Raw genomic sequence first — 72,089 nt, forward strand, 5'->3', positions numbered from 1 at the left:
TTAATCTCTATGCTGAAACGAATTAGTTAGTATTGTCACTGACATCGTAACGTATTTGTCAAATTAATCAGGATAATTAATCGGATGTGTGGAACTGATTAACAATTCGGTTGCACGTTTTAATCCACACTGAGCTATGAAGTCTAACAAAATTTTGTAAAAAAACACTTTTTGTCAAACTTAGATTTATTGTAAAAATGACTTAAAATGTTGATAGCGACTAGGTTGTTGGGCTATTTCGGTTATTAGATTATTTGGCCTCGGTTTGTAGATTGTACCCTCTATTATATTTATCAATCGCTCTTCGATAGGACTTGGGTCGTATCGTGGCTATATCCAACGCGCATTTGATTGATTTATTACTCTGTTTGTCGTTCAACAGTGAGCGACAATGAACAACGCGACCGGATCAGTGGTGAGAACGATATATCGAAAATTAAATCGATAAACCTTGGATTGGTTTATATATAACATATTGCATGGCTTGCTGAAATGACATCCGTTGTAGACTATCGTGGAATTCATTATCAATAGAAAAGTAACAAAAATATTTTTATTTACATTTGGGTATTAATGTATTTTTTTTTTTTAGATTCATATTGCGTTTTCAAATATATATTTTTTCATATTATGTTATTCATGGAATTTTATAAATTTATTTATCACATTTTTTATAATTAACGAAACGTATCTAGCTAGCTACTCTAATAGTCTCTAGGTTCCAGGTTTCATGTCAGGGTTATCAGGTCGGACTATCAAATAGATATTGGGTCTTTTCAGTCAAGATATTCTTGGTAGCTGCACTGACTTGTAAATTTGGCAGTGTTTTACCTTATATGCATACCGTAGACATCTCAGAAAGCGCCCCCCCCCCCCATCGTACTAAAGTGTGAGGAAAAAACATAATCGCATTTATGTTAGTATATATACTTATAATTATATTAATATATAATTATAAGTATATATACTATAATTATTAGTATTTATAAGTATATATAAGGGATGACATAGGCTTTTTTAAACCATCAACTCTTAAAAGCGAGTGAAGTCTTGGATAACATATATACGAACATAATTGTTCGTATATATGTTACGAACATAATTGTTGTGAGTTGATGGTTTAAAAAAGCCTATGTCATCTCTTGGGGTTCAAGTGTGCTTCATAACAAATTTCATGAAATAAGTTTTATAACTTAACTAATGACTAACTTAACAGTCAGACTACTGCGATCGCAATTATGGTATTCGAACAGATTATCATTCTACGGTATTTTCCAATTCGAGAATTACTGTTCTTAATTGATTAATTTATGCTGAATAACTTAACACAATACACTTTATTTTGTAAATAAAATAAACGTAACCGTTAAAGATCTCATTTGTGTATCCACTAGTTCATTGCCGTATAAGTAATTTCGTTGTTATATTTTGTTTTGTTATCTCTCAATTGCAGTAATGGTTTCACCGCATATAATTGCAACCCTCGGCTAAGAGTTAATTTGGAGAGTGTCCAAATTTTGCTTTTATACGCAAATAAAAGTAGAAATACGCTAGTGTCTGTGTAGAGAACGCTATTTAACGAATGACTTTAAAATAAAATTAAAAAGTGGACTGTCATCTGCACTGTTCATCGTAGGACGGATTAACAATTATTTTCAATATGAACAGCAATAAATAATGAGGATAAAAGCCTTGTAAATCAAATTTCCACACGATGCTTATTATGTATTTAAATCGTTGTATTCTTTCGGTTTTGTTAAACGCTTATTATCGTAGCAACTGCTTTTTAAAATAGTTCGTTACATTTTAACGTTACAACAGCAATATTATTATAATTTCTGCTTTTAAATTTAACATTGCTAACGAGTTCTGTCATTACTTTTGTGTTTCATATTTAAATTAAACAATAATTTTATTTAAATTCAGGATAAATGTTATGGAAATTAAATTATGACATAAATAGTATTCCCCTTTAAACCTTATTTAAAAAAAAAAAAACTTTTCTCATATTTTCCGTAACATTGTAAATATATGATTTCAGCAGATATATAATAAAATCAACAATTTTGATACGATACTCATTACGTCTAGTATTTTAATAGTGGTTCGTTTTCGCTTTGGTAATCGTGGCGACAGCTTATTATAATATTTCGTTAAATTTTAACATTACAACAGCTGTAATGTTATTATTTTCTCATCGTCAATTTAAACTAGCTAACGAGTGCTGGCATTATTTGTGTTCTTCATGTTAAAGTTAAATACAAACGAAATTTAAACACAGCGTATCTATTATTTATATTATGATTAATCATAATATATTCTTTTTTTAATAGATGTGGGTTTTTTTTTGTTTTACATATGTAGGTAGGCAGAACGACCAATGGGCCATGTAATATTAGGCGGTCACCACCGCCCTGGCGCTATCTATTATATTATTTTAACTATTCCTTACATCTCCAATGCGCCAATATATTACGTAAAAATACTATATCAAGTATTTTGTTTAGTTAAGTTTGCGCCTATCCCAGTGGATTAAATTTTAGTTTTCACAGCCGAGGGTATGCTTACCAATCGATCTTTATGAATCTGGTCGTTTGGGTTCTATATAACCTTACTATATAACCGTCACATGCTTATTATATACATATTCCAATTTGCTTCTTACTGATGTGGTAAATAATAATTTTTTACTTTTCAGGTTTTGAAACACTCGTTTCAACAAGAACTCCAGTATCTTCCATGCCGATCTGCAAAAATATTCAATATGAACAGTAAAACGTATTACGGCATCAATTGTTATCTAGATTCTAGATCACAGACAGATTCCTGTTTCTGAATTTTGTTCTTATTTATTATATATATTTAACTTCGATTACATAGTATTTATGTGTAAAGTTATTTATTGTACGAACACTTGGAAAGATTTAGTTTTGTATACCCATTGATAACTCTATCAAAATTTTCTGTAAACACCAAATGTAACCGACATTCTCTTTTGCAATGAACGACTTTAAATCATTCATTATATGATTACATGACTTCAATACTTTTTAAAAGTTGTCGTTTTAAGTAATACCGTAATTTAATATTCCACCTACGATTATATTTATAAAAGATTTATTTAGTAGAATTTGTTTTAAATTACATTAAATAAAAGTTATTTTATTGTGCTTAATTGGAAAAATCTATTGCAGTCAAACCTTTCAATTGTGAATTGCAAATATGATCGAAATAAAGTTATTGTTTTTTCAAAAATAATAATATACGTGTACGTTGGACTTAATTGAAAAAAAACGATTTCAGTCAAAATTTACAATTGAATAGTTCGATTTTCTTAGTATGTAAAATATTGTCATTAAATATAGCAATAATAACACAAATGATATATATAACAATTATTATTTTTTTACCTTTCTTTACTCAACATTATAAGAAAACTTGATAAGTGGTCATTTTAGTCAATCAAACCATTGAATCTATTTTGTTATATACCTTGTGCTTGTAAATATTTGGAACCAAAACACATTAGTAGAGTATATTGATATTAGATTCTAGAATAACTATGAGTAGGTAATACGTACCCAGACAGGCCCACACAAAGCTCTACAACCGGTTAAATCTGGTTTTGCTAAGCGCATTGCACGAATCGCTTTACGCTCAAAATGCATATCAGATTGGAGATTAAACGGATGGCGATGCGTTTTTTAAATATCTTTAAAAAATAAACATATTATAAATACACATCTTTTAAAATAATCGTGATTTCAAAATATAGTTTTGTTTTGTACTCTATTAGTAGAGTTATGTAATCAAACAATTACCTACTATTCATATTCTTTTAACATATCAAGTTATTATCATTCAGTATGAACATATAAACAGTCATTATGTATTTATCTCCAAATTTTATTTTCAAATCAGGCTTATAGATAGTGAGATCGATATCTTCAAACAAACAAACGGATTCATAATTTCATATACAAAATAACACTTTCAAATTTAAGCTAAATAAGATAATAGAGTTACTGTCTTATTTAGCTTAAATTTGAAAGTAAAGATTTTTTATTAGCGAAAATGTATGCCAATAGAGTTATTGGCAGACATTTTTGTCCGGAAAAAGTATGCTACCTAAAAAAAAAAAATTGATTTTAAATATTATTTTTTTACATGGTGTGTCACATTATTACTAAAGTTATTTAAGAGTTTATATAACAACCGAAAATGCAGACGTCGTTTTTATAATTCGTATGTAATTGAACGAGTAGGAATAAAATGAATTTCTAAAACAACTTTTATCTTTCATACTTATATAACATTAGTAGTAGTTTCGATTGTTAATATTTAAACTAAAAGGAAGCAACACTAAGGGGTTTTAAATGTATTTGGATGGCGACTGTCCAATAAATTTGGCTTGGTCAACTCATGAATTTTATACGAACGTGCACGACAAACGCAGATTATTTGTAAAAGAATAAGGAAGAGATAAGAATAGAATATATTTCGAATTATAATCGATAAATCTTAGTGATAATACAATATTAATGAATAAACGGATTTTTTATTTAGTCAACAAATTTATTTCAAAATTTTTGGAGTATAGTGGAGAGTCAGTTGCATTCCTTGATCGTAGCCGCGTAGATGTTGTAGCAATTCGGTCCCATAGCGACGTAGCTCATAATGAATATGCTACGCGTTTTGTCATTGATGTCATTGTTATATATACTCGTATAATAATATTTACATAGCAGAAATGGAAGTGGTTCCGACTAAGTTGGTGAAAAAATAAAGAAACTACATCGACATAGTAATTAATTACAGACACTGCATTCCTGTTCAAAGCAACGCGGTTAGTTCTTTGACAAGGGTTACCACATTAACTTGGAGTCCTTTATAAGTAATTTATCATATATGAAATACTACTAAATGAAATTACTAATGCAAATGTGCTTAAATGTTTGATACTCAATGATACTCGTCTGGAAGAATAATACTAAAATTGGGTAACAAAATTGATTATAGCGGGAAAATGGACATATGTTAGCAGAACGATGTTGCCCTCAGGCGAATAAAGCCTGCGTGGTTTAAGCCTGAGGACATTGCTGCGTGGCAATAAAAAATACATGCCGGAACATTAAAATAACATAAACAAAATTATAAATAAGATATAACAACGGTGCCGACAACACGTTTGTGGAGATAATATAATAGACAATAATAATACAAAAAAAAACATCAGTGACATGATTTATTATGTATTTGATAAAATTTTGTCATCAATAAATATCATAAATACAATCGGGTATAGGAGCATGTTTTTATTTACAGAAGCTCAATATAATAAGTAAACCAATTATTTTTCCGTTTGTGTTCATATTATGAAATATAACGTTAAGGTAAGTTAATAATAACATAAACAAGATATACGTTATTAGTTGCATAATATAATTAATGAAATTATAATTAACATTGACGAAGAGGTACAAAATTAAAGGTCCTCGTAACATAGATATATTCACATCTATTAGTCTTAAGCTATAATAATATTTATGTCATTGTATTAAGGTATAATATACGCTACCAAAACAGCGTAATGTTGTTTTCATTAAGGCTCCCATCAAGAGCCTTTAAAGTTTAATTGAGTTGTGGATTTCAGTAACTAACGACTATCGGAAACTAACAAACTGAATTAAGAAATTTCTTGTTTGCTAAGGAGTCGCTTTAGATCGCAAATACATTTCTCACTTATTAAAGTACTTGATAAATTTAAATTTTATTTTCGTAAGTAACTTTTAATTACATATCGTTCCTATTATTATTGTAAATGTAAAAATCTGTATGGAAATGTATCAAACGTAATCAGGCAGCGGAGCATCGGATCCATGGCTTTTTTTTTACTTTTTACTTTTAGCTAATTTTATGCTTGATGATCTATTCCTGACCGATTTAGATCATGACGACCATTCTTATGAGACTAGCCAGCTTCCCAGGGTTATAATAGTTAAGTATTTGCGGAAACGCAGTTCTGAATTTTAAGATGCTACTTTGAATTTATCGACGGAAAGACTTGATAGCTTTTTCAGCTCGAATTGAACCCTGAACCTTACGATCTGCGGACTTAAAGCTAACCTCTAAGCTAACGAGCTAGGGACGATTATTAGTATTAGGGGATATTTTAGACGGGACAATTTATAATATGGTAAGTGATATTTTATTCGGATTTTCCAAAATAAAAAAGGGATAAAATATAGTTATGACATATTAGTATAAAAATATTTTTTCTAAAAGAAACAAATCTAATTCATTATGGAAAAACGGCTTGGCTTATCATGTAATAAAAAAATGCCGCTGCCCTAAACATAATTTTTATTCACCATATTTTCTTTTTAGTAAGAATATTATATGTGCATGTACATGATAATAATATTTAGTATTTTATTCTAAAGAAGAATATAATTTAATTTCCAAGCAGTGTTTTAATTTATGAAATTATTATTTTCAACAAACTTTTCTTAAGATTCCATTAAACTTTTGCAGCTGAAATTGTATTTTTTTTTATTTCAAAGCCATTCGTGTATATGATGCTTTTATTCAAACTATATTTGGTCGAATAACTATGGTACAAAATAATTTATGTTAGCTTTTTATGTTAAAGTATGTACAATACATTGCTTAGATAATATTTACTATTTTCACGAACAACATCACATCACATTACAAGACAAACTAACTATCAACAGTCAATATTTTTATATTCGAAAATCGGAGAGATATCGACTGTGTTATTAGTAACTCATGTAGCACGTAATAAAAGGCCACAGATATAAGAATATTTCCTGAAAGTTTATTGTGTTTTCTCCCAAGTCACGATATATTTTTAATGAACTCAAAGCAGCATAATGTAATAACGTATATCTTAAGTCAAATTATACAATTAATCAATTAAATTTAAATCATCTAAGTCTTACTATGAGCGTATAGGCGTCAAGTATATATTCAGAATCCCCTTATTGCGTTTCATTAAGTTTTCTTCCGCCAGTTTTGTGGAGTCATTACAAGTTAAGGCGTAATCATATATTTTTTTTTTTATCAATTATTAAATTTTCGACCCAAACGATTGAACGTTTTTTCATTAGTTTAGTAATTTAAAAATAGTTGTCATATCTTTAATGAAATTCCAATCAAATATTACATTTTTTGACATTGTTTTTAGGTAACGTTTCAGCAACTGAACGAGAAGATCATATCAGATCCGATTTGGTCTTCGAATTGGAATTTCATAAACTGTTGATCAAAACAACTTCCGGATCAGAATAATAAAATTTTTGTCAATAATCACGTTAAACACAATAAGATTCTGTTTTATTCTTCCAGATTTACAATATGATGATGATGATGAATCACTGAAACTTTGAAGTTTGTTAATTGGTCCAATTTGAATATACTTACATACATATACATCATGTGTCTTCGCAGTCGCGTCAGTTTTCTCTAATATTTTTTGTCTATATAATTTTTCCTCGGTGTTCTCGAATGGGTGACACTTCGGACAGGTCCATTGGACAAAACGTTAACGATTTATGTATATTTTTGTTAATTTAACAGTTGTCACTTTCGAAAAGAAACGTACATACATATATGATTTAATTTGTCTCGCTTACGCAAGCAAATAATTATTTTCATTTTAATGTTTTATTATTACAATTTATAGTTTTTATGTCTTGCCTTATATTTTTTTCTCAGCATTACCTGATATGACTATTATTTTCAAAAATTAAAGGAACTACAGATGTCAAAGCGAATGTAAAACGCGTCTAATCTTAGTTTAATTAAAACCAAGCGGTATATAATCTGCCCGCAATTAATCGAATACATTAACAGAGGAATACATTTACATTTAAATTCGGTACAAATTACAACCGACATGGTAGCTTGGACCGGACGGTTGTATGACGGTTCTTTATTAGTCCAGTAATTATAAGACACAGGACATGAAATAAATGCGTCTCGTGTAGAGCGGTCGAGTAGAGACAAATCCTATGTTATATTGCTGCTGATATGTTATTGTATGGTGTTAAATGTTTTAGACACTGAACATTTTGGAAAATAAATTAAATTCATTTTTTATTAACTATATATTTTTCTATTAAATTAATTAGGTATAAAGGAATTGCTTCTGGTTTTAGTGACAATAGAAGAGCTCTTCAAAATAGAGTTAGCCATAAAATATACATTTCATTTAAAAAAATAAAATGGGCGTAATATTCTCACATTTGATACAGGAATGAAACTGAATATAATCTGAGAGATCTGGCAAACAAAATCGAGTATGCAATTTGAAATTAATTCTTAGATTTTAAACGTGACAACGGATGTTTGAACTGGTGCACTTTTTTAATGAAAACAAAAAAAATCTTGTCAGTAAATTATCGTCAATTGTAGTTGATTTTTAATTAATCAGCATCGTATTATATTCGCATTTTCCCGTTGAATTTATTTTTCCTTTGTGTAAATAATGAACTGAATTCTACGTGCATTTCAAAAACGGACACCAAAGATCTGCTTACCTTTTATCTCGTTCTTTAAGGTTAATACTCATTTATTCCATTATTTTGACTATTCCTTCGTCTAAAATTTGGCGAGACGAAAGAATGATATCACATAAAGCAGTATATCAGTCTCGCGCTTGGCTCATCTTTTATGAAAGATTTTTTAGATGTAGAAAGAGCGAATACCAAATCACTATTGAGCTACCGCCCAGTATTCGGTATAACTTTGGAAGATATTGATTTGTGTTTTAATGGAGGAGAGGAAGAAAGAAAATTGTCAATTTTTTTTATGACGTATTTTTTTTAAAGATATGTAGGTGAGGTTTGCCTTTATTCTTGTCATCTTTGAGTATCTAAAATTAGTCGTGATATTTCAAAGAGATATTATTGACTGAGGCTAGTTACCTGGTAACGACGAAGGGTCGACTTGTGGGCGATCCATGCGTTGACATATTAGCTCCATCTTAAATCGCGTTTATAACGAGAGTCGCGTTTGAAAATACCAAAGCAAATTAGTAGTATTTTAAATTATTTTAATCTGTATTTTAAATTGATCTTAATATTCAGTTTATTTTATTGATAAAATTGCGGGCAAATACTAAAAACATATTTATATTTTTTATATTTTATTCTTATGGTATTATAATATAATGTAGAAAAATGAAATAAAAGTTTTTACATAACATAAAAGTTAATACATAAAAGTACCTAAATACATGTTAAACTCGACGATAAATTTTAAGACATTATACGCAAAAAGTTTTTACATTTTTCTTTAGCGCAATAGAAAACAAAAAGTAAGAAATGATATGAAATATTTGCCATGTCATAATTTAGAAACTCAGTCGTTACATTCGAAAAATCTCATACGCTCCACTTTTGTTTTATTAAGAATTGCAATATCCCTGAAAATTCTCTGTTACTCTGCGATAGTGTATGCAATGTATTCATAAAATAAAATGGGTCCATTTTGGATCTATAGACTGTTTTCGGAAGTTGCATTTTTTGTTTGTTCATCGAAAATATATATTAAATCGAATCTTATAATAGATTAAACTTTAGCAAATGTTGTATATTGAAACATAACGTTACATTAGCAACTCTACTCTTTTATAACCAGCCTGGTATTAACTACAATAACTTTTAAAAATAAAAATACCCTTTTTTTTTAATAAATCTCATATCAATAATTAAAAACAAATTTAAAGAAAATAAGTAATAAGTAAAAAATAAAAATAAATATTCTTAAGTACTATTAGTTATTAATATAACTAAAACTTCGACAAAAATATTTATTAAATATTTATTAAAATCGCTATCACAATATTGAAACATTATTTCATTGAGAACTAACTTTATTATTTTATGACCAGTCTGGTATTAACTTAAGAATAACAGCAGAACTGTTATGATACTGTATTTTGTCGTCTGTATTCTTCAAATGTTTTCAATTAATTAATTTAACTATTATAGTCAATATCGAACATGCATTGCGGTGAATTTTATGCTTACAGTACAATACTGTAGATTAATATAATTATTTTGTACTATCAAAATAATTATTCATACCAGATGCGTAGCGTAGCTTAAGAAGATTCTAAATTAAACCTGGGACTTCAACAATGCTAAGCGCTTCGTATCGTGATTGCCAAATAAAGGCTTACCGATTAAAACTACACATACACACATCAATGTACAGTGAATAAATTGAAAACACAAGTTTGTATAGCAATATTTTAAAGCGAATATGACCGCTTGAGGCTGAAAAATGCAGTGCTTGAAACAATAATACAATAGCAATACAATTATAATAGAAATCAGTGCGGTAGTGTATAATTATGTTTATACATAAACGTGCAAAGTATATGATAATTTAAAGTAGTCCTTAAATTCTACTTCTATTATGCTAATATTGTAAAGATATCGTGGGTTATTTCTCACAGTTAAAGGAATAACTACAAATACGGTTGATATGAAACTACTATGTTTTTTATGTCACACTTTTAGAACAAACTCAAACTCAAATTCCTTTATTCAATATAGAAGCATTACACTTTCTTATTGATGGTCAAATTAAACACTACCACCGGTTCGGAAAAAGGAACACCATGACCTGAGAAGAACCGGCGAAAGAAACTCAGCGGATCTTTTTTTTTTTTAGTCAAATTAATTATATACACACAAGAGTGCCTTAACAATTTTTGTAAATTTGTCAACAGAAGCATTTTGAACGCTTTCTGGGATCCTGTTGTAGAAGCGTATACATTGCCACAAAAGAGTTACTGACTCTATGCAGTCGAGTAACAGGAGTAACAAGATTGTGTTTGTTCCTTGTACCAATGTTATGAGAATCACATTTTCTCATAACAGACATATGATACACCTTATGTTTAATTGTTGTAATTTTTCGTGGTTCATTACGTCGGCTTTCAAGAGAACGCAGCCCACGTTATTTCTAATACGCGAAACAATTTGTGATATACTCGTAAACCTCAAAAATGCCAATAAAAATTTAGCGACAACCTTTTTTTGTATTTATAGGACAGTTTAGATTATTATTTAGTATTCGTTTATTATGACTATATAATATCAATAAAATGTTACTATGGAACCAAAATTAGATACAATTTTTTTTTTTTACTCCTTTTAGAAGCTGTTGAAAGCTGGACGTGACGGCGCCGAGGCATTACGCATAGTTTACATTCCAGAACACCTCTGGAACGCTTACTGTCCTTGAGTTGAGACGCAATTCCCTTCACTTAGCATTTGCTTCTTATCTTTTAAGTCTTAAAAATAAGATAGTTGCAAAACACATTTAGGTACATATCTTATATTTTTAAAGTAAATGCGAAAAATTACATCCAGATGAGTAAATTAAGGTGTAATTTATAAGGTAATTATTAAATATATATGCCTATGTATTTTTGAAAGTTCTAAGGATACAAAAAACATAAATATTAATATTGATTGTATATGTATTTATTTGATAATTTTGCAATATTATTGGAATTTAAATATCGTCGTTAACAGGGATGTGCTATGTTAAGTGATACCATACAATCTGCTTTGTATAATAAACATTGATGTCCGGGTCTGAAATCGGAATCATTGCTTATGATTAACGTTTTCTAACCACTCAGCAATCATGACTTACAGCACCTGATTAATTGCCGTTTATAATAGTTTATATCAAGTCAGCAGTGCAAAAACATCACGAGGAAACCTAGATGTGGCAGATGAAAATGTAAATGTTGTTGATCTTAGGTGGAACTTACTGGCTTCATTAACTTTTTTTTACTTTAATTACTATTCGTTCAGCTATGCGTTATGTATAATATACATTATTAATAATGCGTAACGCGATATAACTACGCGCCATGTTCGCTAACAATGCTGAAACCGTCCCAGATCGTACCGCCGCTGAAAGACTGAATAATAACATTAATTTTGTTTTCTTAATGTAAGCAAACTTTGAGCCGGAGATTTGTTTGAACAGAGCTACGAACTAGATTTCATTTCATTTCGCGAATTGTTATTAAAATTCAGCAAACGCAGAAGTTTTTTCGTTAAAAGGATTGGTAGACGCTTCATATTAAACTGCTCCCGTAGGATGCATTACGTTTTTGATGAAATTAATAGAGCGAGCTAACATTCCGAAAGGATTTCACATATTAAATGATGATATGAGATAATGCAAGCTAATGGAATTATATGAAAATATGTACCGAACTTTTACATAATAATTTTATTACCGACCCATTTCTAGCTTTCATATAAAATATATTTTGAGCACATTAGTATAACATTTGCATTTATTGTAGCCTCTTTATAATTATTTGTTTTTGAGAAACAAATTATACAATATAATTATACAAACAGCAAAAGCTAGTTTGGAATTCAGGGCTGATATTAAAAATTAAACAAACCTTGTGTGTAAAATAAATAAATAAATGAATATATCATAAAGTGAAAGTCCTACATTTGCTGATGGTAAAGAAACACATTTTGGTGTAAGTCATAGTTTAGCACTATGATTAATATTTTCTGTGAAGTTTGATATCGATAAAAAAAAATGTCAGTGTGGGCCACGTCTTCCAAGAAGACGACAAGCTCGAAGTCCAGCGAAGATCTGCTGATGTTTAGTAAAAAGCCCGTGGATGTTGTATATTAAATAATAAAAAAAATATATATATTGATAATAGTCATCTTGATCGAAATCGGTCCGGACGACAAATAATCATCGCAATTAGATAAGACCTGTAGATTACATTATTTTTATATCTATTTTTTTTTTGTATTAAATCAAAATCATAATAAAAACAATACATAAAGAAATTATCGATATTTTTAGTCTATTTGTCCACAATTGATTGCAATGTCTGTTAGTTAAGAACATCATCTTTAAAAAGGTACTGCTATATCCATCGTACCGTTCATTAATTTAGTCCATACTTATAATATAAATAAAACTGTCACTTAAAAAAAAAACAAATGAAAAACGTAATTAGCAAAACCATCAAACTCATATTTCAAATTCCGCAAACAAGTTGACGTCAGTTTTAATTCCTCTCGACAAATTAATGCAGTGTTTGCTAAGAATCAAACACTGCGGCGCTGGAAAATTTATTCCGCGAACTTATTTAGACTTCCTCGGAGACTGGTTTTATATACCAGCTATGAATTTATATAACATAATATTTAAATGTATATAGTTCGATGATTGATTGGAATGTTTTCTTTAATGCAGTACACTTTTAGTTTCAATAAATTAATTGACTGAGTATTGGAAATGAATTATATATCTATAAGAATTAACAAGGACTTTATTAAGAATACATAAGTCAAAACATTAAAATTTGAACGAAAGTTTCATAGCGTGTTTAAACTCTCGTCGATTTTTAAAGCAGTCATTTAAATAAATGTTTTTATTATAAAGTATTTTCCATGAAGCTTTCAATATCTTTGTAAAAACATATATTATCATAGAATCATGTAATTATATTAAATGAAAAAATAGTTTTATTTGAATATGTCTAGTGCATAAAACATTCATTAGAAAGTTCACAGAGATTTTTCTGTCTGATATTACATTTTCATCATACGAATATAACAGTAACCTCTCAGTATTCTGTCAGCGTTCTTCCTCGACATAAATTGAAATAAGATTTGATATACAAGGTAATAAATGACAAACATTGCATATTTTGATTTCGATGTTATGACAATCCATTCTATATAACAACATTTCTTTACTATAATCGTCACAAAAAAAAAAACCAAACAATGAAACGGACATAGTTCATATTTAAATTTCGAACACGAGACCTAAAATTAAAAATTAAATAATATAACATCGTAATAAATAAAAGTTATGCTTAATGCGGGTAGTTTCAAAAGAAAACTTTACCGTTAGTGTCCAATATAATTACAGAGGACACGTATAATAATAATTAATTAAATGTTTTGATAGGAAATTATTGGTGACAGAGAAATTTGCGCTGGTGGACTATTTTTCCTTTCTATTCTTTTATTTCAAGCACAAAACGTCATGGTATTTAGATCTATGTACTAATAGTCATCACCTCATTAGATATTCAGTCTTAGTCTTGGATTTTTCTCGGTAAAAGTAACAATATAAATACAAAACGAATTTGAAAATTACCTTTTAACTTTGTGCGCATAATAACGTGAATAGAACTCGTTGTCTCTTAAAGCATTTTAATTTATGCCACTAATGAAGACGTTCCAGGCATCTAGGCATTGAGGGAAGACGCGACGCGACGCAATTTCCGGTTTTTAGTTTCAAAGAGCGCGGCAGGGCGCTAGCTTCCTGTACCTCTGAGGTGACTACTATATATTTTCAAGGCACAATTTTCTCGCTTTTCAGTCTAAACTAGATTTTTATTTTGTATCAAATAAATAATTTAATCAATCACAATATATTATTGAATCAAAATTATTTTAATCCATTTCTATACTCAGGTAATCATATTATAAATACGAAAGTAAATTTGTTCCAACCTCTTCACGTTCAAACCGCTGAACCGATTTAGATGAATTTTGTGTGGAGATAGTTTGAGTCTCAGGGGTTAAATTGTATGCTATAGGAAAAGTTTAATAAATTTCGCATGGGTAGGGTTTGTGTGTTGCTATTGTATTCGTCTTAATGTATAATAATAGAATGAGAAGAAAAAAATTATTATCACTTGACGTTAGGTGATCATCTCCGCTCTAGACATTGTCACTAAAAGTAACGTAAAACCTTAAATACGTCGCTAATTTATACGTATATATCACACATCACGGAATTTAACCCTTTTCGCCTCCCATTACAGGCATATACTCGACCTTCAAATCAAACCACAGCAACATACTAATTAGTAATTATATATGTACCTAACTATATACTGAATAGATAATGTTATTTGACTATACACTTACATATAAATGGATGGTACATATCACAGATATTTTATGATAGTTCCTATAAACTAAGATACTTAGTTTTTTCCTTATTTTATATACCTACTCGTTCTTTTATCAAAATTTGTACCCTCAGTGCGCGAGTTCCGACTCACACTTGGCCAGTTTTTTCCTGTCACTCTGATCTGTTGTTTACGTGAATGTGAATGTCAACGAATATGTAAAATTCAAACATTATTAACATGATATATTCGAAATATAAGGATCTATTGAATAAAATTTTATAATTACATTATTAATATTAAATAATTGACTATAACCCATGACATAATGTAATCCGACATAATATGGCAGTATTTTTATTTTTGTTCGAGAATTCGTGATAGTACCGCAGGAAGTACTTTGACAAACACGGATGAGTTCGCAATTGGTTCCGCTGCTTTATTCCTAGATTGCCCCCGTTCTTATCCACGATAAGTGATTTGATGACAATAATCGTGTAATTTAATTGAAACTGGTTAATGTACTCTTTCAATTGTTTTGCAAACAATAACCAAAAGGAATTCACTGTAAGCCGATAGTCTAGTATTAAGAATACGTGGATATTAACCGATAATTCAAACTCAATCAAGTACCAGTATGAAATACCTCAATATAATTATTAAATAAAGAAAAACATCGTGACGTAATTTGCAAATATATAATGAAGTTCTGACAGTTCTAAAGTTGGCATTGGTCCAGCAATGGCCATTTGACCAACATTGGTAACGATGACGTAGGCATTACGAAAGACTCGACAACAAACAAATAAGGGGGTAAAATAATATTTCAACTAAATCGGATGATCGAAACATAATAGTATTGAAACGAACTAAAACAATCATAATTTTATATTTGTAAGTTAGTATATAAAGTTTTTATGTTATATACCTTTTTTAATACTTAACAATGACTGTACTGAATCAATAGCAATAAAAATATTATGTACAATGATTATTCACATGATCGCTTGAATGTACAAACAACCAAATCATATCATACATAAATATATATACGGTGATATAAATCTCGTGAGATTTGCTGTCGAATGATTGTGAACAGTGATCCAAACAATAAAACTCATAAACTTTCTATGGTTAAGGCGTTGGGTTAAGTAAGACTAGTGTTTTTTTTTTAATTTAACGGGAAGTCACTTTAACAATCTACCGCAAAAAAAAAATGTAAATTAGAACTAGTTTGTAACCGTTCGAATCCTTCAACAATTTTAAATAATGACAGATAAATTAAAATCTAACAACATTTACAAATTTATGTTGATATATTAGCAATAATAAATAAATTCACATCTAAAGTAATAGCAGAATATGTTCTATTCAATTCAAAAATAATATACAAACATGGAAATATATAAATTATACAATACCAGAACCAATATAACGGGCGATCGCATCGTTAATGATGTCAGTTGGATCTTTGTTTTCCATTCCAATCTTTGTAGGGAATCGATAGCCTAGGGCCGTCCAAGATTATATTCAGGGGTGCTAGAACATTGGTACCAGTTTTTAATAAACGAGAAATGTGCCCCGAAGCTCTAGACATGAGCCAATATTACCTCCATAGCTTTATGAATACTTCACTTTAATATATTATTTAGTGACGGTGGAACGTTGTTGTGTTGAGATTGTACGGTTTGTTTCCCCGTTTATTGCGAATTTCCCTTTGAGTTCCATGTCAAAGTGAATGGTTATACAATTTGAGGAGTAAACAAAACGGAACGTTTAAACATTTTTTTTTCTTTTTACGATGTCTTCGTAGAAAATAGATTCTCTTTAACGGAATTAGTTATTGTTTAACCAACAACTACTGTCTGCGTTTTTATTTGTTATTAAATTGCTATAAAACTCGTGATATATATTTTTTTCAATATTACTATAATAAACATAGAGATCAAGAGGTCATTAGTGGTTAATTGTTGTTCTTTCAATAAAGTCTCAGTAACAGTCTTGTGTTGACGGTGTTAAACTCCTCTAAAATAACTTTGGTGTTTGACTTTCTCGTGTTCTCCGTCTGCTTGTATTGATATATAATTGAAGAGAGATTGCTCATGTGCATGTACACTCTACTATATTTATTCAAAAAACAATATTTTTTACTTTTTATATACACTTTTCGAACCTTTATGTTATCTAAAATTATAATTGCGAAAGTAACCGTCTGTATGTGTCTATTTGATGACTAAACCATTGAATCGAATTTGAGGAAATTGGCTATGAAGCAAGTTTGTACAAAAAGGACGAACATAGCCTACATTTTTATGCCTAACACCTGAATACAAACCCTTTGAATGCGGGCTAAGCCACGGGTGTCTTCTAGTTTGTTGTATTTTTTTTTTTTGCGTAATGTTAAGCTATAGTTCAGGATACTCATTTTAGTGTACATTGCGTCAGACAATGCCAAATTAATTGTTTTACCTGAAAATTATTGTGGTTACTTACCTAGGTAATATTGTTCCATTAAAGCTTAATGACTTCAAATCAAAATCAAAACATCAAACATCTGTTTTTTCAGAATGTTAAATCTAACGAGATAACCGACAAGAAACTCAGCAGTTACTTTTTTTCAATCAATACCAATTTAAATGTAACAATCATATACAATTATACTTATGTATCCTGGATGATTTGCGACGAATATTAACAGCTCTTCTTTCATTTATGTTCCTGTTTATAGTATAATATGCCTATTTTTTGTTATATATGTATATATATTTGATATTCTGTCTGCTAATAGTCAGTAGCAGTCTAGTCTAGTACTAGGATATAACCATAATATCTCGTTTCTTGATTATATTTAGGTACACGGTACAAATTGTGGGATCGAAATTGTTATCGAACATTAATTCAGAGCCGAGATGGCCCAGTGGTTAGAACACGTGTATCTTAACCGATGATTTCGGGTTCAAACCCAGGCAGGCACCACTGAATTTTCATGTGCTTAATTAGTGTTTATAATTCGCGAGGAAACCTGCATGTGTCTAATTTCAACGAAATTCTGCTTACATGTGTATTCCACCAACCCGCATTGGAGCAGCGTGGTGGATATGCTCCAAACCTTCTCCTCAAATTGAAAGGAGGCCTTAGCCCAGCAGTAGTAAATTTACAGGCTGCTAATGTAATGTAATTCATTTAGAATAAAACGGCCTCAATAATAATCTTACATAGTATTTTTTTATTACACCAAAAATATCGATATTTTCAAAAATGAGAATTTCAATAAGATTTCAACATTACCATTTTCCTCATAATATTAATTTAAAATTAGTATTCTACGACCGCATAGAATCAATTAAGAAAAATATATAATTTTTTCTTTATTCATCACCAGCCATTGTCCAAATTGGAACTGTATCGAAAATTTCATTAAGCAAAAGGTAAATGGAATGAACGCAAATTTCACGCTTGAGATCATTTCAAAGGCGTTCTCGAATACTTAATGTATAAGAACACCGCGTAATAAAATTGTGTTTGAAGTTATTTTCGACGAATGTTTATACGATTTTTTTCTATAATCAACTGACTCATAATTGACTCATATTTACTGTAAATATTATGACGGAATATTTTCATAAGCAATATGCATAACTCTTTAAAAAACGAATGCTCTTATGCTAATAATATAATACTAGTGTCCACTTGGTGGTCGAAATTCGCTTTAAATTATTGAAAATTGTATTAAAATATGTTATATAAGTCCATGTTTCGAACATTTAATTTCCACTCTTATACATGTTTTTTACTCGCGATTCTAAAGTTCTTAAATAGTTACCGAACATGGCGTGCTATGGCGATTTTTACTGATATGTATGGTTAGAAAAACGTTATAAGTACAGATAGGTAAACAGTTACATAGCTGTTAATTTCCTTCCGTTAACAACTTTGAGGCGTAATTAGGGGGTTGGACTATTACAAATAACTATAATAAAAAGTCATAAGAGACAGAGTACATAGAGTGTCACGCGATACGCATAGAGTGACAAATATACAAAAAAGTACCTATAGGGAAATATCAATTAAAAAATTGTATACAACAGAGAAATTAAAAATAATTTCTACATACGACTTTTTCTCTTTTCCAGCTATTATCTAGTTATCTTTAAAAAAAAATAATCATTACACTATCCTAAATGCTGACAGCATTCATTTAACAATAAGCTCATTAAATATAACTTATCTTTGTTTACATTAAAACCTTTTTTCTCGTCCAATTTTGAAACTTTGCAAAAACTTTATGTTTCAAAAACAGTTTTATAAGGGATACCCAAAGTTTACAACTTCAGCCAATAGGTTTAGCCCATATTAGCATTTGGGGTGCAGTAAACGCTAAAAAAATTACAGACAAGTGTGTATTACAGCTCGTATTACTCGAACGGCTGAGGCGTGAGCTATGCTAATTTACATTTGGTATTTTTTCAACGTAAGAACACGAAATTGCGACGATAGTTCAATGGCGGTACAGATCTCGTAAATCACAGATGAAGGTTGCGAGTACCACATTCTAATTTGCTTAATTTGTATTAATAATTAATTTCATCCTTGCTATTACATGAAAAGAATACATATTAACGTAAACTATGTACCGCAAATATACCACATTGAAACACAGATACTTTGACACATGACATGGTGGATATAATCAATCTGCATTTCTGTAGCATTGGCAGGTGAAATAAGCTTTAAGTCACTCAAGAAGAGTCTTGAAATTTATTGTAGTACTTATTGTTCCACTTCTTAACTCGGTGGAAGGCTTTTGTACATGCTCGCCAGGATAAGTACCACCACGTATCATATCATTCTACAAATAAGCAATAATACTTGGTATTGTGTTCAGAATTGAACAGTGAGTGAGCCAGTATAATTACAAGTCAATACAACATCTCAGTTTCCAAACTTGGAGGTGCTTTGGCAATGTAAGTAATGATTAGTATTTATTACAGTCACAATTGACTCTGATGGTTGTGGTAAGAGGTCTTACTACCAGCAATGGAACTTTTAAAGGGAAATGGAACTTAGGTATTTTTACACAGTAATCATTTAAGATATCGTAAATTACTCACATGTACAATGTTTTTTACTTGCATTTCGTAGTTATATCAGCGATTTTTCTCTTCAAATGATCTACGGTATACCATAATTAATCCAACGCAATGTGGTTCTTATATCACGAGACGAGATGTGACTTTTCAAGTTAGAGACAATATTTTGAACTACGTTTTTAAGTATGCAAAATGAAAATAGCTCAAATATGATTTGAAGAGCACATAGCGCCTTGGGAACAGTGTCTTCGCTTATAACGAATTCGTCCTTCGAACCGAAGTATAGTCAGTCATCTCCCGCCGTCTGTACGCTTAGATCTTTTAAACTTCGCAACGATTTTTAATGTGGCTTCCATAAATAAAAAGATCGATTTAAGAGGACGGCTTATATGCATATAACAGTAAAAAAAAGCCGGAAACCAGTTTTTTTCCGTTTATGTTTGTTCTTCAATCTAAAAATTGCATATAGATCATAATTGTAGGGTAGTTCGTATTATATAAATCAAGTTTCTTGAATACATACATTCACTAGCTCATTTATTCGATAGTTTAAATAAGGCGAATAAAACACAACTCGTTCCCAAAACATAGTCAGTATATTAATTTGTGTTACTGATCTAATATTACATGCTTCGACAAAGGATAGCGTGATTCAGAAAAAACAAACACAACATCTATTGATACATATAACAACTAAATAAATGTTTAAAAATTATACACAAGATTTATTAGATAAATTAATTACAATTTGTTCAGTATTATTTAAAAATATAAATTACGTCGATTTTTTTATCCTTTCACATTCATTATTTAAATAATAGAACATTTTTTTTTTTTTTTTAGCATTAGCAGCCCGTAAATGTCCCACTGCTGGGATAAAGGCCTCCTCTCCCTTTGAGGAGAAGGTTTGGAGCATATTCCACCACGCTGCTCCAATGCGGGTTGGTGGAATACACATGTGTCAGAATTTAGTTGAAATTAGTCACATGCAGGTTTCCTCACGATGTTTTCCTTCACCGCCGAGCACGAGATGAATTATAAACACAAATTAAGCACATGAAATTTCAGTGGTGCCTGCCTGGGTTTAAACCCGAAATCATCGGTTACGATGCACGTGTTCTGGGCCATCTCGGCTCTAGAACATTTTAATAAAATCTAACAAATTACATAGCAATATAGAACTTTAATTGTAAAACTATGTGATTTTATTAAATAGAACTATAATATTTCCATAAGAGTGTATATTACTAAAATAACGTAATTGTTATTATATATTAGAATTGGATATACCAAATAAAAAACACATTGAAAATTTTTATGTAGCTCATTACTATTATGATATTATTGTATCGCAGATAACTTTTAAACGAAACGCTAGCTCATTTCATAACGAATACAATTTTAATTTGAACGAACGAATGAAAATACGAAACTTGGACACCGACCAAATGATTGTGTTGAAATAAAATGAAAACGGTGTTAGATTGGTATTGTGATGACGGCTGTGAATAATTATAAGTTTTCAAGTTTATTAATAAAGCGATAAAGTTGAGTAAGTAAAATCACTTAATTTCAATTAATTATAACTTAAAAGCTTATTGTTTTGAAAAATTAGTCCCTTCTATTAGTGTTATTTGTTCTACGGAAAATAAAGTTAAATCTGTTTTAATTATGATACTTGAATATAAAAGTAATATAGGCATTTTCTAATTGAAAATATATCGTCGGTATATAAAAGCAACAGATGTGAAGGAACTAATCAGAGGTATTGTTTTTTTTTTTAATTATTTATTATTTTATGACATCCCGTTGCATAAATTCGGTCAAAGCTATTCTCAACTGAAAACAATCAACTGTACGGGAGTGTACTTAGTGTGCACTAGAGCACAAGTCTATCCACAGATTAAAAGTAAACTAGATACGATAAGCCATCCGACCTAGCGTGCCCGAAGTTCGTGTTATGCCTAAACTTGACGATCTACTACTTTAGTTTGTTTCCTGTAATTGTACTGTTAAACCGTAAAAGGTATTCTATGGTCGTAAATCAAGTCAATATATTCACTCACCATCGGTAAGTAATGTTATTGCTATAACAGCTGCAATTAATTTTAAAATATTTATTATGATTTTCTAGTAGGATGACGTCATCGAAGGTCTACAAAAGTTGACACGCTGGGTTTTCATACTATCTAATGTATATGCGGTATGTAGTCTAATCGAAATATGTAGGTCACTCATTCTATAAATCTAATGAGACTCGACCGAAGAAAGACCAGGCAGAGCTAGCTCCTAAGCTTTGGGTAACTATGTTTATCGTGGCCAAAGAACTTAATGTCTTTATATGGGAATGATTCGAGAATAAATGATCGCGAGAACTGCAACAACGGCTACGTCTGTTGGGTGAAGTGCTTGATACACTTATTTTATAACTATACAGTGGATCAAGAGTGGTTCTGTTTCGCCCCACTGGGTTATAGTATGCTGTTAATTATTTTAATCTTTCTCAATAAATCGGCAATATAATGCAAAATAATTCAAATCGGCTAAACCCTGAGATTATCATATTAAAATATAAAAACTCTTGAGTTTCAAATTTATATATAATTTACAATATATTATTTCGTTACATAGTTATTTAAAAAAACCTATAGAATTACAGATTTTGATGACGTCAGAACATAACAGTCATTTGACAAGTCGTTTCGTGTAATTTTCGGTGTCATTTAATGCCCCGGAAGTCGTTAGCTATTCCGACCTTCCTATGGTAGCATAAGAGCTTTTAAAATAAAACATATATGGATTATCGGGGTATTCTACAATTGCTAAATATTTACATAACGATAGCTGTCAAATCAAGTATTCTATATTACAATTTCAATAGAATTATGAGAATATCGTCGTTTTACACCAAAAGTAAATTCAATACGAAGCTATCATTGGTTAAAGAAATTTCTACCAAGAAAACCTACTGATAAATTCAAAAATTATTCTTGAATGGAAAATGAATGAAAATTACTGTAGCATTATACTAATTTTCATTTCAAGGCGTAGCGTAAAGTTTTAAAAGGCTCTTGAAGTAACCACTTAATGCTACAACATAGGACGCTCGTAAATTAAGCCCTAGTCTTTAAGGGCAAACATATTTGAATCAGAAGTAAACTAAAAAGATGTCAGCCATAGCTTCAGTGATTTATTTAAATCCTATGTACGAGTAGATAAAGAAGTTACTGATTAGACTCAAACAATTATATTATTTCCAAGAGGAGTGTCTTGTGCTATATTAAAATAAAATATCAAGTCGAGTCGAGATTTGCTAACTTATGCTAACAATATTCAAAGGTAATATATTTCTACGTCAACGCCAATCCGAAACATTAAACTTTTATTTAGTTCTTTACCAAACTTTGGACGTCAGAATGAATTTCAAACAACTAAATTGTAGAGTTTCCTACGAGAAATCTTAAAGTGTAAAATGAGTACCTAGATGGCCTACACTTTGCTATTAAAGTGTAATTTCATTTTGAAGTCTACGCTATGGAGTTAAAGTTGCTTTTTGATCGATGTATATGTGTTATATAGACTGTTTTTATATTGTGGGGCAGTTGCTAAGTAAATATCATTACCGTGAGTCCACAACAGCACTCTGGCCGCGGTCTAAGATAGCCACTTAGCCAGACACTCGTATAAAATGTGTTTTCTAAGCACTCTCGATGGAGCTTCGATTTATAGCAATATAATGTCTCCTTTATGACTGTTTGCTCTGTTCCGGATGATCAAATACGATTCAATAACTCAATTTGGAGTAAGTTTAAATGACTACGTTACAATCGTATTTCCCATATTATACCATTTTAACATATTTTTCAAAAGTTCTGACAATTTTAGCTGAATTAGTCGCTTCTAGTCTGAATGTTTTCCTATTAATTCATTTTATTTAAATTTTTATTACATACGTGCATATAAATGTTAACCTTTCTTCAATTTATCGTTATTATAAAATTTCACAGCAAAAACTTAAACATTTTATTGTAACATCATTGAACTATTATTTTCGTGCCTTTTTTAAATTAATGACGTCATTTCGTGACTTTTAAGTTAAACGTTTATTTTAATCAGAAATAGTGGGAAAAATATAATAGTGGAATGTTTTCAACGAAAATGTATAAATTAAAATACCACATATTCGTGACTACTGACATTCTGTATGTCAGCGTGTACGAGCGAGTTGTTTTGGGGTATTTCGCAAAGAGATAAAAGGACAAAGGCCTTCGTTAGGCATCAAAAAGACATTCTAGATCACGCATCAGCAAAACGCGAACAATTCACGCTTTAAACTATTTTTTAAATATGGTTTGTTTTATTATGGCAATTGATTGTGTTAAGGAATTTATATTTATAAATATAAATTCCTTAACACAATCAACCAATAATTATATAATATGCAATAGATAGATTTATTTTTATATGTTTTTGCTACAAAATACTTATATTATTATCTAAAAATACATATTTTTTGTGCCTTATGAGTATCTGCCTTTCAGTCCCATAATAAACTAAATTTTTTGATTGAATATTAATAACAATTAAATTTTAAATATATTTTTTAATTATTTCATTATTACTAATGATGACTGTACTAATTTAATTGGAGTAGATTTAGAATAAATATAGTTAATCTGCTACCAAAGTTTGTAGTGTATAGTCAAATAGCATATAATATAATAATAAAAACAATTATGGAAATCGCGCATACCACACAAGCACGCTCCGTACATACGTTCTCTACGACAGTTGACAGTTAACTGATCCTTCAAAACCTTTGTGCACTATATATAAGCTACCCTATAAACTTTAGATCACTAAGGCAAAAAATGCTTTAGCTTCATATAATACATAAAACTGATGAATCTTCAATATCTGTCTACACTTGCTCACTGCTCACTGTATTGAGGTTATTTCCTCAACTTAAAGCCGGTGGTGGTAAGCCGATTTGCGGCATCATATTACTTTGCCAGTTGAGTAAACGCACCGTATTTTAGTGATTTTAAATTGTTAGTGATTTCCTGTGATTTGTATTTAAGTAAAAAGTAAAGTAAAAACATTTGAACCACTGGGATAAGGCCTTCCTTCCTTTTTGAGGAGAAGGTTTGAAGCTCCATAATTCTCATCTTTAAGTGTAAAGTGTTAATTGTGGTATTATCATATACATTTTTTATCTCATAAAACATAAAATTTTGTTCATATAAGTAGTGCGCTTAGCAAAATATTCAATAGATACCTATTGAATTTATTTTGTATTTTTTATTTATTTATTAGATAAAAATATACTAGCTACCCGTCCACGCTTCACACGGGCACAATAAAACTAAATAAAACTTTTAGATTAAAGACCAAACATAAAAAAGGCAAATTTTTCTATATTTCTGGCTATTTAATTAGAAATTCTCGACTTTTCTTAATTTAATATGCATGTCTTATACATATAAACCAGCCTCTTAACCAGCTTTATTTATTAAAGAAAATTGCATTAAAAGCGTTGCATAGTTTAAAAGATCTAAGCGTATAGACGGCGGGAAGCGACTATTTTAATACTATGTAGAAAAGTATGTCATAAATGAGAAATATTAATAATAATTTTAAACGACTTAGAGATTGAACGTTGGATCATTTTAAATGCCCAGTACTAAATTTTATGGTTATCTGAATAAGAATCAATAATCAATTAGAGAAAATTACTTAAAAAAAATATTAGTGTACCTTAGCCTTAAGCCTTTTTAAGAACCTCAATACTAGGAATAGTACACTGTTTTGATGTTTTTCTTATGCTTTAGCTGGCATTAGCCGTTTAAGGGTACGATAACAGTTGTTTGAATAAAATAGCTCATCAATTCGGTTCCATTTATATACAAGTTATATAAAAACAATCCTTGTTTATCTTTATTTTTATCAGTGAAAACCGTATCAAAATCGGTTGAGTGATTGAAAGAGGAGATATAGACAGAAGTAGAATTCGATTTTGCTTCATACTATTTATATGAATAGATTTTCTATTGTATCTAATGGATGTTAGTCGATATTATGTTTCAGATTAATACAATAGGAGATCGTTCGACGGATTATATCACAAAGCCCTACCACCAAGTAAAAACCCCAAGTTATTCAAAATAACTTTGTAAAATGAGGATTAAAAAGTGCTTATAAGAGCCCATTTGAATAAAATATATTTTGATTTAGATTATCTGATTTTACTAATAACCTAGCTTCTGTTAAATTATATGATTAAATCGCATGGTTTTGTAGAGAAAGAACCACTTATAAAACACACAATTATTGCATTAGCTCAACAGTATCAAATGTCAGCAAACAACCTTCCCAGAGGGTTTAAGGGGTCATCGGTAATTCATCAATTACACGCCCCTCTCACGTAACGATGCACCTAAATTTGAGCTATAACCGTCTAGAATAATGATTCAAATACAGCTTAAAATATATCTTGATAGTTTGTATATATATGAAATTTCAGTCTAGAATAAGCAAATTTAGATTTAGATTTTTGATTACTATAAAAGATTTAATAGCTAATATTAATTTAGTGCAACAATTCCTTATTTTACATGAAGTAGATTACGCACAAAGCTGTTTGAAATAAAAATGTGAATAATGAAAAAAGTTATAACATAAAACAAAATCTATTCTATCATCCAAAATTATAAATTAGTTTAATCTTAAGAACTATAAATACAATATGTTTATAATACAATGATTAGTATTACAGTCATACCAGCATTGATTCTATTTTTCAAGATACCAGTATTGCATTAGTAATTACAACAATTATTAATGTACGTATTAATAATTATGTTTACTTTCGTAGTTAAATATTCCCTTTCTTCTTGTAAAATGAATTTAAAAATGTGTATCCCGCTAGAATCAATAATATTGTAGTTTTTACCGAATGTTATTGCAATACCTTAAATTAATCTATAGCTTTGGTGTTGATGTACATTCGTGATTATTGTAATCATTATATTTTGGTTACAAAATAATATTTTAAATATATTTATACTTCATTTATATATACGAGTCGTATAATATGTCTACCATGAAAAACTGTTTAGAAGAAGTGAGTTCACTGGCCTTATTTTATTATTCGTCGCAAATAGCACAATGTAGGCTTACACCAAAATTTGGAAGTGCTTTCCATATAAATATTTTTTTAGTTTATTGTTTTATGATGGCTAAAGCTGGATGCAAGTAAATATTTCTGAATTTAACGGGAGCTTATGAATTCATGTTTACATACAATATTTCAATCACAAATGCGAAAATTTTAAAATTCCACGCCACATGACTCGCTGTATTTTCAAAGAAAACTTCCTTGAAAGCATTTTCATTGAAAACGTTTACATGCTTTCAATAGCCTTCTACATAATGTTTGACCTGGAATTGCAGCATTTTTTCCCGTTTTAGTGCAAAGATAAAGGACTAAATGCGACTAGGTAATAGGATCACGCGAAGCATTTTGATTGAAATATTTTCAGGCAATTTCCCTAGTTGGGCTTTGTGTACACAGCGCGTATGTCAATATCAACCGTTAATTCTTTTGACGGAAATTTCTCATAATTTGTATTTAACATCCGATACGTTTATCAAAATAATAAAATTAATTAGTACTTTAAGTATAAAGTATTTTTTTTAAATAATTGAATTGTAGCCTCATATCAAGTATTTGAAATATCGAATGATATCAAAATAACAATAATTATTAATAAAGTGAATATGAAGTTGATTTAAATTATATTAAACTTAATATTCATAATAATAATAAATTAATAAATATTATATTATTTTGTCGCAAATAAAGTATAATAATGTAAATAAAATATGTAACATAATAAATATATATAAAATAATCTAGTAATATCAAATTAAAAGTATGTCTTAGTCGAATATAAATTATAAATTTTATATCAATTATAATCTTAGTGTCTACTAAGTTTCATTACTTTTCATTCCGAAACTGGGTTAACTTTAATTTAACATTTAAAATGTCAAATCAAAAAGTGTTTACAAGATCCAAATTAAATAAAGCTCGATATTGAAACAACGAAGTACCTAAGTCTAATTAAAAATAAAAACAAAGCAACTAAACTCAATAAAACTATATATCTTCATCTGCGTAACATGCGATGGGGTCTAATTAAATAATTCCCAGCATAAGCCAAGCTTTTACTTAATGACAATTTAATGCTACGGCTCGACCCGTAAAGTGTTTACCTCTTGAAATTACCTGGTCTGTTGGACGCACGAGGACCGCTGTGTTACTTGCTTTTATTTACCATTGGAAAGAGGTTAATCTAAATTGTATTTAGATAAAAGGACTTACACGTGCAATTAAAATAAACAGGAATTAAATTTTTTGTTGTTTATGCTGAAGGAATTTAATATGGAAACGAACGTGATATAAAACTTGTAATAAAGTGACTTATTGATTTAACAAGATACTGTATATAAATGTATTTATATATATTTGTAGTAAAAAAAAATGTTTGAATATTTTTTATACATTATGATGTGAGTTAATGACGTTGAGATTACACATACACGTGAGAATAAAATTCTTAGTACGTATTGTATTATAATTACAGGCGTAAGTATTTCTTAACCACATATTGATGCAGGTTTTTTAAATGCGGTTAATACAATGACTCGTTTTGCTTGTTGATACATATAATTCTATTTATTTGCCATTTCCATGATACATGCATGGCTCAATAGGTCAAAATTAAAAGATTTATCGATTACGATGTATTTCAGCAGATTTATAGCACTATCATACTATACTTTAAAAACTTACAATGAACAGATAATACAGATTGTCGAGCAAAGGAAACTTTTTCAGGAAAGCTCCTAGTTGTTATGTATTAATTTAACTTAAGGAAAAAATTAAAAAAAAAAATAATTTTCTTCACAGCGAACAATAAAGGCAGAGTAATCACTCCGCTGGCGCCGAACCGTTGACAAACCAAACTTTTTCTCGTTAAAATTGTAAAAGAAGCTGCAAATTTCTTCTGATTATCACTAATTACAAGGGCGCCGGTCGTTTGTGAAAATTCCGACGAGGCGCGACACGGTTCAATAACCTAGCGGGTCGCCATCGCTGAAATTACTATGGTTTTTTTAAACGACAAGATACCCTTTTTTGTAATTTTTGTATAGAAAAATTTATTGAACTGCTATTTGCCTTTTTGTATATATATTTTTATCATTCTATTCATAGAATTACTTAATATTTTGGCATTTTACAAGTTTTTATTTCAATTTAGTCGCATTATAGAATTTGTTTTAGTCAAAGAGAGTTTTTGGTTGTATTTTTTTTCCGAATTATCGCAAAAACCGCTAATGAATTCGATATGTAACTTACACATACATAGCATGATATAGTATATGGACAAAGCTTTATATGTAGTTAACATATTTTTATTATATCAAAGAAATTGGGGGTTTTTCAGGGTAACAATATCAAATCATACCTACGTCATTAAAAGAGAGACGAACACCTACTATATTTTGACGACCTCCGTGGTCGAGTAGTGTGTACACCGGTTTTCATGGGTACGCCACTCCGAGGTCCCGGGTTCGATTCCCAGCCGAGTCGATGTAGAAAAAATTCATTAGTTTTCTATGTTGTCTTGGGTCCGGGTGTTTGTGGTACCGTCGTTACTTCTGATTTCCATAACACAAGTGCTTTAGCTACTTACATTGGGATCAGAGTAATGTATGTGATGTTGTCCAATATTTATTTATTTATTTATATATTGGTTATATATTTAAACTTCAAAACGCCGTAGCTAAAATAAAATTAAAATGTTTTGCAAATTTACCTAAAAGTGAACAATTTTGCAAATTATAACAACTTTGCAATTCCTTGGCAAGTCACTACTGGCAGACGTCAAATTGATGTTTAATTAACTCATTGCCTGATTCTCAGCGAGGATCAAAGACTTTGATGTTTTGGGTCAGGATATTTTACGTCTCACTGGCGCCGGGGGAACGCGGAAACTTAAGACTCACGGGGCGCGATTGTTGCTTCTACACATCGCTATAAATCACGTGTTTACTTGTGAGTTTAGTAAGACTACAACATTTTTATAAGATGTTGGCATATAATATATTATTTATGAGGCACAGTAACAGAGAACAGAATTAAACAATTTCAAACAGGTTTATAACAAAATATTCGACTAAAACTGTCCCATGACGACTGCATCCAGCATCATCACCATATAACACAACTGAACCAGTAATTAGAAAATATGAATAACAAGTTACTTTTTTTAAATTTTTATTAAAAAAAAAATTACATACAGAGTTACAACAGATAAAATTATTAAAATAGCAAATAAAATAATATGTACAAGCAACAAATACGTGAGTTGAGTAAATTTCGTTTAACTAACGTATATTTCGTTCGATATATTGCATTGTAATGACAACGTGACATTTAAAAGCTACCTAACCTAGCTAATATAAAAGAAAATTGTATGAATATATAATTATATATAATTATATATAATCTAATAAATGAAATATTAACCTATTTTCTTTCCTACCTATAAAACAATAATAACACACATATATGGCATCAATTTAAAATAAATACGTATATATAGCATAACATGGTATAAACAAATATAATAATATAACATTTCACTCTGCTTTTTTATAGAATTTAGAATAGTTCTTTTTTTTTCCAATAGTGAGCTAAGTCACGATTCTGTTTTAATTCCATTCAAATTCACTAGTACAACCCTAACTCCTAATAATTAAACTTAATCCGTCTGTAAATTATGAACTATGATGTTTCTTTTTTTTTAATTAAATCTTAATAAATATAAAAGTTGGGTTTCTCTGTTGAGAAATTATTCCTCATATCCACAATGTGCCTGCGCTTGAACTCTGTTTTTTCGTATCGGATTTTCTGTCTTTCACCAAGCCACGGGTGGAGTATGGCACTACCAGTAGATAAGTATGTGAAAACGATCCCGCAGCCTTTCCAATTCATCGCAGAAATTTATATTTATTGGATAAGAAGAGTGCATTTAAAAAAATCTTAGTCAGTTCTTACGACGCCCGCGCTTTAAAATTGAGTCACTAAAATCGATTATGGTCCACAAGCCTAAATAATAATACTATATAATAATATATATATATATATATATATATATATTATTATATAGTACCCTATTTAAAAGACAAATTTGCTTGAAATAATTTAATAAATACAAATTTCTTATTAATGAATTACTCCTGTCTAACATCAAATTACTATAATTACAATCTGTTCCTACAAATCGCGCCCATTAAAATATTTCAGTTGATTGCCTACAGGTTGTATCACTTGTATTGGCATTCAAAGCTATTTCCGTAGATAAATACTGTCATTACGTTCAGACGTCGTCCATTCTATTCCTTGGGGTTAAGAGTAATTTTGCGATTAATTTAAGTTTCGTCGATTTTAGATTACCCTTTAAAATATACAGGAGAGGATAATTTTTATACATATAACAATACATAAACTTGTAAAATTAGTTATACTGAAAAAAATAGTATACAAATTAATTATGTATATTGGATATGAAAAAAGAATGACTACTGACTGCCCGTCTCGACTATATACGGGTGATTTTTTTTTGTTATATATTAAAATAATCTCGTACAGGATCGCAGCACCTCAACATAAAAAGTCAAAATCGGTCAACTAATTTAAAAGGACTTCGATAAAATATAGAAGAAGTACCTATATATATAGATGTATGTATATATAGAAATATGTACATAAAGACTAATAATACATAATTGTAATTATTTATAATTTATTTACCTAAGATTTTTTTACAATGAGGACTTTTAAAATTTATTTTCAACGGATAAAATTATAAATTAAAAACAATACAACAAACTGCAATACCGCAGAAGCTTAGCAAGTTTGTTTTATTAATATCGTTAATTTTAGGTAATTTCTCGGTTGATTGAATGAAGGCGTCGAAGGTATTTATCTCCTCGGATTTCTCTTGCAACGGCATCCGAGGGTGTTTTTGGAGATAAATAGTTTCGTTACGATGGGATTTTGTGGGCGCGGGAATAGTATATAGAAATGTCAGACAGTATTAGAACTGGTGCAACGAACGCAATTTATTTTTGCTTAAGTTATTTTTTACTTAATTTTACCATTTTTTATTATTTATGTATTTATTATATCCCATCAAAAACATAAATGTAAAAATGAGAGCCAAGTTAAATATTATGATATATACCTTAGCTGTTGTCTTCAACGACAAAAGAAGTGAGATCTAAATTTGTGCCAAGTTAAATAGTCCTTTCTGAAATTTATTTATAACTACATAAAATATCATTTCTTCTTAAAACTTGGGGTAATATATTGTTGCCTAAGGTCCGACTTGGCTAGTTCTTATATGTTTATAAACACAAATTGTAGTTTGTGCTTAGAATAACAAATTATAACTCAGAACATCTAAGAAGAATGGAGGACAGCTCAGTATTGCTTAGTTAGTATTAACGTACATTAAGAGCTGCGATGGTCCAGTCACTAGAAAACATGAATCTTAACCATTGAATATTTGCGTGCTTAATTTGTGTTTATAATTCATTTGTAACAGGCTTAGAACTTACGAAGGCTATAATATAATTCGTATATGAGAACTAGCCAAGTCAGACCTTAGGCAACAATATATTACCCCAAGTTATAAGAAATGATATTTTATGTAGTTATAAATACATTTCAGAAAGGACTATTTAACTTGGCACAAATTTAGATCTCACTTCTTTTGTCGTTACTACTACTCGTACTTTTTGTATATAAATTATTAGTAGGTACTTATTAATAACAAAATTAATACCAAATGGTTTTTGTTAAGCTATTCTATTTTCTTATGTTTACGGAGTATAATTGTCTTTTTTTTGATACGTTCTTATTTTTCTTGTAGGTACCTCTTAAATGTTCGAGTGAATTGCCCATTCAGTGTCCGGATATTTTTTACGCGTTTTCTGTTTATACTTAATTTGCCCAAGTAGGGGTGGTATAATGTGCGCAGACGGTTGTACTCTACAATAGAGCTCTCTTGTGTCTTGATTTAACTTGGACCTAAATTGATAAGATGTACTCCATCTAAGGTTTTAACTCTAGAGAGGCCAACGTAAGCCTGCTCTTTACTTAATATAGAGGAGCCTATGTCGAAAAGAGCACCGTCAAGGCGAAGGCCTTGTGATTTGTATATAGTAGTAGAAATAGATGCTAAGCAAATAGAGAATTGTTTCCTTTGAACATATATGTACATTACTTAATATCTGTAACTTGGTTTGGCTTCTAGTTCGCAAATTAAATTATGTTTAAATTGAATTGTTATTTTACGTGCGCTATTGCTGTTGTCGACGTCCTCAATGTACTTTCTCTATTTTTCCATTGGACCCATCCACCAGTCCTTTGCTGACATCAGCATGCTCGCTCGATACTGTTCTTCCAAGCAATAAGGATCCCCGTTTGTAGCGCTAGAGTACAAACTTAAATCATTCCTGTTACGATATACATACTCTACTACAGTCTCACGAAACCTATTTTATTGTTGTATACTAGTATACTCAATAACAAAAAATATACAGTCGAATAGACTAGGCAGCTTCCATCGGAAGGCATTGAAATAAATCTTATGAGCGTGGTTGCCACTCGCTCAGACACGTTCGCGTTAAGGTTTAATCGCAACGCTCCTAACCCGCTGCTCCGGCGTCGCGTCGCGCGCGTGTATCGAAATGCCTATTATTATTTTTTTTTTTAAGTGTAATGATTTTGCACCATTGATGTACGCTAAATGCTAGTTAATAACGTAATAAATACGAACGTCGGCAATACTCATAAATAATAAAACGGAAATATTTGGATTTAAAAAACTTAAGGGTGATATTCAACTTGTTATATATTCACGTGAAGACCTTAAAATCCATATTAAGACCGGCTGTCACAAGTTTTGATTGCTGGTTCTTACATCATTTTTTTTATTACAGTTATTACAGGAACTAAGTATATAAGTGTTCCTATAGACCCCATAAAATGAAAAATTATAATAAAATGATAAAAAATTACCAGTTTCAGATTTTTTCCTTTATATTGGCATAATTATCTACCTGCATGCCAAATTTCAACTTTCTAGGTCACCTGGAAGTAGGTTATAGTTTTGATCTATAGGTCAGTCAGTGATAAAAATGACGATTTTTAGACGTTAATATCTAAATAACCATTTGAGATGCGCTTATGAAATTTGGAACACATATGTATCTCGCGAGTCTCAATATATGAGCCAAATTTGACACATTTATGTCAAATAGTTTTTGAGTTATGAGGAGGTCAAAAGTGGCTCCAAATGGTTCGTGTAATATTACACACGGTGCTGCACGCCAGTTCTGTTACTAGAACTTGGCTGACACGCTACCGCGTGTCTAGATATATCAATAAATAAAGTAATCTCATAAATCACTTTTGTAATGTATAAAATATTTGCATTATTCATAAAAATAAAGACTATTTATATTTAATATATTATTCACAGTGTACAAATTGTTCTTGGGTTTTATTTAAATAATAAGTTAACAGTTATTAGTTACGAGAAAAATAATCAATAACAAAATGTGTTTCATGAAATCCGTTGTAGAAAAGTATCATGCTCGAACCACGAAGATTACTGCTACCATTCGTAAGAGCTTTAAAACATTGCCTCGAATAACGGTTCACCGAACTGTCACGAGTTTTGATCTCACTTTTGATCCCAACTTCGTTGCGTTGGATTCGTAATACTTGTTCGATCAAGTTACGAGTAGACTTTGACTCAATGTCTCAAACTATCCGTGTACCGAATACTGCGACGAATGAAGCGTTCAGTTTACGACTGTAGTACACACAAAACCAACAAACTAACTTCTAAATAGCACGTACTTAAACTATCTATACAGTTTGGGAAACTAAAAATTTACCTTTATTATTGTGGTTCATTTTAGATAATATTACGTGTATAAACTGAATTATAATATATTAATATAATTAAACTTACACGAAACATAATATATCTAATAAACAAATATAATAATAGAATAATGAAAAATGATTTCATTGATTGCATAATATACATCACATCACATACACCCATATCTAAGACATTCGTAGATAATGTCGAAATATCGAGCTCCAACAAATGAAAATAAAAAACATGGTAAATATCCCGTTTTAAACACTGTTAGTAATAAAAATAACCATGTTAATTTAAAATCTAATCTACATTTATCTGATATAAAGACATAAAATATAATAATAATATTTTTATGAAAGTTCGCATGAAAACTACAAAAATTAAAATACTTAAAGTAGTTAGTGCACAACTGTATTAAATAAATAAATATTAAAGAATCAATTCTCCTTTAAATTGAATATCAATGCTCACCATAAATGAAAACCCTCCCCGCCTCTGTCTGTACGACAGTAAATTTGCGCCCTAATCTCAGGAACTATTGTAGCTTTTTTCTTTCCCTTTTCACCAATTGACGTATTGATTCAGTAAAAAGGTTTCCATCTAATATTATCTATGGAATAAATTGATTTTTTTTTTACAAATCTAATATTGATTACTGTATCAATTATTTTGTATTGAAATTTATCGAGTATTTAACCGAATATTAGTATAAATTACTAGCAACATCTCCGTTGAAACGAAATCCAATTTGTCCTGAACTTGGTAATATAAAACTTATATTATTTACTATAAAATAATATATATAAACTTATTATTAATTAATAAAAACATTGTAAAAAATTTCATTTATAATAATTAGACCATTAAATATTTTATATAGGAAGAGCATGTAATATCTTAAACTATATTTTCTTACACTATCACAAAAAGGGAGAAGCGTGCCAGACGGAGTCATTATTTTGCCAACAGATGGCAGCACAATCGATTACGGGGAGCGCCGGGAAGCGCAATTTGCGATCCGATCACCCGTGAAATCTACTGAAATGAATAAAACTATTGAAGAACACTCGAATAGGTCGATTTTTATCTTAGCTCGTCGACTGGAGACGATGATTGATTTCACATCTTGTCGTTTTGTTTCATGACGGTATGCAGAGACGACGATCATATTATCATATCATCATATTATAATATAATGAGTGGGGGATACTTACCCAGACGAACTTCAAAACGGAGCACAAAGCTCTACCACCAAATAAATTTCGTCATTGTCCTCGTTTAATGTTAACAAATAACAAATATCAAGGAAGGAATTGTAATAGGATGTAAACACTAAATATTTATATTTTGAATGTGTTTCCTTTAAAGTACTGATTAAGAATGTATAATTTTATAGTTTTCATTATAATAATTATTATTATTTATGCAATAAGCCGTTTTATTGTTTATTTTGTAATATAGTTTCTATAGAATTCTATTAATATCGTTTATTCTATATACACGCATCTTCTAATAAATAATTAAAAACCAATCACGGACACCTTTCAAAAAGCCGCCCACTAATACGGAGCATTATTCCCTTGATCGGATCCCATTAGAGGTATGGTGCATGTATGAGCGGTTTTGAAGCACATTTGTTACATTAATAACGACAAATATATATTTGTGGCTATCTATATGTACATATAGATAGCCACAAATATATATTTGTTCGGTTCCTAATAAGGGATAATTATGTAGGCTCTTTTCTAGTTTAAGTTTTCCAAGGTGTATCGGTTCGGAAGAACCACCCGCGAAAGCTAGTTCTACAGATTGGTTTTGTGAGGCAGAAAATGCCTTAAAATTACAATGAAGTGGATTTTCGGACATCTAGGTTGTGCGGATAAAACTTGAAATTCAGCAGCAGGGATTTAACCTCGGAACATTCTAGAAGATACAGTATGATCCGAATATATCAGTAAGCTTATTTGGAATCAAAAACTTTATGACAATTTAGTACGTGTAGCTCTAGATTATATACCGTCTTAATGTGGTCGGTCATGTTCCTAAATACAATCTTAGCTGTAACCCTTCCAATACTTTTAAATATGACACCACTAGGTTATTCCTTTGACATAGTTATAATAGGTTACTGGCAGGGTTGAAAATTGACAGGGTAATTCCGTATTTTTGAATCTATGATAGACATTTCCCGATCAATTGATTTTTGTATAATTAATAAATATTTTGACTTTAAGATTGAATATTGCTTTTAAATATTATGGTGACATTACAATTTTTAATTGCTATAGTTTGCAACATTTACTCTAAGCTCCTTAATATAAACATGCTGAAAAAATAAATACGAATATATAAGATAAGAATGATTTACCTATATAAGAATATATAATACAAAATAAATCTATATTTATTAGAATCATTTAAAACTCATAACTCAGTTATTATAAAATTGATGCTCAACAATCGAATACATTTAATATAATCGATCGATATATAATTAAATCGCTGTTAATATAAACGTACCTTTAATCCTAATTGGATGGAAAGGACTCCGGAGGTGTGTAGTCTATACACGTAATTGAAACGATATTGCCTCGTGTTGTTTTATGTGAATTTAAAGTAAAGTAATCCGATTGCTTCTTAACGTAAATTAAATGTTTACTCTTACAATATCATGTTAAATTTATAATTAATTTATTTACTTATATTTTAGCTGAAAATTGTTTTTATAAGAAATGCTTTGTATATGGCTTTGTGCACGCCCATCAGGGTACGTGTAACTCAAACGTCATATTATATTCTACCACTAAACAGCAATACTTAGTATAGTTGTGTTCCGGTTTGACGAATGAATGAGACAGTGTAACTGCAGGTTAAAATCTTAAGCCTTCTTTATGATGTATCTGTGAAAAAAACTAATTGAATGTCTTGATAAAACACTTTTAGGTGTCGAAATAAAAGTATTTACTATAATATGTTTCTATATAATCACAAACAGGACATTCAGCCTCCATACCAATATTTTCCGATTAATTATTTCTCGTAGAGGCAGCTTCCTAACTATATCATCTGGAAGATAAATAAGTTCTTAGAAAACAATCTTTATATTCATAAATATTATATATTGTATTCGAAGATATATTTTTTTTTTTTTATATATTACCTGCTCCTTGTATAATTACCAAATTTCTTAATAAACTCTTTATGGTAACCGCTAAGAAAGAGATAGTTTTTTTTTTCAAAAGTAGAATAATAGCGTCAGCGTTTAAAATTCACGACCACAACAAATTAAAGTCTTATAAAATACAGCATTCAAAACCTTATGTTACAGAGTACATCTAGTTCCATCAGAATTATGGCTTTAATCGACCAACCAAGTTCGTTAAAGTTAAGATCAAAGTTTGGTATTGACATGGCGGCATATGCCTAGGAATAGGATATGATAGAATCTGCAGGAACAAGTTTATAATAGACCATGTCAGCGTTTAAAAGCCTTTATCGCCTAAGGCTGGAACGAACTAAATAAGGCAACTTAAACACGTTAAACGTGGGAGGGTTAGTTGTTCATGTTAATAATTTTAGGGATTTAATAAAAAAATAATAATATTGTTCCTTAAACATTTTGGTATAAAGTTTTAGCTTGTTATTGCGTGAGTAAATGATTTAACTCAAGCAATAAAGACTCACTGTTGGGCCTTGATAAAAAGTAAGCTTACAAATATTATATCTTACTTGGTCTACCAACTTTACGCTAATAAACTTAATTATGTATCCAGAAGAACTTATCCGAATTACTAAACGGTTTTATAGGTAAGCAATTTTTCCTAATTATTATTTTTTCGCTACCAAAATGTTATTCAAGGAACTCGTAGTGAATGTATGTTATGAGGCCTTGAGATCGGCTCCCGTGACTGGAACGGTCAGGACGAAATCATCGTCATCATCAGCTTACCTGCTGTAATATGAGGTATTTCACTGTACTATAGTACACACACAGCTGTGCTTAAAAAAGTATTAGAGTATGTTTTATATTCAAAATATTCAAACATACTTTAATAAATCCTATCTTATTCTTATTAAAAAGAGAGAAGGCTTTTGCTTAGGAGTGAGACAAGCCTTATAACCGTTACTTTTTTTTTTACTAATATTTTTTCTATTTATTCCATCAAATAACATGAAAACCTTCATTAAAGATAAACAATTTGCTAAACATGGCAATACATTTAACGGCCTACCCGTTTGTCAAACGAAACACCCATAGGATTTAATTTGTCGTGTATTTACATAATAAATGAACGTCTCCGCCTCGATGCGGTGTAATCCGGTTTAGAGCGGCTCAAACTGGTTTAAACCGGTTTTATCCATCATTGAGAGCGGCTTGATTCTCGATCAGGACACAATTTGCATGTTATTCCAGCGCTAAGACGTTAATAGTTGGGAAACGATGACTTTGCATAATTTATAGCAGAAACTTGTACACGGTTAATACCTCTAAACTGTTTTAGATATAGATATATAGACATTAATGGACATAGAAACAAAATTAATTAAACTTGTAAATATTTAAAAGCTGCACATTGAGTTTTTATACAATATATACCCGCAGCGCATGCAAAAGAAACTCTTAAAAGGAATAATTTTCTCTCGTTTTTGCAACACATTTGATCGATACCTATTAATCGAACCTTGATGCTATATAACCTTTCTAACACTTAAAGATATATTTTTTTAATCGTACCAGTAGTTCCTGAGACTAGCGCGTTCAACCAAGCAAACGAACAAACAAACTTTTTAGCTTTATAATATAAGTATAGATTTTAAATACATATAGGTTATATTCTTTATGAATATGTAAATATAGTATACTAATATGTGGTCGAAATATAGTAGTTATTAGTTTTACGAATTCAGATTATATTGTTAATGAAGTGTATATTGTTATACATTAGAAAAAAAATATTAATCACAATACAGTTTCGATATTCATTTAATCAATTGCAATGAGTGATTTTACTGATGTTTGAATCGTAAAAAATACACGTATAATTAAGTTGCACTCGGGACAATTTGTCGTACTCAAATTAAATATCTTTCTTTGTAAATGTAACAGCTATAATTATTATTATATTACATAGAAAATTATGAAATAAAAAATAATATGTTGTTCTGATAATAAGGCGTAATATTCAATGTGAATTCAAGGTGAATATTTTCAAACCGAGTTTATCCGCTTTACCATAGAAACCATCCATGAAAATAAAAACATAATGAAAAAGGAAATATGATATGCATGGAATTCGTACTGACTATTAACACAACAGGAAATAACCATAGCTTATTATAGACGGTTTTAAGTTTGTAAGCTATTTGGAATATAATTCTTAGTCACACTCTTATATATTGCTTAAAATAACCTTTCGAATAGGTTGATGGTACGAAGTTGACTTACGTAAATTTTACGCGTGTCACATTTTTTCTGGGAAAAAGGAAATACAATTATGATTATTCATAGTACACTGCTTGAAATGACCTGCGGATACAACTACTCTTAAAAAAATACCGGAAATTCTTCTTAGGTATATATAAATTTAATCGTCTTTCTTTGAGGGCGATATACCATAATTGTCAGACGCTTGTCAGACGGTTTTGGCAATCGTAATAAGACGATCACCTTACTGATAAACATGTTCTTGTCCATTTTCTGTTAGACACGCTGTCCTTCGGTACGACCTCTACACCCACCAATGACATGAGGTGTTGATATACGTCACCGTCACTTCACGATCTTTTACGTGTCACGTACACCGAACTCGGATATCACAAGCTCAGCAACATTCGAAACAAATTGAAGGTTCAATTCTTTATAATATTTTATATTTTTTTTAAAACAAGTTGATAACTAAATTAAGATGTTTCAAGAGTTATAACAATGATGCTAATGATAAACGTAAAAAAATATATTTAAAAACAAAATATTAGTATATCAATGGAACAATTAAAGCATTTTAGTTTTATAAAAAATGTTAATATAATTTAACGATTATTCTAATTACTCGAATAATAATTATAGAAGGAACAATAGAAGGCAGCCGTAGAACGTTCTACGGTAAAAATAGTTATAAACTTCACTAAAAGTTGAAGATCTCGACGAAAGTTTAATAAAACAGTTGTCTTGGAGTTAGTTCCGCAGTTCAACAAACCAACTTCAAGCAGTTTAATCTCACGTTATTCTTTCTTACGCAATGTTAGGAAATTTATTTTATTTTTTTACAAACGCAACTATGATATATAAACCTATTAAAAACCTGAAAATATCCACGTAAGGCAAAGTATCTCTTTTGAACATTCATTCAAATGTGAAAAAATGGGTTAGATACCTCAAAATGTCGTCATTCACGCCAGTCCAAAATGATGAACACTTTTAAATGTTTCTGATAAATAAAATTCACACTCATATCTCGAATTATACGCACTGTAATATATTTCATATTGTAGTCGCCTCAATGACATTTTCACTTAAGTTACATATATATTTGTTCATTGTAATATATTACTATTCCCTGACCGGCTTCGTGAAATAATAAAATAGAGAATTTATTACCAAAATAAATTCAAACTTCGTAGCTTAAATCATAAAATTGAGAAATAGTATAATATTAGTATAATATATTGTGAAAACAAAGGAATTACGTAAAGCGATAATATATATCAGCAACAGGCTACTCGTAGTTCCGGGTTTGGATGTAGATCGCTTGGCACGATAAAACAACCCGTAACCAAGTTATGACGTATCGATGTAATCGATAGATTAGCTGAGATGGCCCAGTGTTTAGAAAGCGTGCATCTTAACCGATGATTGCGGGTTCAAACCAGACAAGCACCACTGAATTTTCATGTGCTTAATTTGTGTTTTTAATTCATCTCATGCTGGGCGGTGAGGGAAAAACATCGTGAGGATGCATGTGTCTAATTTCACATGTGTATCCAATGCGGGTTGCATTGGAGCAGCCTGGTGGAATATGCTCCAACCATTCTCCTCTAAGGGAGGGGGAGGCCTTAGTGGAAAATTTACAGGCTGTTAATGTTAAATGATAAAATCGATCTATATATTAAAGGAATTTCGTTTTTTTTACTTGATACGTTATTTAAGTGAAATGATAGGACGTGCTTTTTAGTAACATATACATATGTGATATTATATATTTTTTCATATTTATATGTAAATGACTGTAAGTAATTTCTTTAGTACTAATTTCTCGTTTATTTTGTATGAATAAGGTTGGCTGGATGAATAACTAAAAACACAGGTTACTAATCATTTTGATAAATTACAGGAGTTTTTTTTAATAATATCAAGTATAGAAATTTCTATTAATTATAGTCATGTAAAGCACTATATCAATGCTAGCGCTAGATACTAAGACCTTTTTTCCGTCTGAAAATTGATATTGTAAAATAATATAATGGAATCGTATAAACAGCTTCTATTTTTCAAAACATATAACATCAAATTTTATCCAGACATTAAAAAACATCCAGTAGAATTTTAAAATATTTTTGTGTTAATCATGGCATGACATAACATTAATAATCTTTCCTAATCACATGAAATTTGTTTTTGTAAAATATTCGGCGTAGGCTTCTCCAATACGTCGACCGTCATGATGAGATACGATTCAAAATCTATTTAATCTTCTAGCAGTATTTTGTGGATTAAAATTTGTAGTTTAGTTCGAAATCAATATATTTCGTGATTTAAATGTCGGAATGTAATAATACGTACACAGTTATTGTTTTACAAATCAATCTCACGGTACCTCAAAATGTAAATATTTTTGAATAAATTCCAAGTGACAAATTACAATACCCATAGACGACTGTTAAAGTCGTAAGTTTTGGGCAATCCAATATATATAGCTACATATAAACCTGGTTACAATACGAGGTATTATTCAATTACTGAGGCAACATTTACTAATAATGGTCATATGTTACAATCGTGTACATAGAAACCCTCTTAATGGTAACGTTACTAAACAAAGTACCAAAAATCACGGGCGATGTAATAAAACAGGTCCTAACATCACCATCCCCGAGGGCCAGTAAGAAAGTGATAATCGAATTGGGGATATTATTATCCCTATAAACACTGAAAAAGGATATTGAAAATGGTATCGATGATATAAGATGGTTTTCATATTTTGATAAATAATACATCTGGCATATGCCTTAATGGATGCGGTTCAACTCCTCATCCTAAATATTTGTAAAAGCTGTAGAAGCATTAATTATAGTATTTATGTTCAAATGTATCTGTCTTGAACTTGACATGTTTTATTTAGTAGAATATCAAATATTTATACTTTTAATTTTATCGAAGGATCGATGACCATTGGAGCAGACGAGTTTCGAGTACTTTAGTTACGTTGATCGGCAAACGCAGGACCGATTTTAAGTGGTGATATGAGGTTTGATGAAGCGCATTGTTGATATGAGAAATGATTAATAATTCATACAGTACCTTATGATTGATTTACGGGCAGTAGTGACACCTAAAAAAATTTATTCCGTGGGACCTAACTGGATGCAGGTGTGACTAATCCCTGCCTATCTTACTTAAAATATAATTTTACATTTAAAATTTCTTATATTTAAATATCGGTTTGGCTCGTGATTTCGTCTAGTTAGTTAGGATCCATATAACGTTGACTTTGTGTAATAACCGTGTTCTTTTAGAGCGTCAGAGATTATAAATTCAATCGACTATAGAGGAGTCAAATAAAACCAGGTTTATCTTTTAAATGCGTTTTTAATATAAATATTTTGTTTAATTAATTTGAATAATAATAATCGAATGTATGAGATACCGGTCCCATTTCCTTTAACACCTCTTACGAGTAGCTGAAGGATGTCGCTCCTACCCATCTTTATATATTTAACTGTTTTGAAAAATATAAAAGGGGGAGGAGGTTGAAATGGCCCCGCGCCCGCCATCAACTGTAGATTCCAACCATAGATCGGTGAACCTTCCTCGAACATGGGAAGTGCGATTTTATAGTGTGCAAACACTTTGTTAAATAATATATGAACTAGAACTAAAGTCCAGCAGGTATCACAGCCGTAACTGAGGTGTATAAAAGACTAATAGTCTTATAAATAAATCAAGACCGTAGTCTAGCGGATAGCACAGTAATAACTATGTTATTCAAATCGACGATTAGACTTAAAAATAAATCAACAAACTAGACCGTGGTCCAGTGGGTTTCACAGTCGTAACTGCGGTGTTTATAAAGTAGCCAATGCTACAACAATAATAATAAAAATAAGGATCAAAGTCCCATAAATAGTCAATCAGTCATAGCTGAGGAAATCTGTAGTCAATGGGTTTAACCCTGGATTATCATTGCATTAAATCACTGTTTCTCATACCAGTTCAAGTGCACGACCATCAGGCGGCCTAATGCAAGCACAACGTTATTCGTTGCTATATCCACTGTCGCAGAGTGTCGTTTTATCGTAAGATAATACGTATTAATTCCAAACATAGTGGAATAATATTCAATTAAACTCATAGATTACCGCGTAGGAATCATTTAAGTGGATTTAACATAATTTGTCATATTTTCTACCGTAGTAGGTTATAAAATATGAATATATAAATGATATACGTATAATCGTATTCTTTCTTATAACTAAGACTTACATCTAAGACTTATAACTAAGACTTAAAACTAAATCGAACGTTTTCTTAACTAGCTTATAAACCTTATAAACGCTTCGCGTATCACGTTTTACTTAAATCTATAACTATACAGTGGATATACTTAACTCTACAACAGGCACACACCCTACAATCGATTACTTAAACCAGCTTTGAACTCAGATCATTATTTGCATGTGATAATCAACTTCAAAGAGATATACGCAGTCTTATTACTAAACTAGGTGTCCTACTACAATATTTCTTATAATATCCTTAACACTGGGCTAAGGAGGCGTCCCTAAAAGGACGAACATTTTGCTACAAACGACACTTCTCGTATAAAGCGATTAGTGCGCCATATATGTATAGTGATGCCAGCCTGGATGAAATCCATTATTTGGGTCCTTCACTGCATGAACGTATCACTTCAGCATTATTACAGCCTCCGCAACGCCCTGCAACATTCGGTCGTGATTCTGGTACTACCGATTGATGAGAGACATCAATAACGACATCGTAACGTCAACCAGCCATAGCTCAGTACCACATAGCACATACACTACTCTAGTAACCCGGTAAGACAGAGTGAGGGACATTACCGTATCGCCAAAGACGTTATACAGTAACCTCAAACCCCGAAACTATCTCACGTAGGCAGCCTCATTGGTAACAGAAGGAGGGACACTACCGTATCGCCGAAGACGTTATACAGTAACATCACACCTCGCAACTGCATCACCTAAGCAAATTCAAGACGACATCGCCACGAGGGACACTAATGCAGCGACTCTCGGTCGAGCCACACAGCCTCAGACCACGCGTCGAATCATCAAGAATCCACCAGAGTATATTCAGTACAGTACTCGTGCGCGATCATTTTGCATGTGCATAGTACAAATATATTATAAAGGTTTTGTTATTTAACAATAAAAATCTTAAAACATCAACATCATTAGATCGTTGTCGTCGTGATCGTATCAAACAGTTATACCAAACTTGGATCTGTTTACAGATAATAATTGTGGAGTTTTAGAACGACCGGTTTACGAACTTACGTCCGTCGATCGACACAGTTTTACATGAAGAGTATTTATTTCGACCGCTATACGAACTTACATCCGTCGATCGTCACAGTTTTACATGAAGATTATTTATTTCGACCGCTATACGAACTTACATCCGTCGATCGTCACAGTTTTACATGAAGATTATTGATTTCGACCGCTATACGAACTTACATCCGTCGATCGTCACAGTTTTACAATATAATATCGCTACAACTTGCTCCGCTTACGGTTTACAAGAATCTGCAACATGGAAGACAAAGTTGACAAGCAATATGTTTAGTTATTTTACAAATTAATTATTATTGAAAGAAGTTCAATCATTATTTATAGCCTTATTGCTATTTGTTAATATACTTGATTTAAATTTCATAATTAATAGTCACCGTGGTAACCCTTTACTATCAGTATGCATCGCCCAGTACATACTTTTTTGCAATTAGATATTATCGCAAGACGGCTACCATCAAACCGTTTCTATATCATATTAATTTCATTATTATATTTTATTCGAGGTTAACCCCGACCTTCTTTATATCGCTTTTATATAATAAATATAATGTCTCATTGAGAACACTCATTCATATGACGGCCTGCCATACCGTCATTTGTAATAATCATTTGTATTATTTATAGGTAAAGTGCACGAAGCACATTCTCATTATAATTATATTTTGCCATGCATCCACCATTGATATATGAGTAGGCACTACACCGACACACGGATCTGCGCCACTCCTATATTTTAGAATAATCAACCATAGCTAGCAGCCTCGCAGTATAACCCGCACAGCTGCACCGCCTAGTATCATTTCTTATTATGTAATTTGATATGCATTATTGCACGCGGCCGATGCGGCGAGCGCATCACTCCACGCGTCCAATTTGAACCGAGCTGCCAAGCATCATACCCCTATATATGCTTTCACGAGAGTATGACATTCGGCGCAGGTCAGCCTTAAATCTATAGAATTTTGTATGGAAAAAGGCTGGCGCCGAGATTTTTTATCAAAAAGTGGCACGTCATTTTCTTCGCCAATACACGAACATATCCATGAATACACGAACGATTTCACCAAAAACGTATGAAAAAAGGTAAGCTTGATATAATGTCATTCCTTTATTATTCCATGTATATGTATACATTTACTATGCAATCTCATGAATTTATTTGTATGTATGTTTTTATGTTTCTATATATGACATATAATTCTATATATGTATGTATGTATGCATGTATGTAAACTCTCCAAAACAACTTGACCAATTTTGATTAAATTTTAATATGTGCTTAACTAAGTCTACGGACGGCTTATATTGGACCCGGTAGGTGGCGCTGCGACCGATGTTATGTTTTATATATAAAAAAAAATGTATTAAAATAACAATAATTCATTCTCACGTATTTATGTAAATAGTATAGTATAGTCCGTTACATCCAACCCCCTAAATTATATGAAGTTTATCGGAATATAATTTACTCCTAAATAAATTAATTATTTTATCTTGTTTTTTACAATATACGTGTATTCAAATATTGCAAAAAATATATATATTCAAAGTAGGAACCTCGCTTATAACTATATAGCTTCCTAAAAATATTAATAAGGTGTATCTTGATGGCCGCCCATCTCCCCTCCAACTAAATCTATATAATCAAAACATATCTATACAATCATATAATTAATTTGTTAAGATTTATTCAGTTCAAAATTTTTTTTTTTTTTTTTAAGCAATCAGATGGATTTATGCTTTTTTTCTTTTTTTTTTCTATCTTATTCTATGTATTCATTTCCTTGTTTTAGATTAATAGATGTAATTGAGCCATCACCGACCCGACCAAACTTTTAGTTTCTATACATTTATTTAAAAAAACAAAATTCGGTTATATACAATTTATAAATAGCCTAATTTAACAATCATCAACCTTCTCTTAAAATGATTATAATCTGTATTATGACTAATTTTAATTAACACTATTACATTTTATACTATACTATAGAATATCGTAATCAAATATATAAAATATCAATATGTTAAATCAATTAAATTCCGAAATCCAAATTTTATTTTTCCCTATTTTATGAATTTATTATTATATTATTTTTATTATTATTGTAAATATTTCTCAAAAGAGTCCTGAGCACAACTTATTTTTTTATATAAGCATTGTACAAGTTCTCATATTTGTGTATAGTTTACTTATTTATATTTCAAAATATAATAAGGCCCAATTATGTACTAAGTGTAATATCTAGATAAATGGATTGCATTAAAATTACCACGTATTTCTTTTGTTTTTGGATTCATTAACGTATATACATTTTCAAAGGGAACGGCTGCGATTAAATATGGTCCCTCGTATAATAATTCGAATTTACTTATCTCTTTCTTTTGAGCATTTGAACGTGTCGATCTTCTAATTTTAACTAAATTTCCAATATGAAACTGAATCAGTTTATGTGTTTTATTGAATTTAACTTGCCTTGTTTCGCTCGAACGTTTAATGTTTACGCGAACCTGTTGTCGTACCTTTTCGGAGTCAATTATTGACTTTGAGCTATGCAATAACTTGTCGATCGATAAAGTGGGTCTTTTACCATAAAGTACTTCATTTGGTGTAAATCCTATGCTATCATGGTATGTATTATTATAAAGATCTTCTACCCTTGGAAGTATTGTAACCCACGACTTATGTTTGTGGTGACAATATGTACGGAAGAGTCTCCCTAGTTCTTTGTTAACTCTTTCTGTCGTGTTTGGCCTTGGATTACGCACGGTTGTGTTAATTGTTTTTATGTTAAGTTCCTCGAGACCTTTTTTGAATATTTTACTAATAAATTGTGACCCGTTATCGGTCATAACACTGTATATTTTTAAAATTTTATTAAATTGTTTAATTTTTGTTAAACATGAACGCCCGGTAGCTTTACGCAGTGGATACAATTTTATATATTTACTAAAGGAATCCTGTATAACTAAAATAAATGTATAACCGAAAGTACCTGCTGGTAAGGGACCATAGAGATCAGCCATTACTATTTCACCTACATCATTAGTAATGATTGACTGACAAGGCCCAACATATTTTATATTATTACTTTTCGAAAGCTGACATAAATGACACTTTCTAATTATATCTTTTACGTGCTTAGATAAATTTTTCCAGAACATTCTTTCTCTTATGTATTTTATAATTTTATAAGCGCCTTGGTGACCCATCTCTTCGTGTACCTGGTTAACTATTTCTTCCCTTAATATAGCTGGTATATAAACTACTTCACATTTATTAGTTTTGTAATAATATATATTGTTTCTAAAGGTAATTCTATTTTTGTAACGATTATTTTGACCATTAATGATTTCATGAATTTCATTATCTTCACCCTGAAGCTTAGGCAATTGTTTGAGCTTTAATAATAGTGACTTATTGTCTTTACCGAGATAGAAAATCTGCGGTAACTTGTTTTTTGCCTCTTGAATTTTGTAAGTATTTGGAGGATACCTCGATAAAATATCGGCTACTATGTTGCTTTTGCCTGTTATGTACTCTATTTTATAATTAAACTGTTCCAAATAAAGTATCCACCTTGTAACTCTACTATTAAATAAATTCCAATTTTTAATAAATAATAATGCTTTGTGATCTGTTTTTATAATGACTCTACTTCCTCTTAAATATGTTTCGAATTTCTTTAAGTTAGAAATTACTGCAAAAAACTCCTGTTCGGTTATAGTCCAATTTAACTCAGCTCCTTTTAAAGCTCTACTATGGAAGCCCAAGACTTTCATTTCATCATTATTTCCTAACTGATACAAAACCCCTGCGAAACCGATTCCAGATGAGTCAGTTTGTAAGTAATAAGGTTTTTGGAAATCTGGATGTTGAAGTTCTATTGTCTGTATAAATTGTTTTTTAGTTAATTCAAAAGCTTTTTGTTCTTTGTCTGTCCATGACCACTTTTTATCTTTCTTAAGTAATTTACATAGTGGTAAAGTACATAATGCGTAATTGGGAATAAAGCGTCTATAAAAATTACATAACCCTAAGAAAGCTCGTAAGTGCTTAATCTTTTTTGGAACAGGAAAATTTTGTATAGCCAACACCTTATCAGGATCCGTACGAATACCTTTTGTTGATATGATAAAGCCAAGCATCTTGACTTCATCACAAAGAAACTCACATTTCTCTATATTGCATGTCATTCCGGCCTTTTCTAACTTCGACAAAACAATGTCTATGTGGTCTATGTGATTTTCAATAGTCCCAGAGGTTATTATGGCTAAATCATCTAGGTAATTAACACAAAAATCTCGAACTTCCGGGCCTAGCACTTGGTCCATTGCTCGACTAAAACTTCCTACTGAAGTCTTTAGGCCTTGTGGTAACACATTGTATACAAATGATTTTCCATTGAAAGAAAACCCTGTATATTTTCTACTATGCAAGCTAATTGGTATTTGAAAGTATGCATTATTTAAGTCTATCGTGGTAATATAATTACACCCATGAAATGAATTTAAAACGTCTAATTGCAACGGCGGTTTTTCAGTCTCTGCAATCATATTCTTATTAATTTCCCTAGCATCTAAGAGAACTCTTATGGTTCCATCACGCTTTAAAGTGAAAGTCAGCGGACTACTATAAGGCGTTGAAGCCCTTGAAATAATATTTAATTCCTCAAGTTCCTTAAGTTTTCCCTCCATTTTCTGTCTATAGGCGTAAGGTATAGGATATGATTTTTTCACAATGGGTTTATTATTAGTCATTATTATCTCATGCTCGTAGCAATTACAACGCCCTAATTTTTTAGTAAAAACGTTTTTATATTTATATAGCATTTTTAAAAGGTTTTGTTTAACATGGTGAGAAATATCTGTCCCTAATTTAATTTTTTCTAAAACATAGTCGAAATTTTCTTGAGCAATAGTCATTACAGTCTTATTTAACCATGTATTGCGGTTTACGATAGGTATAATGTACTCTATATTATTCTTCGTTAACTTTATTTGCATATGTTCTTTTCTAAAATCTAAAATTATTTCATTTCGTTTGATCCAATTGAATCCCAATATAACTGATCGTGACAAATTAGGCACAATTAAGTAACCAATGTCTAAAGTTAAGTTTCCTATCTCAGTTAGTATCATCACCATTTGTTGTATTTTTGAACTACTTAAACCTATTGCACCCTTAATTTGTATTGCTTTAACTGGCATCATAGGCAAATTAAAATGCTTAAGCTCAAGATAAGTTAATTCTGATATGCAAGTGATATCACTACCCGTATCGAGTAATGCATCTAATTCTAACGTAATTAACTTAACGGGAATTTCACATCTTATGTTCGTATCACTTAAATCTAAGTTTTCGTGTTCCTCAAAAACGTTTAGAACTTCATGTTCTACAACATATTTTTCCTTGTTACAGTTTGATATAAACAGTTGAACCATCTGATTTTCGATGTCTTCCTTATAATAACCAAATCCCGTTCTATCTCTCTGTCCAACAGCTTGTATTGGTCGGAGTATGCCTCTACCATTAAATTTTCTGCCTAGTGGTTGTCCAGGCAACCAGCCAGTTTTTAACATCATACACAAAGCTTCATCCCCTGATTTAACAGCTGAGACGGGGTCGTTTTGTTCAGCCATATTTAGTTTAAATTATTGTAATGAGATACATTATTATAATCTCCATTGCAATCGTTTTCATATTCAGTATAATCATTGTGAATTAAATTTGTTTGATGGTTTTGTCGCTGGTAATTTTTATTGTAATCTTGCTTCTGCCGATCTTTATATGGATGCTGAATATCATTTCTATTAATATAACGTTCTCTGTTATTACTCATATCTTTTATAATTTTTGGTTTGGAACTTTGTGGTGTCAACCCGTCGTCCTGTTTATTGATGTCATCGAGATTTCGCAAAAAATCAGTTAATTCGATAACTGTATCTCCTTTTGACATTGCCCACATTTGTTGTATATGTCTCGGATAATGCCTAATCATGTCTGAAACTAGTTGTTGTTCTGGTATGGTGAAAGATAGCATTCGAACTTGGCTAGTTAGGCTTAAAAAGTGACCGAGCATGGTGGGGTGTTGTACTTTATTCCATTTTGCACATACAATATCTCTTCTTATTTTATTTTGTTCTGACTCTCCCCAGTAAGTATGAAGAAAGTCAGTTTTAAAGTCTTCTAGAGACTTCCATTGAGGAGAGTATAGTCTCGCCCAATCTCTAGTTTCACCTTGTAAACATTCATAAATTAAATCTAATTCTTTTCCTTTACTTGGAATTTTTCTAAGATACGCGGTTAAATCTTCTAAAAATGTGACGGGATGATTTTTATTTTTATCGAATTTTGGTTTCTCTGTAGCTATGTTTAAAATATTGTAAGGAGTATTTTCAATTACTATATTTGAAGAGGACGCCGGTTGTTGTGACTCTACAGTCCTCTCATTTCTTTGTTGTAATTCCCGTTCTAAATTATTAATTTTCATCTCCATTACACGTGTTGAACGTTTCATTAACTTGTAAAGTGTCACAAGTTTTTGTCGTCTTGCAACGGAAGGTCGTATGGTTCTAGCATTGCTGCTTTGTGTGGGTTCTATTCTCTCTGAATTACGATCATTTGCACTTTCTTGGGTTTGTTTGCGACGTTGCGCAAGTGGTTGATTGATATCATCATTGTCATTTTGTCTATTCCTTTTTCTAACCATTTTGTTATATAGTTGTTAAGCTAGTCAGAAAATTAAATAACAATAACAATATATTGTTATTCTAGTAACGTTCAATATAAGTATTTAGCACTTTTATTAACACTTTTAGTCTAATAATTGTCACTATACACAAGTAGTTTTAATTCTTATTACTCTGAATATTCATTAAACTCGATATGCACCTAAAACAAAAGAAAAGTATTACAACCCCCAGACTCCTCAAACTTTACAACCCCCAGACTGTAAAGGTTATAAAGCCTATTTGAACATATAAATCTCTTTAGACTCTTTCCAATTCACGGACAACAAATTGTAGGCTTTCGCCTACTTTTAAAATTAAGAATTAGCCGATTTGACCATCCTGGTCGCGGCACCAAATTGTGACTAATCCCTGCCTATCTTACTTAAAATATAATTTTACATTTAAAATTTCTTATATTTAAATATCGGTTTGGCTCGTGATTTCGTCTAGTTAGTTAGGATCCATATAACGTTGACTTTGTGTAATAACCGTGTTCTTTTAGAGCGTCAGAGATTATAAATTCAATCGACTATAGAGGAGTCAAATAAAACCAGGTTTATCTTTTAAATGCGTTTTTAATATAAATATTTTGTTTAATTAATTTGAATAATAATAATCGAATGTATGAGATACCGGTCCCATTTCCTTTAACACCTCTTACGAGTAGCTGAAGGATGTCGCTCCTACCCATCTTTATATATTTAACTGTTTTGAAAAATATAAAAGGGGGAGGAGGTTGAAATGGCCCCGCGCCCGCCATCAACTGTAGATTCCAACCATAGATCGGTGAACCTTCCTCGAACATGGGAAGTGCGATTTTATAGTGTGCAAACACTTTGTTAAATAATATATGAACTAGAACTAAAGTCCAGCAGGTATCACAGCCGTAACTGAGGTGTATAAAAGACTAATAGTCTTATAAATAAATCAAGACCGTAGTCTAGCGGATAGCACAGTAATAACTATGTTATTCAAATCGACGATTAGACTTAAAAATAAATCAACAAACTAGACCGTGGTCCAGTGGGTTTCACAGTCGTAACTGCGGTGTTTATAAAGTAGCCAATGCTACAACAATAATAATAAAAATAAGGATCAAAGTCCCATAAATAGTCAATCAGTCATAGCTGAGGAAATCTGTAGTCAATGGGTTTAACCCTGGATTATCATTGCATTAAATCACTGTTTCTCATACCAGTTCAAGTGCACGACCATCAGGCGGCCTAATGCAAGCACAACGTTATTCGTTGCTATATCCACTGTCGCAGAGTGTCGTTTTATCGTAAGATAATACGTATTAATTCCAAACATAGTGGAATAATATTCAATTAAACTCATAGATTACCGCGTAGGAATCATTTAAGTGGATTTAACATAATTTGTCATATTTTCTACCGTAGTAGGTTATAAAATATGAATATATAAATGATATACGTATAATCGTATTCTTTCTTATAACTAAGACTTACATCTAAGACTTATAACTAAGACTTAAAACTAAATCGAACGTTTTCTTAACTAGCTTATAAACCTTATAAACGCTTCGCGTATCACGTTTTACTTAAATCTATAACTATACAGTGGATATACTTAACTCTACAACAGGCACACACCCTACAATCGATTACTTAAACCAGCTTTGAACTCAGATCATTATTTGCATGTGATAATCAACTTCAAAGAGATATACGCAGTCTTATTACTAAACTAGGTGTCCTACTACAATATTTCTTATAATATCCTTAACACTGGGCTAAGGAGGCGTCCCTAAAAGGACGAACATTTTGCTACAAACGACACTTCTCGTATAAAGCGATTAGTGCGCCATATATGTATAGTGATGCCAGCCTGGATGAAATCCATTATTTGGGTCCTTCACTGCATGAACGTATCACTTCAGCATTATTACAGCCTCCGCAACGCCCTGCAACATTCGGTCGTGATTCTGGTACTACCGATTGATGAGAGACATCAATAACGACATCGTAACGTCAACCAGCCATAGCTCAGTACCACATAGCACATACACTACTCTAGTAACCCGGTAAGACAGAGTGAGGGACATTACCGTATCGCCAAAGACGTTATACAGTAACCTCAAACCCCGAAACTATCTCACGTAGGCAGCCTCATTGGTAACAGAAGGAGGGACACTACCGTATCGCCGAAGACGTTATACAGTAACATCACACCTCGCAACTGCATCACCTAAGCAAATTCAAGACGACATCGCCACGAGGGACACTAATGCAGCGACTCTCGGTCGAGCCACACAGCCTCAGACCACGCGTCGAATCATCAAGAATCCACCAGAGTATATTCAGTACAGTACTCGTGCGCGATCATTTTGCATGTGCATAGTACAAATATATTATAAAGGTTTTGTTATTTAACAATAAAAATCTTAAAACATCAACATCATTAGATCGTTGTCGTCGTGATCGTATCAAACAGTTATACCAAACTTGGATCTGTTTACAGATAATAATTGTGGAGTTTTAGAACGACCGGTTTACGAACTTACGTCCGTCGATCGACACAGTTTTACATGAAGAGTATTTATTTCGACCGCTATACGAACTTACATCCGTCGATCGTCACAGTTTTACATGAAGATTATTTATTTCGACCGCTATACGAACTTACATCCGTCGATCGTCACAGTTTTACATGAAGATTATTGATTTCGACCGCTATACGAACTTACATCCGTCGATCGTCACAGTTTTACAATATAATATCGCTACAACTTGCTCCGCTTACGGTTTACAAGAATCTGCAACATGGAAGACAAAGTTGACAAGCAATATGTTTAGTTATTTTACAAATTAATTATTATTGAAAGAAGTTCAATCATTATTTATAGCCTTATTGCTATTTGTTAATATACTTGATTTAAATTTCATAATTAATAGTCACCGTGGTAACCCTTTACTATCAGTATGCATCGCCCAGTACATACTTTTTTGCAATTAGATATTATCGCAAGACGGCTACCATCAAACCGTTTCTATATCATATTAATTTCATTATTATATTTTATTCGAGGTTAACCCCGACCTTCTTTATATCGCTTTTATATAATAAATATAATGTCTCATTGAGAACACTCATTCATATGACGGCCTGCCATACCGTCATTTGTAATAATCATTTGTATTATTTATAGGTAAAGTGCACGAAGCACATTCTCATTATAATTATATTTTGCCATGCATCCACCATTGATATATGAGTAGGCACTACACCGACACACGGATCTGCGCCACTCCTATATTTTAGAATAATCAACCATAGCTAGCAGCCTCGCAGTATAACCCGCACAGCTGCACCGCCTAGTATCATTTCTTATTATGTAATTTGATATGCATTATTGCACGCGGCCGATGCGGCGAGCGCATCACTCCACGCGTCCAATTTGAACCGAGCTGCCAAGCATCATACCCCTATATATGCTTTCACGAGAGTATGACATTCGGCGCAGGTCAGCCTTAAATCTATAGAATTTTGTATGGAAAAAGGCTGGCGCCGAGATTTTTTATCAAAAAGTGGCACGTCATTTTCTTCGCCAATACACGAACATATCCATGAATACACGAACGATTTCACCAAAAACGTATGAAAAAAGGTAAGCTTGATATAATGTCATTCCTTTATTATTCCATGTATATGTATACATTTACTATGCAATCTCATGAATTTATTTGTATGTATGTTTTTATGTTTCTATATATGACATATAATTCTATATATGTATGTATGTATGCATGTATGTAAACTCTCCAAAACAACTTGACCAATTTTGATTAAATTTTAATATGTGCTTAACTAAGTCTACGGACGGCTTATATTGGACCCGGTAGGTGGCGCTGCGACCGATGTTATGTTTTATATATAAAAAAAAATGTATTAAAATAACAATAATTCATTCTCACGTATTTATGTAAATAGTATAGTATAGTCCGTTACACAGGGAATCGAGATCTTTAGCTCATATTGAGAGAGATCTGTTCAGCAATTATCTCACGATAATTTAAATAATATAAAACCATTTCTTAGTAAAGAAAGTACCAAAATACATCAGATTTTCATCAGAAAATCGCATCGCATCGCAGAGATTGTGAAAAAATTGAATGATGTTTTGAGGCACTAGAACAACAAACACCGATGATATTTCTAATAATATTCATGTTCTATGCCTGAGCCTACATCACAATCGTTAAATCTCCATCAAGTCTCGGTTCGCTTCCCGACCCAACACTTACCCCGATTCAATTAAACTTTAACCGAGTACTCGTAAACAAAACTATTATGTTGACGACTTAATCTAAATTCTGTTGTTTATCCCATAAAGTATGGTTTTGTCTGAATCCGGGAAAAATCTTAATATCGAGACTCAATTTAGACGTTATATAAGTTTTTGATTAAATGTTTTATTAAAAATTAATATATATATACACTTTTATTATAATGTACATTATATTTTTAATTCATATTTGTATATATTTAAGCACTTAATATTATTAATTTTCATCTTAATAAATTTATTACTCTAATTTTTTTTATAGCTTTTTGTAGGATTGTTTAATAAACAATTGTTCATATATAATTAAATATTTATAGTATATAAAGTCTTATAATAAAGGTATTTTAAAAAATTTTGTCGAAAGTTCTTAATCGCGCGATAAAAGTCTATCTGTACATTCATCTATATGAACATGAGCCTGCTGACAAAGTAATTGGATATCCGTATCTACATCTGATATTTATAACATTAAATAATTTGTTTTTATTATTTGCTAGTAAGATATTATAAAGTTTTTCTGTGGAGAAAAATAAAATTACGAGATAGCATAAAAAAAAAGACATAAATAAAATGACACGTGATATTAACTTGACTAGTTTTGGTCACGCCAGACTACATATTGCACTGCACAGGTACTTGCGTAAACAGAGGTGCACTATCATTCTTCACACTCTCATAATCCTATGGGCAAAATGCGAAACGATCAGAAAAAGTTAAAGCACAGGACCAGCGGCTTTGAATGCTTTCCGTGGCAAGCTCCCATCTTTTGGGCTCATTATTAAGATTTATTTTACCTTTTAATCGGCCGAGCCTTGAGTTTGAGCCCAGGACCTCGGGATCAGACTAAATATAGGAGACTCGAGACATATACATATGAGACAAAACGTAATACATATTCACTCACGAAGGCGCAACAGCGTTATATGAGTGAGTGACTCTTGTGCTTATAATGTCTTAGGGTGCATGAGCGGCAACTTTTCTCTCATGAAATGCAACTGTACGCTTGAAATTGGCGAGCCATGCCATTGGCCAGACTAAGCCTTGCTGCGTGCCAGTAAACAAGAATTACAAAGTTTCTAGCTGATATACAGACAATTCAATAAATTATGTGCGAGCGAACCTTAAAAAAAAACTAGTATCGAAATAAAAACAAAAGCAAAGAAACCGTCACCGAGCAATAAATTAATATCGTATAACAAGAAATAGGAGAAGTTTGAGAGTCTATTCTCAAATGTTTGGTGACCTAGCAACCTTTGATCTTGCACCGTCGAGCGCAAACGCTCAAAGGGGCCACGAAATAATCGTTCAAGTTTTATTGTAACTGTTGTTGAAGTCGATTTCAAATTGTTTTCATTCGAATTTCAAATTATGGAATAATATAATTTGATTATAACGGGCGAGTTTTTCATTAGCAAACTGTAATTACAGAAATCACGTCCTTTATATTCTAATAACAATTAAAGAAAATTATTTTATGTTAAAAGATATTGATGTTTTATTTACATCTAATTCAATAAATTATTAAACTGTTATTATAAATGTTGTCTAAATGAAATAGAAAATAGCAGGAATATGACATGATTCATCCGCTTATTACGTGCCCTCCTATTGAAGCCTCTCGCAGCCCTTTGTTTTGGAGCATATTACACCACCCTGGTAACACATCGATTACTCCGTAGGATTGTGTTCGAATGATTTCAATGCTCTCATAAATAAATTGTATTTAAGGTTGTAGAAAAAAAGTACAAGTTATTTTTACGTCCTGTTTATGCAGCTGTGTTTTTTTGTTGTCTGGACGTATATTGAGGTACAGATGTTAAATATTTCTTCCAATCATGACATTTTCAGTGATCAAAACTATCTGAGTTATAAGACGCCTTGCTAAATTAAAACTTTTAATTTTTTTCGAGTAAATAACTCGAATTCAAGACAGGAATTAAAAATCAACTTAAAGTTTTTCTTTTAGGGAAAACAAATTATGTATAAATATCGACTGAGTTAGGAGTGGGGAAGACGTAGCTTAACCAATTTTATTTTCACGATTTCTGTATTAATCTGACTGAAAAAATGAAGAAACGTTCTCGCAAGTAGATTGCATTTGGCATGGCGCCAAATGATCGTCGTTAGTAAAGGTTCTAACAATGGCAACACTGGAGGTACTGCAATCCATAAAACATAAGTATAACGCTGATATTCACCTACAAATGTCAATGTTAAAGCTATTGGTTATCACGTTTCATGTTCATGACATTGCAAGCATGAAGACTTACAAATAACAAGCGCTCAGTTAACTCTCTCTATGGTACTCCACATAAGTCATGAACAACAAGGAGCGGTTACACGAAAGTGTTACGGCCTTATCGAGCGGCATTATTTACGCGGGCAGTTTTTTCCCATGAGCGAATAGCATCATAAATTTAACTATCGCTATGGGCCGATACTCCCGCTATCGTAAAATGCACATTGTACGGTCGGTTTGTCTATAAATTTTATACATGCAGAGCGCAGGTCGAGTTTTAGGATTAAAATGAAAGTTCGATTGTAACGGTCGGTGCGGTCAAACTTGTATACTTATATGAATAGGTAGTCATATAACGAGGATTATTATATACATATAGATACATATAATAACTATTATCCCAAACATGAACATGGAACAACGACAAAGCAACAACTACTATTATTAAAATTTCTTTAACATTACTAATGCTATTTCAGCTTACGAAATAATAATCTATTGGGTACATTGGATCATCTTGGAGATTGAGTGGGTTTCCCCTTATTCTTCAAACTGTTCACTCAATGTTCAGTCCCCCGTTAAAATCAAAATTTAATTAAATATTGTCTTAGTCCAGCCAACGAGCTTACGATGATGCCACGCTGAAGTTACAAAATATTTTTTTAAAAATTATTGAATATTAACAACAGTTTAAGTTTCAGTAACATAAAATAAATTTTGTTACGTTTCGTTACATTTTTTTATAGTATAGGTATGCGGACGGGCAAATGAGCCACCAGATGGTAAGTGGTCACCTTATGAGACATTCCTTACTAGCTAAGATGTTATGTCCCTTGTGCCTGTAACTGCCCACTCACCCTTCAAACCGGAATACAACAACAATAATTCCTATTTTGCAGTAGAATATCTGATGAGTGGGTAGTACCTACTCAGAAGGGCTTGAACAAAGCCCTACAACTAAGTACATGTTTTCCACGCCCTCTAACTGCGTTGGAATATTGTTGCATTTTTTATAATACTATCAGTTTTAAATTTTCTTCAATATTGTCATTAGGTAGTTTTTTTAATTACTTTTATGTAACTTAACATGAAAATATTCGATAACGATAGTTTAAATATACATAATTTCTTTAGTTTGGATAAGTATATAATTTTTGGTTCATAACACATCTTGGGAATAAAACAAACTACTCCTGGCTATTTCTTTTGATATTGAATATTTTTAAATAATAAAAAAATATACCCGCTGAGTTTCTTTCGCAAGTTTCTCCTCAGGTCAGGGTATTTTATTTGCCGAAGAGGTGGTAGTGTTTAATGCTTCTATATTTAATAAAGTTGTAATTTTACATATAATTTAAATATAAAATTATGATACTTTTAATATGCATACTAATATTACAAATGCGAAAGTATCTTTGTCTGTTACGCTTCACGGCCAAAACACTGAACCGAATTTGATTATTTTTTTTATGAACCAAGCATGAATACCAAGGAAGGACATAATATGCTGCTTTTAATACCTAAACCTATGACCGCACAAGATCTCCTCTAACAGGCAGACTAGTTTTCATATGCAGCCAGTACGAAAACTAGTAATGCAATAACAATCAATATATTTGACTAGCTGTCGCCCGTTTTAGGAGGTTAGTTGTCATGTGGTAGGTAATAAAATTGCCTATGTCCTTCCTTGCAGTTCTAATTTGCTTCATACTAAATTTCATCAAATTCGGTTCAGTGGTTTAGTAGTGAAAGAGCGACAGACAGAGTTACTTACACATTTATATTAAAACCAATCTAGACTTGCTTGAAAACCATAGGAAAACTACGAACGGAGCATTAAATTAACAGTAGCATCCATAAAATTTCGATATAGATAGGACTATAAACTTAGTACATTGATAACCTCTATTAGCCTCTGATATTTTTTGATAGTTTACAATGTAGCTAAATTTATTATTAAATAACAATCCTTACAATTATCCGGTAACATAGACATATCAAATGCTCTACCTTCATAAAATAATTGTTAAGAGGCTGAACGATTCCAAGTAATTGAATACATAGAACAAATAACATTATGAATCCTACTAATATCAGTTACAAAGAGGTAATCCCGTATGACAAACTCATTTAATAACATTCTCTCTTATAAACAATTAATAATAAAATAAAATATATTAAAGACGATTCATTTTAGTCGGAAAGAATTACAAATCACGTTTGATAGTGGTTTTTTTTTGCACAACGAGTACATCTTCACGTAAAACGTTAATATCGCGTCACATCGCGTCACCGTGACAAATGTGCGATGGCCTGCTATTAGATGCTAAACGGGATTGATGGCTTCTCCAATGCTCTCATAAATTTTACTACATGGACCTTTAGGGCAATGACCGATTTTTTGGTCAATATAAACGTTGTACATGGTTCGTTCAAATATTTACTTATTCGTTCTACTTTTATTTATACATATTGCGAGAAACGTAATTGAAAATTGAAAACGGGTGCAAAACTTTAGCTGTACGTAAATTAACATAAGTACACATACATGTCTTTAGTTTAAAAATTAACGTTCAAAATTATTTCTTTATGAAGTAATGCCCACACTCCACAGAAGATCCAGAATGGGCTCTTTGTCCATGTCCATGGATTGTATCTTTTGTATAATGTCATGAATAGGCTTCTGAAAATAAGGTTGTTTATCAATAAATTCGACTCTCGGTGGCCTTTGAGTCTCTTAAAGACACTCTAGAGTGTAAGACCGATATAACCACATAGATATAGTTATAGAACGTTATCAGAATCGAGTTTTGTCATCTAATGTAAAAAGAAAAGAGCTAAAGCAAATGACCGTATTCTATGAACAGAAGATGAATTCGCTGATGTTATGTAGGCTACTGGTTGAACAGAGCCCTTTAGTAAAATGGTTATGTATTTTATTTAATGGCTAATTCAACTAGTTCGTTGTGACATCTATACCAAATAACTAGCAGATAGTATTAGCTTCAGCTTATTATAATTAAGTTAGGGGCCATTGTATTGCTTCATAAAGATCTAGCTGATTCCAGTTATACTATTCATTTCTATTCAATGTAATAGCTCCATAAATGTTAATATAAAAATATATATATAGGTACGAATACGACACCTATTATACGTCGATAGTACTATATCAAAACCTTTACGCAATTACTAACAATCATATAAAAAATCAATCCAAATTAATAATAGATTTATTTTAATCAATTATTATGTTGTATACATATACTTTATGTATACAGATATATACCAGCCATTACCTACACGAAGAAGTAGCAACGTTTCACTCCGTATTTCTTCCAAAGTTTATTTAAGATAATAGAACAAACAAACAGACGGAAGTAAAGAGCACCGATGTTTTAATTGTTACTTCGAAGTCCCAAAGTTTGCTTCGAACCTGACGTAATAATGAAATATTGTTTGTTATTTAAACAATGAGCTTGTATCTTTTTGTTCTTTACTTTTCACTTATTTCTATTTCTGTAATAAATGTGTTTTAAATATAAATCAACAATAAATAATAATAAAGTTAAATTAAAAACAAGTCTTTTATTTATATAACGATTTTTTTGGAATGTGTACAAAATATCAACTCAATCGTTTTAAAATTCAGTTTTAAGATGATTCACATATACTTACAGGCGGTCTGAGGAGGGTGTTTAGTCATAGGCGTCGTGACTCTCCCCCAAAAGCATAACATTAATTCAACAAATATACTAAAAATAGAGAAGTTACGAAGGTTTTATAAATTAAGTAGCAATTTAAAGTTATTAAGTTTTCGTAAATTCGAAATAATTATTCGTCACATTCTCAATATTTTTAAAGACGTCAAAAAATATGGATAAGGACAAGAATGATGTTCAAAGATAATACCAGATATCTCAAAATATAACGCAAATTGTATTGCCAAAACGATTAGAAGTTCGCAATTAGTGCTACTTTTGCTAACATATGAAAAAAAAAAGTAAGTATATTTAAAAACCATGCATTTACGTAATATCTGTTCTTAAATGAATAATATTTAAACTACTAATATTGTAACATAATGTATAATATTTATATTATATAAAACATTATTTTTATTCGGATTTATGTCATCATTTTATATCCCTTAAGAAAACGTATTTTTTACGTTAATTTATTAAGAAAAGCATTTCCACAAAACTTCTGCACTTAAATATAAATTTTAAAATTCTGAGTCCAGAGCAATAAACCAAACAAAATTATAGGAAAACTTGGTCGCTTTGTCCAAGTCACAGAATAATAGTAGGTCAGTTGCCAAACTAAATCACGCCTCCGAAACAGATGACATTGCAATACAAAAACCTCACCTATAACAAAACCTTCTCATTTATTTTTATGCATACAATTGTTAACTATATCGCTAGTGTAATGCAGTATGAAATCGCTTGAAAGACTTGTGCCTTAAGACGTTTTGGTTGTCGAAGGTACATTAAGGGCACATGTTGCAAAGGTGCGAGAAACTTGATATTGTTCTGAAGATAACAGAATAAGGGCAATGATTGGTGGTCAGTAATGAAAAGTTATAAATCACAGACCCATTGCTGTCATGGTTGGAAACGACCATAACATTACGTGCTAAAGTTTTATTCAGTAATTGAAATTATGATACCATATGAAATATATTTGTTGTTTAAAGAAAAATAATAATTTACAAAGTTTTTGTTAGACTGAAAAGTAATTATTTTCATGTTGATATGATAAATAGCCGAGTAGTCTAATAATAGTTTAGTCTAATAATAGGTCTAGTGGGTAGAATGCGTGCATCTTTATCGATGATTTTGGGTTCAAATCCACGCGAGCACGATTTAATTTTTATGTGCTTAATTAGTGTTTATAATTCTTATGCTTAGCAGTGAAGGAAAATAGCTGAAGAAAACTGTATATGAGTAGTTTCAAAGAATTTCCGTCACATGTGTATCCACTTACGAGCATTAGAATAGCGTGGTGAACTCCAAACCTTAAGAAGAGGAGCCCAGCACTGCGACGTTGATAAGCTTTTAGCTAACTATTACTTTAATTTTTCGATATAATTCAGTAGGAAATTATAAAAAAACATGGATAAGGTATAGTATTCAAAATAACACATTACCACATAAAATAAACATAGAATGTATTCAAGACCTGCGATTATGATTTTCATTTAAATCATTCAAGTATATAGCATATAGAACGGGTAACATAAAGTATTACAATACCATAGTCTAAATCCGTTTAATCAGTAACACATTATTGAGTTACAAATATAATATATAAACTTATTTATTATAATATTCACGTGTATAACAATATTAGTGTGAGAGTTGAAGATTATGGAAATAAATTTGCCAAACATATTATGTATGAATTTGCATGGATTTAAATAAAACAACATGCCTGAAAATTACAAGAGAATATTTGTAATCTTATATAGTTTTGTAGATTTAAGAAACCTCTAAGCCAACTGGGATAATTTCGTTACTCTGTCGTACAAGTCATAAACCCACAGAGGAGTAATAAATGCCTTTACGAGGACGAACGAGCGTTTGTCGCGCCAACAACCAAGATACTTCGTTTGTCCATTTTTATGACTGCACCAGCGATGTCATACGTCTTTATAGTTTACCATTTCCCACCAAACATACAACATTTTTAATACCATATATAATTTTAAATTAAAAACAGAATATTAATGGACCGAGCATAAATATTTCTTGAATTGTTTTTAAAAATTATAAAACTAAACCAAAGTAATAAATAAATCATTTATTTATACCAAATCTTACATCAATCTTGGCAAGATCATCTGGGGAGGTACGAATTGCTTACCAAATATTTCACCACCAGACAACAATACTTAGTTGAGTTCCGATATGAAGAGTGAGTAAGTGGCGGCGTGAGACTTGCAGTGAATCTTCTATGGGCGCCGATGACCTAACAATATCGTCTTTATGTCCAAAACAAAAAGTTTTATAGGTGAATCTTTTAAATTTAAATTTGAAGTGTCTGCCTTAAAAAGAAAGATTGATATGTTAATTGAATAAAATATTATAAATAGTAGGCATTAGAAAGTTTATCGCAGTTTTATTTAAAATTAGAACTGCAAATTCTGGACTGAAAATTTGGTGTATATTTGATTTACACCAAATTTTCTTATAATATTTGTTTTCTCATTTTATTTATAATATTTTTTATAATTAAGACAAATTTCATATTTGATTATTACTTATAAAGAAAAAAAATTCCAAGGGAATCAAATGAATACGCCCATTGCGAAAAAAAATTAAAATAATATTTAATATAATTTGGAACCCTTTCCTAAGTTACACGGGGTGTACCTACGGTTCAAAATTAAAAAAAAAAATAAAAAAACGGGTGCTTTTATAAAATATATTAACTACGGTAAAACCCGTCTGAAGCGTCGTCATTTATTAATTTCTTATTTATTATTAAAATTATTTCGCACTTATTTAAAATCATTGACCATAATAAAAAAGCGTTATAACATTATTATTATGTTTGATAAAATAAAGCGATATAAGTAATTTTTATTACAAATAGGGTTACAGCTAAATTCGAGATCATAGGATTGAAAAAGGTTCGTTTTAAACGGCAGACCAATCAAAATAATCAGATTACGTGAGCCGTTGAACGTCACAACGAAAAATAGCTTTGTCTATATCAATTTAATTAAATTACGATTCAAATTGGACGGGCAAGGGTGACGAACGAGTTTTATTCAGTTGTTTCCGAATTTCATATCACTCCAGCGGGTGCCTAAATCCATTTTTACGCATGACTTAATTTTCATTATTTATCTATATTTAACAATGTTTATCCAATTAACATTAACGTACAAACATTTAATGATTGAAATTTATATTTACATTTCATTCTTTGTACCCAAAATTTTTGATATTTTTTAAAGAGAACCCAACACCACATACATTACACAGGTACACCTGTGTTGATCTTATACGGCCAAAACACTGAGACGAATTTGATAATATTTGGTATGAAGCAAGCTTGAACTCCTAGGCAGTACAAAGGCTACTTTTTAGGGTTCCGTAGCCAAATGGCAAAAAACGGAACTAATAGATTCGTCATGTCTGTCTGTCTGTCTGTATGTCTGTCTGTCTGTCTGTCTGTCGTCTGTCTGTCTGTCTGTCCGTCCGTATGTCACACTTTTTCCGAATTTATAAGAACTATACTGTTGAAACTTGGTAAGTAGATGTATTATGTGAATAACATTAAGATTTTTACACAAAAACAGAAAAATAAATAATAATTTTTTTGGGTTCCAAATCTTTTTCATCAAACCCATACGTCTACACATATTTAGATATAATATAAACAACACCCATACATCTATGGATAAGTCTTCAAAAATTATATTGAGGTTTCTAATAATTTCAACAATTATATTTTCGAAGATATTTTTGTGTGTAAAAATGCCGGTTAAGTTCTTATCAAACTATCATAACCCACTGCTGGCTCCCTTTCCTAAGTTACACGGGGTGTACTTACGGTTCAACTCTAGATATTCAAGCGAGCAATTATTGGAGCTGATAATGGTCTGTAGAATTTACAAAAACAATTATTCGTAGAGAATATAAATATTCAATCAATGTAGATATGATTACCACTATACAAGTTTTGCTTTCTTATAAAAGAATCAAAGAAAAATAGTCCACAGCGTGTGCTTGTTTCTTTATGACATCGTGAAATTCGTGTAATGGTCCTAATAAAAATGCCCATGACGCTTTGTGCAAACATATAACGTCCACGTAGAGAAATTCCTGCCGTGCCTCTTTTAAAAATCGATTTAAACGTGGCATTAAAGAAAAGCTATAATTAGTTCTGAATACCAGCTTCTTTCATGCAACTATGATAAAGTATTGGTTACTACTTGGAACATATTATTCTAGATATATAATGTTTTTGTTTAGAACGTAAATGTAATTAATGTGTTACCTAAATGCATAGAACAGCGAAACTTGTTACTCTATTGGCATACAATACGTATACTCTACTCCAAAAATAAAAAGAAAAAAGTCAAATAAACAACATTTGACGGCAAATTGACGAAATATCATTAATTAATATATGATATTCACTATGGATTTACGAAAAAATGAAGTTTGAACGTCGACGGAACTGATATCGGAATTTCGGAAGTAAAATTAAAGTGGAAATAAGTAGTTAATTGTAATAGTGTTGTATTATAAACAAATATATATTAATCATAATCTCTTAAAATCTTAGTAGTGCACAACATAGCTCAGTTATAAGCAAATCGCATGAAATACGTAAATCTAATGTTTGTTTATCTTTTTTCCTACTGCCATTGGAATAGGCTATATATGCCATACGATGTAATTAAAATGATGAATAAAAAGGACTACTGAGTTTCTTGCCAGTTCTTCTCGGTAGAATTTTCCAAAACACTAAGAGCTTTACTTTTTCAACGGTGTAACATGGCGATTCAAAAGGGCTTTCATGAGTCTATTTGAATAAAGGAGATTTAGATTGTGATTGATTATCATTTTAATTTTATATTTCGCGATGTGAATGGTTTAAAAATAATAAGAATCTTAGATTAGTTACTGTAAAAAGCACCTAAAATTGATCGTAGCTTGTAGGAGAATATTAAAGTATTTGAAGATTTTTAACCAATTTACATACGTATAAAATTCTAAATACAAACCAAGATTACATTTTAAGCTTATATTTTATAAAAAAAAATATGTAATAAATACTTTTATATGATAACTTGTCACTTATTTCTTAGTATATGTACCTTGAAATAATTATTTTTATATATATATAATGATTTATGTTTAAAAAAAACTGTCATGATCCCTTTGCGAGCATTTCGTCTTATTATAAGCCGTCCAATTATTTTAATGAAAAAAAAGTCGTTTCATAATCACAAAGCTCAAAAAAATTCGGTTGAAATACTTTTTAAAACCATGTTCTATACCGACTTCCAGGTCAGTGTGTTTTTGTATACTCTTATATTTTCTCTTTTAATCTATTCGAAGCGACTGTTAATATCTTTTCGTAACTGAATCAAAGAGTCCCTATTTCAAAGTAAGCTCATGCAATCTCTATTAAGACTTATTTATTGCGTAAACGTCTACAGTTTTTATAAACAAGTCATCTGAGACATTATTTATCTCGTCTCGCTCAAGAATCGACCCTCGAAGCGTTGAGGTGAAAGTAATCGCCGTATCAAAGCGAAATTTGTCAAAAACACGGCTCCGTCTGAACTTCCGTCAATTCTCTCCAATTAATAACTGGACGCCATCTCATTTGTACTTAAGGATATTTGTATTTTCCTATCTCACTCTTGTCCCCTTGTTTAAAGAGCCCCGTCGAGATAGAATATTGCCACTTTGTCGCGCGGCCTCCCGCGGGCTGTTTGTAGACAGAGACGTTGCAATTTTTCTAGTGTTGATGCTGGAAAATACATATTGGAAAATTTTAAAATTTTCAAAAAGCAAAGAAAGTCTCTCCTAGCTTTGTGATTTGCTGGCTTAACGAACTTTGCTCGTGGCAAAATTTTTATCGTTCCAAAGGAATTTACGTGACTGCGTTTTCCTCGTGCAGTTTTTTAATTCTTTTAATATGACGAAGCTTTAGACGGGTTTTACCGTAGTAAATATATTTTATAAAAGCACCCTTTTTTTAATATTTTGGTTTTATATTTTGTGATTTAGAAGAAAACCAGCAGTATGAGCACCCACATATTTTTCTTTTTAAGTATTATTTAGAGATTAGTATACAAATTAATTTACTTATCAAAGCTATTATAATCAACATTTCAAATACAAATTTTTCACTAATTGTTATCATCTACTTGGAAGGCTATGAGCAATCCCGTCTAGGTAGATACCACTCACTCATCATATAATCTACCGCTAAGCAGGTATACTTAGTATTGTTCTGGTTTGAAAGATGAGTGAGCCAGTGTATTAAAGTCACAAGGGACGTATCTTATTAGTTCCTAAGGTTCGCGGCGCATTGGCAATATGAAAATTGATTAATATTACTTATATTAGTACCGTAAGAAATAAAAGTCAAGATGTGCTCACAACTTCCCATTGACCACAGACCAATGATTATTATGTCACAAATGACACATGAAATACTTATTTCTGATCAAAATTCTTTGTTTTTGTAGCATATAGAATTAGCAATCTGTATGGAATTATTATAAATAATTATTTATTTCTTTGAATATCATTAATTTTACTATTTATTTAATGAATCACAATTTCAGAATTATATCAATATTATATTAATTATATGATTACATATAACATATTACAAATTAAGCACAATACTCTATTTGCAAAGGCATGAGAAAATCTTATCCCTTTTATTTTCTAATATTTAAATCTCATGGTCTACAGTACAAAGCCACTTAAATGAATAAAGTTACAGTAAAACTAGTAAGCTTTCGGAAGAGGCAAGTGAAATTCCATTGTTTACCTCCATCATGACATATACCTTACCATTACCATGTGTGTATGTTGGATACTTCCTAGCCAATTAAATGAGCTTAAGCTCAAAGCTTAGTAGGAATTCAAGAGTTTCGCTATCCACCTTCCAATTTTATCTTCAGACAGTTTTTACTAATTCTTTTAGTAAAATACTTGTTAAAATAAACCAAATGAGCCCAAAATATGAGGGCTTTAGTTGTAGTCAATTAATAATTCGTTTATCCAGCTCCTAATTCTATCATGTTGAAGGTTTGAAGGTCAAACGTTGTAGTCACATACAAGTGAAGGCAATATTATTATTTGAACTAAAAAAAAATTATATCAATAATAAATATAATAATTTTATACGTTTAAAGATATGATACGTTTCTGTAACGCTTAAGCCGAATAAAGAGTAATTATATAACGAATACAGACCGCAAATCTGAAATTATTTAATGTTGTCTTAGATTTTCGCGATTATTACACATTGAAATAAAACTAGTTTTTAACGGATTTAATCGACTCGACTGCTCGTCTGCCCGTGACCACGAACACTGCAAAGTGCTCGAAACGTCGGGATGTTAAAATAATTAATATACGCGATTAAATCCGTTAAAAACTAGTTTTATTTCAATCTGAAATTATTACCGAAAGTTTAATAAATAAAGGACATAATTACTGGCATGTTCTTAAAATATATACATTACACTGAAAATTACCTGGTGCCGAGTACGTTTCCTTGAGTATATACAACACTAACCAATTATTTTACCACCAAACAACAATCTCTATTGCTGTGTTCCGATTTGAACGGCGAGTGAACCAAGTATAAGAAGAAATATATGAAACTTATGCTCGCAATGCATGTCTCAATTGAAGCAGAAAACTTACCATCAGGTAGCTTACTGTTTTCCTAAAATCAGTACCAAAATAAAAGAGTTTAATAATTATTTATTTATTTTCAATCTGATTATGGATTGCAGTTTGCATAATTTTAATGCATCAAACATACGACTTTAAAGTTAGAATGTCAGTCTGTTAATATCTCACTAACAGTCTAAGGCCTCCTCTGAAAAATACAAGTTCATACGGCACTATAACACAAATTAGGTACAGGAAGACAGAATGGTGCTTGTCCGGATTTGAGCTTGTAATCTTTGACGTTCGATATTTTATTGCATTTATTTTTTATGTTAAATATCTGATCTTACATCTGTCCATCTAAATAAAAAGAAAACGATTCAGCTTAAATAAGTATAATATAAGTAAGTATAAGTATAATAGTCGATTAAGTTCAATCATACGTATAAAATATCTTAATTATACATATTTAGATTATTTTTATTTCCATATCTAAAAACGTATTTCGTCATCGAATTGTGAAAATCTAGGAAAAGAACGAATATTTCTTTATTCTATTAAAAATAACCTAAAAATGTTTGTAAATGTTCAGTTAAATAAATGTCGTGTTTATTAAAATTTACAGTTTTGTAAAGAGAGACAGGTTGAATTCATAACAATTGTATTCATCGTCATATGATAATATATAGGCTGCAGAGGCGTTAAATCAATCCACTGTGCATGTTAGTGCGGCATTAAATAAATATGATATATCATTATAGATAAAAGGATATAGAAATAAAACTACAATATTATTATAAAATAACATCTTGTTTCATCCTTATATTTCACTGAAGCAATTTTGCATACATACAATTATATTAGACGTTATTTAGACACGTAACACGTATACAATCACATTCATCTGGCACTCAATGTCATACTTGACATTTATGAATCACTCATTATAAGTTTATTATATGATATTAATTTTAATGTAGAAACAAACTTTAGTTACATACAGCGTAAATGTTTCAAATTGATGAACTTATTTCTATATAAGTATATAATGATATATATTAATTTGTATGTATGATTAATTTACATTAATGTTTTACGCGTTATGTAACATAAGTTTGATTGTGATATTTTAAAATCAAATATTTTATAAGTCAATAAAACGTATTGCACGTCAATTTCAATACAAGTATTATATAAAAAAATTATATAATATAAAAATAATCTAAGTTACTTTTTGTATATAACACAATAAAAATAAAAAAAAATACGTTTCATTAGGTCTTTGGCTCTGTTTCGAATGATCGTACCATTATATTTAAGACATAATATTACGTGTAACATTAAACTAATATTTCGCACCGTGTAAAATATACTTTAAATACACCACAAAAATATAAATTATTACAAATGTCTTATGTATTATATTTGGGGCTTCATTAATTAGCTATTTATAGATACAAATTACCTACATGAATATAACAATAGGTAGCGTTTAGCGCATTTTATAAATAAGATAATTATCTTGCTAAAATATCATATTATATAAT

Source organism: Vanessa atalanta, chromosome 1, assembly GCF_905147765.1.
Source record: "Vanessa atalanta chromosome 1, ilVanAtal1.2, whole genome shotgun sequence".
Classification (NCBI taxonomy): Eukaryota; Metazoa; Arthropoda; class Insecta; order Lepidoptera; family Nymphalidae; genus Vanessa; species Vanessa atalanta.